Here is a 70,038-nt window from a genome sequence, read left to right as displayed (position 1 = left end):
TCCTGAAGTGCCAATTAAGGCATCTAATGGCATTAATTTATTTTTTCAAGAGAAGGTTTCTCCTCTGAATGTCCAGTGTATACTTTCTGATTCTCTGATTGGCCCAATTCCGGGTCTAGCTGATACAGTATTTTGCGTAATTCTGATTTCCGAATTTCACCGTAGAAAGCTAATTTCTGTTCAGAAACTCCGATATCAGAACTCCACTGAATTCAGAAGCTTGCCCGTACTTCTTAGAACTGTAATCAGGGGTGCGTAGCCTCTTTATAAAAATAAATGATACTATGTATCTGCAGCCTGAATCTCCAAAAGTTGGAATATTGTCCTGGAAATTTTTGCACACCTTCACATATGCTACATATATTTTATGCTGATATAGCCATATACTTGAAAGAACAATCAAGTCTTAGAGCCAAGTATGATATATGGGCAATTTAGTCTTAACCACGGGCGTGATTTAATACGTTTACATTGCTTCATTGTGGATTATAATTCCTGGATCATACATGGCGGAGTTTTATTATTGTTGGACTCATTTGTTGGCACATTTGTGAATATAAGTTGCATACAGCTGCTACTGTTTATTTACTCTTGTTTAGTCTTATCAAACGTCAATCTTTTTGGCTTTGTGGGTGGGTCCCTTTTTTCTAGTTTTTACATTTTGAAAAGGTGATCCGCACATTTTCTTTACTGCAACATTTACATGCTTGACAGGAGTGGCCCTTTAAAGGGATACTGTAGGGGGGTCGGGGGAAAATGAGCTGAACTTACCCGGGGCTTCTAATGGTCCCCCGCAGACATCCTGTGCCCGCGCAGCCACTCACCGATGCTCCGGCCCCGCCTCCGGTTCACTTCTGGAATTTCTGACTTTAAAGTCTGAAAACCAATGCGCCTGCGTTGCCGTGTCCTCGATCCCGCTGATGGCAGCAGGAGCGGACTGCGCAGACACAGACCATACTGGGCTTCTGCTATACACTCCTGGTGACATCAGCGGGAGTGAGGACACGGCAACGCAGGCGCAGTGGTTTTCTGACTTTAAAGTCAGAAATTCCAGAAGTGAACCGGAGGCGGGGCCGGAGCATCGGTGAGTGGCTGTGCCAACACAGGATGTCTGCGGGGGACCGTTAGAAGCCCCGGGTAAGTTCAACTCATTTTCCCCCGACCCCCCTACAGTATCCCTTTAAAGCAAACCTGAACTGAAAATGAAAAGTCAAAATAACCATACACACGTCATACTTACCTCCTGTGTAGTCTACTCCTCAATCTCTTCCTACTCTTCTGCTTACTGTTTGTCCACTGTTATCAATGGAATTCTCCTCCCTCAATTTTAAAAATGGTGATGACCCTGTAACAGCTTCCTGGTCAACACACTGTTAAACTGTAATATTACCCCCTTGAGCCATAGGGAAACATGGGCATTGCCTTGCACATTAGTTGTCCTTTCAGTTATAACTGACAGCAACTGATATATAACTGACAGCAACTGATATATTTCAGTTCTGAGGAAATCTTGTCAGAAATGGAAGGAATCATTGTAAGAAGAAAATGTTGAGCTTCTGAGAGGAACTAATGGTGAGGTAAGTATGTACCGTATTTTTCTAAATATAAGACGCACTTTTTCTTCCCCAAAACTGGGGGGGGGAGGGGGGGGAGTGGGTGCGTCTTATATTCTAAAGGTACGGTATTTTGGCCCCATAACATAGTTACTGGATCCTGCCGCCGCGATGCTCTCCTCCAGCCGTCATCCAAGGGTCATTGGAAGCTCCCAGCAGCCGTTGGTGAGGGTCATCCAGCCTTCCCATGCAGGATCCCCACTTGAATGTCCCAGCCGCCAGCTCCTCTTCGCTGCAGTCTAGTATGCAGACTGCAGCCTTGCGGTTAACACACCTTTCTGCCCCGCCTACATCCTCCATAGTAACAGCGTCCTCTTCTTAGTTACAGTGACGTCATGCGTGATGTCATACGTGACCCCGGCACACGCGTGCCTCTCGTCACACAGAAGGGGGCACTGTAACTAAGAAGAGAACGCCGTTACTATGGAGGATGTCGGTGGGGTGGCAGCGCGTGTTTACTGCAAGACTGCAGTCTGCATATGAGACTGCAGTGAAGATGATCCGGCTGCTGGGACACTCAAGAGCGGGGATCCTGGAAGGAAAGGCTGGGACACTCGGATGACGGCTGCTGGGGCCCTCGGGTGACGGCTGCTGGGGCCCTCGGGTGACGGCTGCTGGGGCCCTCGGGTGATGGCAGTCAGAGGGAAGAGGAGAGGATCGCGGCAACAGGATCAGGTGAGATGCAGCAGGGGTGTGAAGTGTAGTGTAGTGTAGTTTTGGTTGGATGCAGGGGTTAGTTAGTGAAGTGAAGTGTAGTGTAGTTTGGGTTGGATGCAGGGGTAAGTGAAGTAAAGTGTTGTTGGTGGGGGCAGCAGGGGTAAGTGAAGTAAAGTGTTGTTGGTGGGGGCAGCAGGGGTTAGTGAAGTAAAGTGTTGTTGGTGGGGGCAGCAGGGGTAAGTGAAGTAAAGTGTTGTTGGTGGTGGTAGCAGGGGTTAGTGAAGTAAAGTGTTGTTGGTGGGGGCAGCAGGGGTAAGTGAAGCAAAGTGTTGTTGGTGGGGGCAGCAGGGGTAAGTGAAGTAAAGTGTTGTTGGTGGTGGTAGCAGGGGTTAGTGAAGTAAAGTGTTGTTGGTGGGGGCAGCAGGGGTTAGTGAAGTGTGTAGCAGGATTTATTTATTTTAAGTATTTATATAGCGCATTACGCAGCACTGTACAGAGTATATTGTCTTGTCACGAACTGTCCCTCGGGGGGCTCACAATCTAATTCCTACCATAGTCATGTCTACGTATCTATCGTGTGGTGCATGTAGTTTAGGGCCAATTTAGGGGGAAGCCAATTAACTTATTTGTATGTTTTTGGGATGTGGGAGGAAACCGAAGTGCCCGGAGAAAACCCACACAGACACGGGGATTCGAACCAGGGACCCAGCGCTGCAAGGCGAGAGCGCTAACCACTGAGCCACCGTGCTGCCCCACGTGTAGAAGGGCAGTGTAGCTTAGCTAGAAATAGTTTTGGGGGGTTAAAGGTCCATAAGACGCCCCTGCACCATAGACGCACATAGGTTTAGTTTATTTTTTTCCCTGATTTTTGCCCTCTAAATCTAGGTGAGTCTTATATGCCGAAAAATACGGTAATATTCATTTGCAGGTACAGCATGTGTTTATTTTAAATAGTTTTACTCGGTTCAGCTTTACTTTAATTCTCTGTAGTGAATGACCTCTTCCCCTAAAGAGTAGGTTCTGTCATTTATTTGGCTTTATAGTAATCAAAATTGTTTTTTCTCTTGGGCTTTTGTTGTCACCTGTAAATCAATCGCAGGAAGATGTTTCAAGATTCTGTTTCTCAGGCTTAGAAAAAAACAAATTCACTTGATATGTCCTGACTGGTTTATTTGTCATTTTATGAGCGTCTCACACACAGTCATGTTTAATAGCTGTCAATGCAGAGAACAATGCTAGAATAAAACATAGCTAGGCGTTCAGTATCTGGGCTCGTTACATCTCCAGAAGGCTTCAAGCATAGATTGGGCCTGACAGGAAAGAGGCCGTGTTACCCATGGCAACCAATTCTACACCTGTGATTGGATTATAAACTCCGATGAGAAGAGCCCATATACAATATAGTCTCGTCATAGTAAACTTTGATAAAGTAAGCCTTGGGGTATAGTAAACTAAATGTCCAGGCAGGGGTGTTTTTAGGCATAGGCATTCCAGGCCATTGCCTGAAGTGCCATTGCTCCTGGCGGTCGCCATGCCCCTAGATTAAGCCCCATCCCATTGAAAGAAGCCCCGCCCCCACGGGTGTTCCATTACCTGGTTCTTCTACGTGTGCGCTGCAGCAGGAAGTTCTGCGTCCTGAGGAGCAGCTGCTTCACTGGTCCCTGGAGAGCAGACATCACAAGGTCCAAATAGTGTAAGATGCCACCTTTCCCCTCTCCCCTCCCAATCATCCTTCTGTCCCCCTTTCTGTTCCCCTGTGCCTCCTTCAGTCCCCCTGAGCACCTTCTGTCTTCATGCGCCTCTTTCTGTCCTCCTCTGCCTCCTTCGGTCCCCCTGTGCCTCCTCTGCCGGTGACGTACTAAGTAATACATATGCATCTATTGGGAATCGGCCTGCGGTGTATGGGCAGCAAACAGATCTCTTTCTCCAAACTAAATTAAATCAGAGAGAGATCTGTCTCTTGGTCGATCTGCCCATACATAGCTAAAAATTGTAACTAGAAATGATATTTATTTCACTACTGTTTAGTAAAAATGACAACCCTAGTAACATCACAGTGATGTAATGGATAACACTGCTGGGCCAGGACACTATGGCCTCGATTCACTAACCGGCGCTAAGCCGGTTAGGAGGCCTTAACAGTTTGTGGGCGCAAACCACAGCATTAGGTGGTTAGCGCCCACAGGACCACCCACATCGCGCGAAGTGCTGCTGGCTGGGTGCGACATTTACAGGGCAGTGAGTGCGACGTTATCGCTGCACCGCGCACTATTACCGGCCAGCCGCACTTCGCGCGATGTGGGTGGTCCTGTGCGCGATGTAGCTTTGCGCTGCTGTTAATGCGCGCAAAGCTACATTTCACGCATTAAGTGGCTTTTCACTCCAGTGCTAACACTTAGCGCCGGTTAGCGAATCAAGCCCTATGTGTAGAGTTTGTATGTTCTTTCTGTGTTTGTCTAATGTCACCTCTGCCGATGCCTACCACTTCCCCTGTTCTCCTCTCTACCTGAAAGCACCCCAGGATCTTCTTCTAATTCGCCAGAGTCTGGGTGACTGCGCAGGCGCTGGCCGGGCTGCCCGTGGCACCATTCTGCTTTATTGTCTTGACAAAGGGGACCCTCCGTGGCCCCGAAACGATTCCTTCGCATATGGAATTATAGCACATGGGGTGCGTGTGACATCACACATGCGTCCCTCGTACTATATGCCGGTAGTCACACGGGGCCAGAATGTGTAAGTACAGCGGACACTAGTAGGTGGCGTGACAAGTACATGTATAATTGCATGGGGCACCAGGGGGGAAATAACATTAGGGAGGGCAGCAGCTGGGGGTTTCTGTTGTGTTTGTCATTCGCAGTTACTGCACACCATTAGCGCCACGCACCTGATCGAGCAAGTCGGGCAGAGATTTTCCAGCATATCCGATAGATACATGCAGCCAATTTCAGCCCAAAAATTGGTCGCATCAGCTATCGGGCATGCTCTTGGTGGCACTGACTTTTAATGCGATTTGATTGGATGGTCGAATGGCTGCCAATTAGAGTAATCTATGGGCAACTTAAGCCTCCAACTGACAAATCAGTGGACTTGTTTACATCTTGACGTGCCAGATAAAGGGTTAAGTTGTCCATGCGTTATTAGTTTTGGTGGGTTAATCGACCTTTCGTTCCAAGAATTTTATTGAATTGAAGGGAAACTGAGGCCAAGACATGGCCACCAAGATTGATCTTTTGATTGATTTCTTGCTATAATCGGTTGAAAGAATCGATTGCTCATTCTGGAAAATCTTAATCGCTAGGGCTCGACCTGATGTGTGGCGGTAACGGCGTTTGATTTCCTGATGACTGACAGACCCCCGGCCAGTGTCCCCCCCAAGTGTACGTGTCCCCCCATGTCAGTGGTGAGTTTTGAAGACGCACCTGTCCGCTGGCAAGACTTTTTTCCCCAGTGGAACATTCTGACATATATACTGTAAATATTCACGAAGGTGATGCAGTGATTCTCAGAAGAAGAGCTCGTGTTTATGGAAAGGGTTAGTATTTTTCAGAGGCATACATTCAAGAACACCCAGTTCCCTTCATCAGGCATGTTGTTACCCAAATTTCAGTCATTTGTATATCAAGCCTGAGGGAAAGAAATGAGAGATCCCGAAAGCTTACTTCTGCAAATACAATTAGCCAGCCAATAAAATATGTCACTAAAACAATTATTTCTCTCTCATCCATGTGTGCACTTCTATAATAAGGAAATACTCATTTGCACCCTGAGTGCTGTGAGTGCTCGAGTGTGCCGGCGTGGGTGGGCGTGATAAGTGCCGTGGGCGCTCCTGGGAGGAGAGCGGGAGCCGATCAGGAGAGAGGACAGAGCGGAGCTCTAGCTATACTAAGTATAGCAAGAACAAAAACGTTTTTTTAAAATTCGGCTCCAAGGCTCCCAATTGGTCTATTAACAGACCAATGGGAATCCTCCAGATTCCCATTGGTCTGTAGTGTTAGTAGACCAATGGGGAGCTTTGGAGCTAAATTTAAAGATGCTTAAGCTCCAGTTATACTTAGCATAGCTAGAGTTGAGCAGAGGAGCGGTGGTGTGTGCCGGCAGCCTGCAGAGATCTTCAATCAAGGTCGCAAGATTAGAAGATATTGGCGTGGGACCATTTCCGAGGATATTGGCGAGGGAAATTTTAAGGTAAGTATTAATGGTTAATTTAGAACAATAAAATAAAATACTAAACCTGTGGTGCGGTGCAACGAAAAACGAAAAGCTGTGGTGCAACAAAAATGCGGTGCAACGAAAACGGGGCATATGGTGCCCCTGAACGTTGCACCAGTGCACCCTAAAGGTCGCACTGTCGGGCGCACTGGTGCGACGTTAAAGAGCAGGGCTGGGCCGAGGCAGAGGCGAGAGAGGCTACAGCCTCAGGGCGCAGCGTAGGAGGGGGCGCAGGGCAGAGGCAAGACAGGCTCCTGCCTCAGGGTGCAGTGTAGGAGGGCGCACAGCTCACTCATCTATCATTCACCTATTGTGTGTAAAGCAGAGATAAATAAGAAAAGGGAATACATGGCAGTGACTGATAATGAGATTAGGTGTTGGGGGCCCTGTGGCGCCTCTTAGTCTAATAGCAATCAGTGTGTGACGGCTGGGGTGGGAGGGGCGCACTTTAGTGTCTCAGCCTTGGGTGCTGGAGGACCTTGTCCCGGCTCTGTTAAAGAGGCACCATATGCCACGTTTTCGTCGCACCGCATGCGAGTCGCTTCGCGCAACGTTTTCAGCGCACCGCGGTACCGTGCGCAGTGCAAAGTTTTCGGTGCACAAAATCGTTTGCGCTGCAGTTTGGACGTCTTAACCTTTAAGATGTCCAAACTGCCATACCGCCGCTTTGTGAATCGAGCCCGAAGTCTTTTTCATTACTGCCACTACCAATAGTCCAACTTCTTAAGCCTGCCCACATCAGTGGGAGACACTGCCCCGGCCAATAAGAAACGGAACCACGACAAGGTCCAAACAAAGACCTCAAGTGGAAAATTAGATAGGGAGGGAGGGTGGTCAAATCAACAGCTCTGTCCTGAAGAGAATGCTGCCAGTACCACAGACAACATTGCATCGATATGCCCACCTAGCTCGATAGCCATTGGCCCTACCATTTACCTCAGGACACTTAGTTCTGACCAATCCAGGTTACCTGAGTTAAAAGATCTTGTTGTTCCAGAACCCTCTTAGCATCTCACAAGACCAGGTAAACTTCCAGAACAATCATAGCCGGTTCTCTCGTGAAGCAAGATGAAACACTTGCATCAGGTGCAGAGATTACAGGGGCGGCATGTTTGTACACTTATGGCCCATACTCACGGGCTACAATTGTCGCCGCAACCACGTGGCGCGCGCGTGTTGCGGCGACAGGTCGCCCGTGAGTATGGCGCGCGCCCCCCGAACCGTCGCTCGTCGCTGCTGTCGCCAGGCGATTGGCGCGGTCAATTGCCTAGCGCCGCAACTTCGCCGCAACTGTCGCTAGTCCACGTGTGTATGCAGCAAAAAGTCTTCAATTTACCCCAGCAACAGCCTCTGAAAGAGGGAAAATAAGACCAGTATACTGTTCTATACCAAACTTGCAATCCCATGAGTCCTGTAATGTTTGAGTTACAGGCCTTTCAAAATTGCGGGATTACTGCCATGCACAGACAGCACTTGGCAGTATTACCCTTATTTCCAGCCGCAAGTACCACAAGTTACGCTATTAGCACGACCTGCTGTACTTGAGTGGCGTGACCGTTGCTATGATAATGTTCATTAGTTACATTTAGTGATGTGTGCTACCATAGCAACGGTCGCGCTACTTGAGTACCGCTGATCGTGCTAATAGCATAACTCGTGGTACTTGCGGCTGGAAATAAGGGTGATATTGCTGTGCACTGTCTGTATTACCACGATTTTGTGAATAAACCCCATTGTGCAGATTCTGTAGCCTCGGGCTTGGTTCCTATCTGCAGCCCCATCACATGTGGCCAGCGGGAGGGGACAACGTCCTCACTGGATATTTACTCTCCATTCATTAAAAGTGAGGACGTTGCTATGGAAGAACAACAAATCATCTTCTGAACACAAGAAAAGCGGTATTCAGCTGAACCTTATTTATTTTGTCATTGGAAATGGTTTCTGATGGCTTTGGGTGGTGGTTTATGATGCTCATCAAATGTGTTGTTATCAGAATTGAGAAATCAGAACTGACGTGAGAGGGATATGGAGGCTGCCATATTTGTTTCCTTTTAAGCAATAAAGCTGCGCTTCTGAGCCCTTCTTGCCAGATGCAATATGGACAACACCCTAAAATATAAGATAAAATGCGCGCCTAGTGCCAAGTACGATATATAAAAAAACACAGCAATTTCGGGTTGAAGGAGGAAGTGTGGTAGTCACGAGACCGCAAATTTGAACGCAGCGTGAGGTGCGCCGTGGGACGCATTAAAACAGATGGCTCCTGGGTAAGTCAGCACACCCTCACCTGTCCGCTCAGGTGCAGTAATTATCTGGATGAAATCTGAATGAAAGCCATTCGGAATTCATCCGGAGCTCATCCCCGGTCCTGATTGACCTGCCCAGGAGCTGAATCCAAGATTTACTGCAGTCTAAACTACGGTTGGCCCATGAAAAAGGTATTGTGATCAGCATTTTACACTGTTTATATTTACTCATCATTCCTGACTGCTATTAGACTGTGCCTTGTTCAATTTGGGTTTTAGGTGGCCTTTACAACCTTCTGCAGATGTCTATGAATATCTCCAGGCCCTGGAGCCCAGCTTTGTTTGGATTCCAACTCCATTACAGCTGCAGAAACTCAACTCTCTGACTTCAACTCTGACATTTCAGCTGCAGAACTTCTCCAGAACTTTCCCCAGATTCTGGCTTCAGGCATCAAAATCAATTAAACTTCCAAAGTGAGAGCCAACCTTGATCTCCCGCCCAAGGAGCAGTTAAAAATGGATCAAGATGCAACTTGTTTAAGAGGCCGCCCGCTAATAACGAGCACCCTTTTAAGCAAGGTGTCAGAGGGTTAAAATTAGGCACAGGGGAAGGGGGGAGTGTGTGTTAAGGTTAGCACCAATGTACAAAGTACAAACTAGGAAACAATCATGAGATACAAAATAATACAGACAATGGTATACACCAATGCCAGTGTACAGAGTGCAGAATTGGTAATTACAGTGACAAAAGTAACATGATGATTTAAATGTATAACAAATTGCAAGACACAAAATGAAAGGTTAGGTGCCTACAGGGGGAAGGGTTTAAATGATACCCAAAGTGACAGTGGTGTAACAATAGGCCCTGCAGCCCCAAGGCCCGTTTAGGGTCGTTTTGTGGGGGCTGGAGGGGTGGCAGCATGAACTTCCCCTCTCCCCGCCGACTATGGCCAAGGCTTTCCCCTCATGCTGCCACCCCTCCAGCCCCCCACAAAACGGCCACGAGTGGGCCCCAGGGGAGGGGGGTGGGGGCCCGCTCTGAAATTCTGCAGGTGGGCCCGGTGGGGCCTAGTTACGCCCCTGCAAGGTGACATGATGAGATAGACATGGGTATGTATGTTCAGTGCCTGGCACACAAATAACTAGGCTGTGTTCCTTTTTTTCTTTCTCTGTCTGAAAGAGTTAAACATCAGGTATGTAAGTGGCAGTTCTTTCAGTCAGGATTGGGTCAGACTACAGTGTGACCCTCACTGATGGAAATTACAACTATATAAATGGCTTCTGAGAGCAGGGAAAAGTTAAAAAGGGTAAATAGTTCATAGATTTTAGCTCTGGCATACTTCAATGAATGTGTCATTGAGCAAAAACAATAAAACAGTAAAAACTTAATAAGTAGATTTAAATACTGTATAAAATAAAACTGTGGAATATCTTTAAAAGTAATTGTTAGGAAACGGAGGATAGATACAATTGTTTATTTCATTCGTTTCTCTTCGCCTCGGGGTGTCCTTTAATGCGGACCTGAACTCTCTGCTCTAAGATACACTACAACATAATAACCTTGAAACAAAAAAACATTTCTTTGTTACAGCTGATACAAATCCTGCAATACATCTGCACTGTTTCTACTTCCTGATTCATGGAAGCAGACATATTGTTAACATCATGTGCTTTCTAATGAGCTTATCTGCCATCTCTGCTGTGGCAGTCATGTGATACAGGGGAGAGTTCAAATCACAACTTGTAATTAGACACAAATGAATTAAAGAGGCTGAACTCTCCAAATACATCCAGGGTGCATTTCTCTATGTTTTCCTTCTGTCCTGTGCAAAAGTTATTATTATTATTATTATTTATTTATAAAGCGCCAACATATTTCGTGGCGCTGTACAATGTAAGAAAACAAACAAGGGATACATAATGATACAGACAATGATATACATCAAATATGAACACTGATACAAAATACAGCACTGCTGATTACAATTTGATTTAACAGTTCAAGTCCACTTGAAGGGTTAGGCATTACCAGGGGGTGGGTTAAATCTAAGGCACCACCAGGGGGAGGTTAAAGGGAACCAGAGATGAACGTTTCACAAATAAACATATCAGTCGATAGCTTGTAAAGAATAAATGCTCTACCTGATAATTTCGCCGCTCTGGTGTGCCTTTTTTAGTGTTTTTTATCCATTATTGCTCCAGGAAAAATCAAATATGGCCGCCGGCTCCTATCCCTTCTGCTTCCGGGTTATGAGTTGTCCTGGACTAGGCTATATGAGACTAGGCTGCTATCTAGGCTATATGAGAGGCTGCTGCAGCCTTTCATCTGTGTGCTTTCATTTTGGTATGATGTGCAGCTGCCTGTAGGAAGTGTCTCTCATAGGAATGAAACTGCAGTCATCATTAGTATCTATGCTGAGAGCACACAGAGCACACAGATCATATTGCTTGCAGCCACACTTGTCTGTTCAGAGCTTCTCTCTCAGCAGGAGCAGCCCCTCCCATGTCATCAGAGCTCTCAGTATGCAAAGCAGGAAATCTGAGCCAGGAGGTGGCAGGCTTGGGCTTGAAAAGACTCCACAGAAGAGTGACTCAGCTATAATGATTCCAGGTCAAACCTAGACTGAGCCAGTCGGGGATTCTTATCACAGCTGCTAATAGACTAATTAAGCAGATAAGAATGAAACTGAAAGCAAGGTAGGTGTTTACTGTCATGTCCCCACTGATAAATGTAATAAAATACATGAGGGTGCTTCATCTCTGGTTCTCTTTAAGGGTAGGCGCCACCAGGAGGGGGGGAGGGTCTTAAGGGTTATGCACAACCAGGGGAGGGTTCTGTGTGAGAGTAGGGAGAGGACAGGTCATAGTAAAATATTGGTAAATATTACTAATATTTTCTTTATCAATGTAGTAGACTCCCAATAAATTTACTGATATTCTACTACCTCTAGCCAGGAGTCAGGCCCTTTGTCCTGCACCGACTGATACTGAAATGGCCATTTGACCCATATTATTTGGGTCAAAAAAACTTCTGAATTATTTTATATGCGTTTGTTTAACACAGTCGCGAGCTGACGTTCTTTCCGAATATACAAGACTTAGATTGCAAACATCTGCTGGTAATGAGGCAAAAAACAATGAGCGGGGCCGAGCGCTGGCAGTTCCTAGCAATGCTTTCAATCATTTTATAGCTGACACTGTAAAAAATCACCCATCGGTCTAATAAACTTGCCTCGTCGCCCTTTGTTCGCAGCTGCCTGTTTGCACATAAGCTGTTTGTTAATCTTATAAAACTCCTAAGTAACTAACAGTCAACATGAATGTTTGTGTAAGTGTTTTATAGAACAGCCTGTTTAGTAAGGTTTAGTAAGTAAAAAAATATATATATATATATAAAACAGCTACTAGAAACTTTTAGTAAAATAAATCGATCACTGGCTCATGATGGCTAAATTATTAGTTAATTGTTTTGATTCCTTGCAAAAGGGCTTCCAGATTAAAGCGAACCTGTACTCAGAACTTCCTCTTTCCTCTAAGGCTAGTTACACACCAGGACGTTGCGTTTAGGGGACGTTATAGGGCACATAACGTGCCCCTAACGCAACGCCTGGTGCTCTCTGGTGTGGATGTCGGAGTGAGCCGCGTTGTGCAGCTCACTCTGGCGTTCGTGATGCAGTGATGCGTACTCTTGGACGCATGCGGCATCACGTGGTCCCGCCCGGCCAATCGCCGCACAGAGCGGCCGCTCCAGGAAGTAAACACTGCACGTCACTGAGTGCAGTGAATATTAATTAGCCATGTGCCCGGCTGCTCTCCCCTCTTCCCCAACATGACTGAGCATGTGCAAGCAGTCTAACGCGGCTTAGCCGCTTAGAACGCACAGCATGCAGCACTTTGCTGCGTTACAATGTAACGCAACGTGGGCAGTGTGAACAGCCCACTTGTGTTACATTGCTGTGCGTTGGGGGAGCGTTACAGGCTGTACTAACGTGCGCCTGTAACGTCCCTGTGTGCAAGAAGCCTAAAAGATAAGCAACAACAGAATTACCTTTAAAAAAAACAAAAAATATTTCTTTGTTTCAGCTGATATAAATCCTGCAATATATCTGCAGAATGTCTACTTCCTGCCTTAATGGAAGCAGAGATATTATTATTATTATTATTTAGTATTTATATAGCGCCGACATCTTACAGTATATATATTGTCTTGTCACTAAGTGTCCCTCAAAGGAGCTCACAATCTAGTCCCTACCATTGTTATATGTCTATGTATATATCATGTATGTATTGGGCCAATTTTAAGGGGGCAAATTAACTTATCTGAATGTTTTTGGGGGGTGGGAGGAAACCGGAGTGCCCGGAGGAAACCCACGCAGACACGGGGAGAACATACAAACTCCTTGCAGATAGTGCCCTGGCTGGGATTCGAACCGGGGAGCCAGTGCTGCAAGGCAAGAGTGCTAACCACTACGCCACCGTGCTGCCCTAGAGATAGGGTTAACATCCTGTCCGCAGGGCCGTTTCTTGGGCAGTGCGGGCAGGACGACCACCCTAGGTGAAGACCGGCAAGTGGTAGAAGGGGGGCATAGGCAGAAGGACATAACCGTTAGGAAGCTGGTGATGCGTGGTGCAGCCAAATGGAAGAAGAAAGAAGATTACCAGCGCGATCACCTCCCCCGCCTCCTCCTGGGCTGCCTGCATTGGAGGTCAAGTCATCATCACTTCACCACCGCGTGATGACACCTGATGTCCTGTAGCGGTACTGCAGGCTGTCAGTGTGCAGCGCCCATGGAGGAGTCAGCTAGCCAGGGCTCTATTCGCCTGTGTGTTTTCCTGGTCTTCCTCCTGGATGAGCGGCTGGTAACTAGTAAGTAGGCAGATCTACTTGTGACCTGTGGCTGTGTGACTGTCCCTAAAGAATAAGGGTTTGCAAGTCCACAGGGGGAAAGGGGGTGCAATTTTTACACATTCGTTCTGGGTGCAATTTAGCATAGAAACTGTCTTGATCCTGTGTTTACAAATAAGCTGCTCTGCCAAGGCAGCCAGCTGACACAGCTGAGAGATCTAATTACAACTTGTGATTAGTCACAGATGAGGGGGGAATTAGACTGGCGAAATTCTCTAAATACATACAAGGTGCATTTCTCTGTTTTCCTTCTGTCTTGTGCAAGAGATCAAGTCCACTTTAATATCTCCAGTTCTTTTTTTTCTTTTTTAAGGCTGATGGAAGGCCTGTGAGAGGATTTTAAGCCAGTGGTCCACTCAGGAAAGGTAAACAAACTACTCCAAAGCAAATCTAAAAGTGAAAAGGTCAACTGCAGACATCAAACATGCAGGCCAGATAGTGGGAAACACAGCAGAGACCGGCAGATTGGCAGAACACACAGGCTGAGCCACTCTCTCAGGTTGACCTTTGACAGGACAAGGAAGGAAGTCCTGAGATTAAACGGCCAGCTAATTCCCCTGATTGGCCACACATGGCATACATTGAGGTCATATAATAATTTATCAAGTGCTGGTGAAAACCCCACCATGACTAGACAGACACCGGATTATCTGCAGCAAAACCAGCCAATCCAAAACAAAAATGGGAAGCAAATTTGCACAATAAGCAGAAAACACACAGGTGAAACTCTAAAAAAATTAGAATATTGTGCAAAAGTCTATTAATTTCTGTAATTCAACTTAAAAAGTGAGACTAAGGGCCCTTTTCCACCAGCGCGTTTGCGCTGGCTGAATCGCAAAAACGCAAACCGCTAGCGATTTTACAATTGCTACGGTTTGCTTTTTAACATAGGAATCGCGGTAGGTCATTTCCACTACCGCGATTCGTTTTTGCCGGGAACGCGAACGCGCGGCGGAGCATAGCAAAATCGCGGCCGCGAACGTCGGGGAATCGCCGGTAATTGCGATTCAGCAATCGCTAGCGTTCAGCGTGAACGCTAGCGATTGCTAGTGGAAAAGGGCCCTAAGGCCTCTTTTCCATGAACTGTCGACAGGCAGTAAAATGCCTCTCAAACTCTCACAACTGCTCACTGCTGCCTGGTAACTGCTGCCTGCTGCCTGGTAACTGCTTGCTTGCTGAGCACAAAGTTCAACAGTTCGTGGAAAGGAGGCCTAATACATGAAATAGGAACACTTTGCAGGTGTTTTGGATTAGTTGCTGATTAGAGTCTGATACTTTGAGGCTAGAATATTGAACATTTTCTTAATATTCCAATGGTCTGAGATTTGGGAGTTTTCATAAACTGTAAGCCATAATCATCAAAAATATAACAGATAGCCTAAATTTACTAAGCATATCTCCTGTCTTTAATAACTCTTCTAGAGTTATTACCATGGTGATAAGGCATGTAGTATTCTGGAAACATTTTACCTCAGGCAAACCTAAAGTTAACTCTTCTGTCTTTAAGTTAACTCTTCAATCCTTAAAATAACTCCAGAGTTAAAGGCAGGCTGTTTATTAACTGCGTGTGAAAATAACTACAGAGGAGGTAACTTAAGGAATGAAGAGATAAAATAACTCTCTCACTGTGTGGAGGTAAGTTATCTCTTGCCTTATTATCTCCAGCATGATCTTAGTGAATTGAGGCCTTTGGCTTGAACTATCTCGCTTTGCATGTAATTAGTCTATTTCATATATTAGTTTCTCCGGTACTTATCCGTTAGCCGGGCGCATCCGGCAGGTGGCGACAAAACTCCACCAGAGTTACATCTTTCCCTACTATCCATGTCGGCCTGGAGGGGGAATAGTAATTAGCGCCACCTGCCGGATGCGCCCGGCTATTGAATAAGTACCATTTCTCCTTTTAAGTTGAGCTACTGACATAACTGGACTTTTGCAGGGTATTCTAATTTTTCAAGTTTCACTTGTACATTGTTTACTTTCACGTTAGTATGAGAGTAGGTGCGTAACAATAGACCCTGCAAGGGATGCAGCCGCAGGGGGGCCCAGAAGCCACAGAGGGCCCTGTCCTGAGAGACTAACAACTAAGGGCAAGGAGAGAAAAAACTTTCTGCTCTCTGCACAGTTGTTCTAATGACTGCATCTGCTCAGCCACTGGCAGTGGCGTAGCTAAGGAGCTTTGGGCCCCGATGCAAATTTTACAATGGGGCCCCCAAGCACTCTATACATAACAACTGATATGGCGCACCAAAACCTGCCAATGGCAACTACAATGTCAGAGGTGCAAGAAGGGGATGGGGAACAGTTTGTTAATGATTACCACTATTCAAGGCATCTATAGAAGTGATTATTATGAGTACAGGACCAATAGAGAACGAATACTGTGTTTGCAGGGTGGGCCCCCCTGCAACCCCTATTGCTACGCCCCTGGCCACTGATAATGAATCAAACAAAGTTTTGCAGACAAAGATTTGCAGGAGAATCCCTATTCAGTGTGCAGCAGGCTCTTCTGTACAGAGCCCAGCCCCCAACCTCTCTACCCCTCCCCATGTGCTCTGTACTGTAGTCATGCTGGAGAAGTCTGCAGAGCCAGTTCTGCTCCATCAGAGGTGAACAGAGCTGAGGCTGGGAGCACACTCATCTGTCAGTTTTTTTGTATGAGTTTTCTGCACACCGGGGGCTTGATTCACAAAGCCGTGATAACTCTTATCACGGTCGGGTTTTAGCGTTTTGCGCGCGCTATAACAGGCGTAATGGTTTTCACGCGCAATCGCAAATCTTCGCGCATAATCGCAATTTTTCCCGTGAAAACGGCCACGTTTTCGTGTGAAACGCGACCGTTTTTGCATAAAAATTTGCGATACCACGCGAAAACCATTACACGCATTATAGCAGGCGCAAAACGCTAGCGCGACCGTGATAACAGTTGTCACGGCTTTGTGAATCAAGCCCCATGTGTGTCTGTATGTGTGCAAACATGCACGTTCTATCACAGAAGCTATTGTAATTGATAGAGAAAATCAGTTTTTATCTGCATGGGGGAAAAGGGTGTTTGGCGGGAGGGGGGCCCATCCAAAGTTTTGGGGGGGGGGGGGGGGGCAGTGATTTCTAGTTACGCCCCTGTATGAGAGAAAAGCAGTGATGATTGGAAATATCAGCATACCTCCCAACTTTTTGAGATGAGAAAGCGGGACACTTAAGCCACACCCCTGCCACACCCATCATCACGCCCCGTCACACCCCTAGCCACGCATACCATAAAGCTTTCATAAGAAAAATATGTTGTTTTATAATTCAAACCACACTGGTCCTTTCTGTCCTGGTTCTTTTTCCCTTCATATTAACATTTTAAATTAGTAATATATCAATTTAAAGAGACTCCGTAACAAAAATTGCATCCTGTTTTTTATCATCCTACAAGTTCCAAAAGCTATTCTAATGTGTTCTGGCTTACTGCAGCACTTTGTACTATCACAGTCTCTGTAATAAATCAATGTATCTTTCCCCTGTCAGACTTGTCGGCCTGTGTCTGGAAGGCTGCCAAGTTCTTCAGTGTTGTGGTTCTGCTATGAACTCCCCCTTCCAGGCCCCTCTATGCACACTGCCTGTGTATTATTTAGATTAGAGCAGCTTCTCTCTTCTCTCTTATCTTTTACAAGCTGGATAAATCGTCCCCTGAGCTGGCTGGGCTTTCACATAGTCAGGAATTACAGACAAGGGCAAAGCTGTTTGCAGGAAGAAAAGAGCAGCCTGAAACTTCAGTGCATGAGAGATGCAGGGGGAAAGAAACACACAAATGATCTCTTGAGATTCAAAAGGAAGGGTGTATACAGCCTGCTTGTGTATGGATGTATTTTCTATGTGTGGACATACTGTACATCAACCTACTTCCTGTTTTGGTGGCCATTTTGTTTGTTTATAAACAAACTTTTAAAAACTGTTTTTAACCACTTTTAATGCGGCGGGGAGCGGCGAAATTGTGACAGAGGGGAATAGGAGATGTCCCCTAACACACTGGTATGTTTACTTTTGTGTGATTTTAACAATACAGATTCTCTTTAAAGGATGGGAATAAAGTTTAGAGTCAATCAAACACATTTTGTAGTAGAGAAATGTATATATTTACATAGAAAGAGGGACAAAGTCCTGAAAGAGGGACAAATGAGGAGGAAAGAGATACAGAGGTACAGGGTTCCCAAAGAGGGATTGTCCCTCCAAAAGAGGGAAAGTTGGGAGCTGTGATATCAGTGTGATCTGAATTATGAAGCTACACCTTTTGTTTATGAATTCTTTTTGGTATGTGTGTGTGACTACTTGGGGTAGCGCAGGGGTGTGTTTTAAAGAGGAACAGTAACCCAGGATTGAAATTCATTCCACTCAGTAGCTGATCATGTCCCATTTCCCATGAGAAATCTTTACCTTTTTTCAAATAATCGGAATGGGGGGGTGTCTATGTGGCTGATATTGTGGCGAAACCCCTCCCAAAGTGTGATGTCATGACCATGGTCCTGACAGTTTGCTGTCTGTGAACCTCGTTGCATTGTGGGAAATAACGGCTGCCTGCAACCAACAATAGTCGGGAGTGTGTAGGAGGCTTAAGACCAAAATAATTGATCATTGCACAGGAAATGTAAATAGCTTCCTCTGTCACTATTATCTGTTAATTTAATGAGCCATTTCAGGTTACTATTATTATGATTTAGTATTTATATAGCGCTGACATTTTCCGCAGCACCGTACAGAGTACATAATCTTGTCACATAACTGTCCCTCAGAGTGGCTCACAATCTAATAAACAACAACAAAAGGTATCTTGCGCTCCTAGTCACTAGCACTCATCCACAGAAGTTTCCTCTTTAAACTCATGCACTGCGACGCTCCGTGATGGGGTGGCTTGGCAAGAAACTAAAAACAAATGGAGCGCGCCATAGTGCATTATTAAAAGGGATAATTTATTCAGAAATTCAAAGTTATACTCACAAGTGTATAAGTAAAACTCGCATGTCAGATTCTGACGAAGGCGCTGTGCGCCGAAACACGTAATGACATCATCCGCATGCTGAGCATCGGCCACGCCCACCTCCCAGCGAGAAGGAACCCAGGCCATCGGGACCCGCGCTGCTGGCCACAGCGCGTCATCCTCCACTGTTGAGGTTAAGCGGCTGGCTGCCCGCTGACATGCGAGTTTTACTTATACACTTGTGAGTATAACTTTGAATTTCTGAATAAATTATCCCTTTGAATAATGCACTATGGCGCGCTCCATTTGTTTTTAGTTTCTTGCTCACAATCTAATCCCTACCATAGTCATATGTCTACATATGAATAGTGTAGTGTATGTATCATAGTTTAGGGAGCTAATTTAGGGGGAAGCCAATGAACTTTTCTGTAGGTTTTTTGGATGTGGGAGGAAACCAGAGTGCCCAGAGGATACCCACATATACAAACTATGTGCAGATAGAGATTCAAACCGGGGACTTAGTGCTGCAAGCAGGGCCGGTTCAAGTAACAATTGGGCCCTAGGGCAAAATTTGCCTGGGGGCCCCCTGACCAAAATGCGCCATTAGAGGCCCTTTGTTGCAGCCAAATTTCCCTCCTGGGCCCCTGAGCTGGCTGCTGACCCTCCCCCAATCACCTCCCAACGTAACAGATTCTGCAGAGTCCCTGGGGAGCAACAGTTAAGATGGGGAGAGACACTTTGGGGGCCCCTACAGGCTCTGGGGCAATTGCCCATTTTTTCCTATGGTAGCTCCGGCCCTGGCTGCAAGGCAAGAGTGGTAACCACTACGCCATCGTGCTGCTCATGGTTGCATTGAAAGTATCCTGGAAGCTGCTGTGCATACCTCCCAACCACCCTGGTTTGCCTGGGGCTGTCCCGGGTTAGGAGGTACGGTCCTCCTGAGACACCCCCCCCGACGGATGGGGGGGGGGGCGCTCTAACACCACCAAAGAAAATGTATTGGACAAGGAGGGGGGAACCACTAGCACATGGAAAGCTTTATCATTGGGACAAGGAAAACACTAGCACCAGGGAAACTTTATTGAGGAGGGAGGAGGGAAAACGACTAGACACCAGGGAACTTCATAGGGGGGAGCGTCGCTTGTAAAATTGGGGCATGGCTAAAGGTCTGGTGAGCTTAGTATCCCTTTTTCCTGCCTCTAAAAGTTTGGAGGTGTGCAGGTGTATGGTTATTCAGCTTTTGTCAGGATGATAACAGTTCTGGCCGAACACTTTCATTCCAGCGCAGGAGACTTGGGGGCAGCAGTGAGTAACTTCAGTGCAGTCAGAAGACGGAGCTGAAGTTACTTATAAAACACTATAATTCGGCCCCTAGCAATTGCTGGAAGCCGAATTATTTCATTTCCCACCATCCATGGCAGCCTGGAGGGGGAATAGTATTTAACAGATGGGAATTTGTGCAGGAGCAGGATAAGCCATACCGGCTGTATCCTGCACCCAACTCTCCTGCGCAGATTCCTCTCGTACGTGTTCTGGCAGCAAAGTTTGGTGAAATAAGCAGTTATCACAGGAGCCTCTTTTACCTCAAACAGCACTGTACTATTTTAGATACCGATAGGTGGATAGGATTTAGGGGAGGCTTTATATGGTTGCACATTTGCATCCCTTATTGCCAGGAAGCATACCTTCCAATTTTTTGAGATGAGAAAGCGGGACACTTAAGCCACGCCCCTGCCACACCCCTGATCACGCCCCGTCACACCCCCTAGTCATGCATACCATAAAGATTACATAAGAAAAATATGTTGTTTTATAATTCAAATCACACTGGTCCTTTCTATCCTGGTTCATTTTCCTGCATATTAACATTTTAGAATTAGTAATACATCAATTTAAAGGATGGGAATACATTTTAGAGTCAATCAAACACATTTTTTAGTAGAGAAATCTATATACCCCGGTAATTACGTAGAAAAGAGGGAAAAAGTCCTGAAAGAGGGACAAATGAGCAGGAAAGAGGGACAGGGCTCCCAAAGAGGGACTGTCCCTCCGAAAGAGGGACAGTTGGGAGCTATGATGGAAGTATTAGTGCCCGGTGTGCTGTGTTTTGGAACCTGTGTGTATTCGCATGTTTAGTATTGTCTTGCGGCGGTGCTACGCTCAGATTGTCTGTTACTGATTACAGGCAGTGAGTCAGGCACAGAGGTGAAGCTGCTGTGACTTTGTACATAGTCACCTGCACAGATGGCAGTATCAGAGTTACTCCTCTACTTCACAAGTACTGGGTTTCTCTCAGGGGGTGGGAGGAAACGCAGGATTAATCTTCGCTCTCGTGACTCAGGTCCACCTATGAGTGACTGGACTTCTAGTGGATTAGTCACAATAGTGGTAACAGCCTGGAGGGCAGACAAAGAGTGACTAACACCGAGATAAAGCAGTGCAACTTTCTTTATGATCTCTGATATGGACTCAAGCAATCAACACACTTTTGGCATCCAGAAACTACTTCTGCTGGGACTGTTTCACTCAGTGATGAGGTGGATAGCGAGTGCTTCAGAGAAGGAACATCCACCAGGCAACCTAGGCATGTGCCTGGGACCTAGTGGGTGTCACATTGCCCACCTGCCACCTTCTAAGACCACTCTCCACTACAGCTTGCTAAATTAAAAAAAAAACCACAAGGAGGCACCAAATCTACTAGCAGTGTTGGAAGTGGCTAGTAGTACACTGTAGGCTGCTTCTTTATGCCTGGCTGCAAGGCATGCTTGTGTCAAGTGTATTTTAATTTGCGCATGTTTTTGAATAAATCTGTTTTACACTATGGAGCGCTCCTCCTCACCAAATCTACTACCTTGTCTATGCCCCCCTTACATCTTAATCCATCTCAGCCCCCACCTGTATAGGTAGCTAGAGATACCACCTAGTATAGTAGTGTCACTCAGAGCCATATTAAAGGAGTTATCAGGCAATTTCTAGTAAAATAAGGGCTACTTACTCGGGGCTTGCGCGAGCGGCGCTGTCAATCACCGCTCCACGCAGTACACTCCGGTCCACGTGGCGGTGATTGACAGCGTCACTCGCGCAGGCGCAGTACAGGCCGACCTCCAGGTCATCCTAACGTCATCAGCGCGGACCGGGAGGCAGAGGCAGCGAACGGCTGCGTGCAGAGCTGCGGCGAGGGACATGCTGGGAGCTTGGGGCTGGACGAAGCCCCGGGTAAGTAGCCCTTATTTTACTAGAAATTGCCTGATGACTCCTTTAAGATTAAGCAGGGCCCTAGGCTGGGTGACATATCTGGGCCCCCTAACCATAAATGTAAAGGTACATACACACGTCGGATACGTTTGAACGTCTGGTCGTTTGGACGTCAAATCGGGCGTGTGTACGATCGGTCGTTCAGCTGATAAGACTCGTTTTGACGGATCCGCTTAGACGGATCCGTTATGTTATTCTTGTTATTATTACTAGACTAGTAGACCTAAGCCTGTTTAAAAACTAGCTCTAGGTCTGTCACCGCCGTATGTCAGCGTGCATGCGCGCCCACCCACCGCATGCGCACCCGCCGCGCGCACACACCTGCCCGGCCGGCCCCCTGTCCCCGTCCTCCCCTTGTCCCAGTCCTCCCCCTGTCCCCGTCCTCCCCCTGTCCCAACGGCTGTCTGTGCACATGCGCAGTAGCATAAGCGCACGGACCCAGGGACAAAGGAGGCGCAGGGACCCTTGCATAATATTATATAGGATTACTGGTACATGACCATTCCCAGGTGTGACAGATAGTTATTTCTTTCATTTGGAGGGGGTTGCAAATTTTCACATGCGAAGTCAAGACAAAGAATATTTATATTGCACTTTTCTCCTGGTGGACTCAAAGCACCAGAACTGCAGCCACTTAGGGCGACCAGGATCATTATAAAGTCTTGACCAAAAACTCCTTACTGGTTTGCGTACTGGTTTGAGCCAGGATTTGAACCCTTGTCAAAGGTCTTAAATCCCACATCAAAGGCAACAGCCTTACCAGTATGCTTTTGAGCTGTGGAGAAAAAAAACAACTTTATTTATATTTAGAATGTATATTTATTTCTACTGTGTACAGCACTACAGATGTTGGCACTCGAGGCCAGATTTATAGTTTTTCTGCCCCTGGGCCAATTTCCTTGTAGCATCCCTTCCAAGTGCAGCACCCCCCTCCCATTCCATGTGCAGCCCCCTCTTCAATGTCTAACATTCATGTACAGCAGCCTCCTTCAGTTATATACACATCCCTCTGGCAGCAGCTCCCTATTTCCATGTGTTACTCCTTATTTGCAACCAATGTATTACATTTGCAGCCTATTCTTCCATGTGCTGCATTCCCTCTTCCATGCCCAGCCACCCATTGGTCAGCTGTTGCCCGAGGCCTGGGCCTTTGTGACCTTTTCAGAAATCCTGCTTTGTTGGCATTATATAAATAAAAAATAATGATAACATTTTGCACACACCACACACATTTTATCTGTTTTTATTTTTATTTTTTGCATTAGCTGCTGCGGAAAAATTTAAAGCGAATCTGAGATGAAAAACTAACTATAACAAATAACTTGTCTATATATCTTATCTAAAGTTTAGATAGTTTACACAGCAAATATAGCTGAAAACAGCTTCAAAAGTTTATGATTATTTATTCCTGTGATACAATGAGGGCGGCCATGTTCTGTTTGTCACAGGCTGAGGCTGGAGATGCTATCAGCTTGCCTGTGTGTAAATTCAGTCCCCTCTCCCTCCTCCCATCTGACTCTGAAATCAATGGCCAGTAACCTCCTCCTGCCTAGACTGAGCTCCCATAAGCCCTTGCTACAGTGCCAAGGCACTGTGTAAAGCTGTGGGCAAGGCTTGTTTGGTTTATAGGGAGTATTAAAACAAAACAAAAAAAGTATTTGCCTTGAGGAATGCCCTATAAACTATATGAAAGGAACACAATTATGCAATGAGTAAAAGTTTATCTTGGATCCACTTTAACGTTTTTACAACCAAAACTCAAATGTAAACTAGTAAGCATACAGTCAAAAGGTTAAATGTATGCTTTCCTTTTAACTATTCCCATTGCCTAGAATGATTTTCAGCACATTAAATACATGCACCTGATCTAGAGTGTTGCCTATCAAGTCCCCCTTCATCTAGGCTGTGTCTAAATCCGGCTGCGATAGTATTTCACTCCCCACAATGGCTGTAAGCCTCTTTTAAGTAGCTGCCTTATAATTAAGAAGTATCTGAGAATGGCTTTCTGGACACGAAAAAGCAATATAAAGCATATCAGAGACAGGAAACTGGATCTGATTACTGAGTACCCCGACATGAAAGCTGGCGCTGTGTATGAGCAGGGGATCCGGGGTCGTGGCTATGGCTGAGACTTTGGGGTCAGAGTACACACAGGCCTGCCTGTGATACATGAAGCAAGCTCTGTAGAAATAGCTTGTATCACACCTACACTTTGTTTGCTTTACAGATAAGCTCTCTGATTCACACATTCTACAGAAATCGTCCCAGGCAATGTGAAAGCGAAGGTGGCTTAAATATAATAACAATTACGCCTTAATCTCCTAATTATTTGTGTAATAGAATTGGAGACAGATATGTAATAGATCAGGTAACAGAACTAAAAGAAAAAAAATCAAAAAGCTGCTTGATCTACACCTAGTAAGACACCGGCATGGACTTAGCTGCTGAAAATTGCAACCCGAAGGCCTCAGATCACCCAGGGACTGGTGGGAATCAGAGCCGGATTTACCATAAGGCACTGTAGGCATGTGTCTACAGGCGCCTGATGATGGAAAGGCAGCTCACTCCCCTGCCCTAGTCCCTCCCTCCCTCCTTCCCTATGCAGAGTCCTGAGATGAGCATAAACGTGAGGTTACTCACCCAGCTCTCGGTATTCTACTGACGGGATCTCTCTTCAGTCAGGGGCACCTCTAGCTACTTAACACTGAGGGTACCTCTGGCTACCTAATGCTAAGGGACACCTATAGCTACCTATGATGGGCAAGGGAAGTATGGGAGAAGTGACAGCTGGGCCAGCCAGCACACCTGCAGTGCAGTTCAGCAGGGGTTTGTAGGTTCATGGAGGTCGAAGTCTACGGGAAAGCAGCATCTGGGAAAGTTCAATGGACCATGGTGCTCGTGCAAACGGGTACAAACTACAGGGAATTAAAAATGCAGTGGAAGGGATCATTGGTACCCCCCTACCACCACTCAATCTTCTTTACCCATCAGCAAACACTACCTAAAACTCCCCCCCCCCCCCCCACCCTCCATCAGGATGCTGCTACAGGTCCTTACCCACTGAGATCACTGGATACAGAAACTCTTCAAGTTGTGCAAATCCTTAATCTATGCCCCCCCCCCCCTTGATCTAGTGCCCCCACTCACGTTGGCACCCGGTACACCATTTTCACTGTAAACTCTGTTGATGTCTTTTTGTACTACAACTGTGTGTTTTTGTATCTTGTACTGCTGAGCTTGTCTGTGCTAAAAATAAATCCATGTACTATCCCTCTGTACTTGGTGAAATAAATCTGATTCTAATTCTAATCGGGAGCCACCACGTGCGTGTAAACTGTCTTTATAGCACAGAACAATCTAATTTCAGCTCATCAACATGGGTTTACTAAAGACAGCAACATGCTCACCTTTTAAGAAGTGGTGAATGTAAATTTAGATCTTGGGAAAAAGGTGTAGTAGTGTACTTAGAATTTTCAGAGGCTTCCTATGTCCTCCAGGCCCCTACCTTTGCCATGGACAACCTCTTCTTGTACAAGCGTGGCCATACTGCGCCTGCACAATTGGGGATCGCTCTATACTACTGCACAGACGGGGTCGTACTCACGTGAGTGCATCACAGCTGCGCTCGTGCATGAAGAGGAGTGCAGTCATGATCTTCAAGAGGGTTCAGTGCAGTCGTGGTGGTCTCCAGGAGGATGTGGGAAGCCTCTGGAGGGTCCAGAGACTTCCCTCTACTTCAGTAAGTATCTATTTTTTTACGTTAAGTTTGCCTTGGGTTTACTTTAAAAAACACCTGCAAGAAAGAAAAGTGCCCCTGGGGGGTACTTACCTCGGGAGGAGGCAGGGGAGGACTGGGACCTTTCGGCCTGGGGGAAAACACAAACTAGAGGCCCGTGTTCATGGCAGCCTCAGCCCAAATGGCGTCACGCACGCGCCCCATTTGCTATATGCCAGTAGTCACATGGGACGCCCATGCGGAAAAACAGCAAGGACACTTGCAGAACAGCTTGCCAGGGAAAGTATAAATAAACAGGCATCAGAGGTCACATAATACATTTGGAGGGATGACAGCCAGGGGTTTCCCTCGTGTCTGTCATTCGTGATTATCGCACACCGTTACCGATGCATACTTGATCAACTACATCATCCTGAGATTTCTCTGCATCTCAGATTCTACCAATTCCCACCCGAAATCAGTCAAATTGTCGATTGGACATGCTTGTGGCGGCAACGATTTTCACCCAATTCGATAGTAATTATCAAAACAGTTGGTTGATCACCGGATCCAGGCAAGGCTCTGCTCTGCATCTTGCTGTGTACATTTACCAGCTTCCCCGCCCTGTAATTGCTCTGTAATTGGCTTTTGCAGTATTTCCCTTAGCCAGTCTAGTGTTTATTACATTACATTACATTACCTTATACAAAAACCTGAATGCAGCAGGCACTGTACCGGCCCTAAATCATTAAATGAGAGGCAGCCTGGGGGGAAATCTCCCCCCTTCCCCCCAGGCTAGTCCTCCCCTCGGAGGGTGAAACCTCTGGATCCTAATGAGGCTTCCCCCATCTTCCTCAGGCAGCCAGGTCCAGGGATGGCCCTCCCGAGTAGTCTTACACCATAATATTTACAGAGCCACTGCGCACATGTGCATTAGTGGCTCTCTGCTTGGACTCCGGCAGAAATAGCCGAGCCCGATTTGGTCTGCTCTACTGTGCAGGCGCAGATGGCTCGTACCTGTGCTGTAGAGAGGAACTCAATCGGGCTTTAAGCCAGAGTCTGAGCGGAGAGCTGCTAGTGCCAGTGACATAGCAATAGCAGATGCAGAGGTTGGGAACGCATCGGGGCCCTTGGGCAAGAGGGGCCCCAAGGGTTCCTCCCTCAACCGCAGTATTAGCTGTCTATTGGTCCTGTACTGGTAGTAATCACTTCTATAGATCATTCACAAATTGTTCCCCACCCCTTCATCTCTGATACAGTGGTTGTCCTTGGCAGGTTTTGGTGCGCCGTATCAATTGTTATGTATAGAGAGCTTGGGGGGCTTAATGTACAACTTTCACTGGGGCCCATAGTTCCTTAGCTACGCCACTAGCTACTGCGCATGTGTGCATGCCAAAAAATGACCAACAAAGAGATTCTTAGGGGGTCCCAGCGATGGATTCTCTCTACTGAGGCAGAAGCCTCTGGATCCTAAAGAGGTAAGTACCCCCCAGGGACACTTTTTTTGTTACAGGTTTACTTTAAGGGAAGGCTACACTGTTATCTGAACGGCGGTGCTGGAAGGATCTCACAGTCACCAGGGAGCAGCTTTGCGTTAGTACTCTCCCATCATGTGTGCTACGGCCTGGGAACCTGTCATTTCTATTCCTATAGTCGTGATTTATTACAAAAACATGCAACAATCACCATGACTGCGTCCAACATATAACTGATAAGATAAAGCTATCGTAAAAGCTGAGGAAGTCAGGAACATATAGACGATGGGCTGCGTGCTTGTTGCATGTAAACAGGCATTTAAAGTGACCCCGTCACCTTTGAAGCCGGATTACTGTAATTTGTGCAATATTGTTACACAATTGTCTTTAGTTCTGTTCTGCTCTGTGCCCAGATGCAGCAGGTCTGTGTATGCAACCCCTTGCTCACCATGACTCGCCCACTACACTGTTTAAAATATACATAGGAAATATACTACTGTGACAAAAGATGCATCTTCCAATTATACCAGCAGGTGGAGCCAGGGCCGGATTTGAACTCTCCTGCGCCCAAGGCCAGGTGTCACCAATTGCACCCCCCATCCCCATCATTACAGCATAGATCAAAGAAGCAGTGAATGCTCTGTCCACTCACAATCCCTGTAATTTTGCACTCCTGCCCTGATGTGCACAGCAGCCCATAGTGTTCTGAGCATGCATGCTTCAGAAATGACGCTCGTGGATGAGCAGCACTTGTCAAGCAGAATAGGCCAGTGAGGGATGATTGATTTTGACATGTGACCTCTTATCTCTCCAAGTCCTGCCGCCCTTCTGCTTTTAGCGCCTATGGCCATAGCCTTTGTGGCCGTCCCAGAAATCCGGCCCTGGGTGGAGCTCCAAACAAATTTGATTGTTCTTTACTGTCTTTCCTTTTTATTCTGATTATACACATTTTTGAAACCCAACTAAACTCAAAACTTAAGAAAACTTAAGAAAATTCTAGTAACAATAGCGGATAACATTCTAGCCTTGTATCGCTAGCTTCCCAATTCCACTGTACCAGGATGCTATCTGCATGGAGTTTGTAAGTTCTCTCCTTGTTTGTGTGGGTTTCCTCTGGACACTCTGGTTAGCTCCCACATCCCATGAACATAATTGTGACCAGGTGATACACAAAGTAGGAAGGACAATAGATGTCAGGCTACATTTCCCAGAATCCCAGTATTATAGTAGAAACCGTCAGGGGCAGATTTTTTCAAAACCTAGGCAAAGAGAATTGGAGCAAACCTGAAGAAAAACAGGGCACCTTAAGTTGTTCTCAAAACAAAACTCCAGGACCGCCACTCAAATGCTATAATGACATTTTATTGTATCAAAAAGATAAGACAGCCTAATTCCCCCCTATACCCCCACCCATTAAAACCCCAAATGCCCGCACTGGACACACATAGGAGCGCTCCTATAGCAATCCCAACACAATCACACCACATTCATCTCCAACTGGATTGGCCAATCCTATTAATGGGACGAATTGAGGCTAATGCTTTTCACAATGATTCCGAGGGGAGTCTCAACTGTAATAATCCTGCTTCACAGAGGATCACCATAGGTGTTTTAAGGTTTAACACATGAACATAGTCCAAGGCTCAACAATGTTCCGGAGTTATATTGGTCACAGTTCATAACCTCTGTATGATATCATTAAACGCTGCTCATATTGGCACCAGGCCCAATCAGCATGTCATAACTGCGTATTTTTGGCTGATTTTCCACAAACCAATGGATTTCCGTCAGCCGCCACCAGGTTCTCAGGCTTTACCTTTCATCCAATGCACAGGTTTGGCTCCAGCTTCCATGCTGCAGCGTCCCGCAGTATACAGGTACCTGTATCAGCCCTCCGACCTCCCGGTAATCATTGCGCAATGAGCCACTCGGTTAGGACGCTAGCTTGCTCCTCGTGTCCAGCGCGTTCAGCCACGCCCACATACGCGTTACGCCCACCAACGTGAGCTTCGTCAGTGTGTGAACGCTGCGGCTGGGTAAGGGTGGAAATCCCTCTTCCATTTAAAGTATGCCCATCATTAATCCAAGCCTCGCTTTGAGTCCATCAATCGATTCTGCGCATCACTTCTTTCTCAGCATCTTGTCAGCTTTACTGTATTTCTTACGTCACACACAGCGATCTTCTTAATTCAAAGTGCTAGTGCCTCAATCTTTAATTATCTCATCAAAACTTATGCAAATTATACAAATCAGTGTTGTTTTTGTTTTCATCCGGGGACAGTGCTCTATAAAGATGTCACGTAACCAATAATGTCACAGAGAGACGGCAAAACATGGCATAATACTAGTCACACTCATGCATACACAGCAAGCACAGCAAGTCCCACATCCCCACATGCTTTCACACACTATGCCCATTTATTTAAATAATCCTTAACATCCATTTATTTCTCACATTTCTACCTGTAACATAACAGAACAAATGAGTTACCACATGGGTTCACATATCGTACACAGATATATCATCAGCATTTAAAGAAGTTAGCAAAGAAAGTCAGGATGATCTGAAGGATCTGAAAAGATTCTTCAGGTATCATAAAAAACTGACATGGAGTATTCAAACAATGCAATCTTATGTAGACAAGGGGGTAGTCCCGTGGGGAATGAGAAACAGATTTGTTCCGGCGGGACATTTAAGGAATCCCAGGTTTATACCCAAATGGAAATCTTTGGCTATTGCAAGTGATCTGAATGTTATGAGAATTATGATTGAGGAGGAAACTATCCAATTGGATGAATTAAAGTCTGAAATAGCAGAGAGTATAGCTCAATTGGAGTGTCATAAATCTCATGTGGAATTTGTAAAATTAAATGACATGGTGAAACGAGAAGTGGAAGCTACTCAAAAGAGAATTAAAATGGTAAAGCAAAATAAATGTCAGATTGATGTAAAAGAGTGGAATGATGGGGAATACTATAATTGCAATCAAGGCAGGGCAAGGTCTAGATCTAGAAGTAGAGGGAGGAGACCAGGTGGTGATGAGAGCCCTGACAGTTCCCCGTCTGCTTCAGGAAAATCCATCTCTTTTTTAGAGGATGGAGAGGAAACAGACGAGGAAGAAGAAGAAGGAGAAGAGGAAAAAATAGGAGACCCCAATCATCCAAGAAAGACGCAGGAGAAAGGGAAGGGACCGCGAGGCAAACAGAAATGGGACAAGCTGACAAGATGCTGAGAAAGAAGTGATGTGCAGAATCGATTGATGGACTCAAAGCGAGGCTTGGATTAATGATGGGCATACTTTAAATGGAAGAGGGATTTCCGCCCTTACCCAGCCGCAGCGTCATCACACTGACGAAGCTCACGTTGGTGGGCGTAACGCGTATGTGGGCGTGGCTGAACGCGCTGGACACGAGGAGCAAGCTAGCGTCCTAACCGAGTGGCACATTGCGCAATGATTACCGGGAGGTCGGAGGGCTGATACAGGTACCTGTATACTAATACAAAAAGAAAGAAAAAAAAGAAAAAGAAAAAAAGACAACCCCTAGATAACCGTATCTATCTCAGGCTAACAAAATTAGATGCAAGACAAAATATGGGTATCTGAGAAAAAGTTTATTAAGCCAACTTCACATAATTAAAAACATTTAAAACCAAGGCCAGTTATCAATTAGCCACAAAGGCCCCAAATAACATTAAATAATTAGGGTAGCACCAATCATTTAATAATTGACCAATCAGGTCACAAATATTGTGTATCCTCCAACAGCTGCAATAAAAAATTGAATATATTAACAGTGTCACTGTAAAAATCTATAGAAAAATATTATGATGATAAAAGGACACTGTATTGCAGATGAAAAAGAGGATACACAGATCCAACAAATGAAACAACCTGACCCAATTACAATGAATCTCTGTAAAGTGCTTATACTATACTCATACTATATATATATATAGCAATAATTGATTGCTTTACTATGCGTGCTTGTTTTTTTTTTTTTCTTGAGTTTTGATCACAGGTACCTGTATACTGCGGGACACCGCAGCATGGAAGCTGGAGCCAAACCTGTGCATTGGATGAAAGGTAAAGCCTGAGAACCTGGTGGTGGCTGACGGAAATCCATTGGTTTGTGGAAAATCAGCCAAAAATACGCAGTTATGACATGCTGATTGGGCCTGGTGCCAATATGAGCAGCGTTTAATGATATCATACAGAGGTTATGAACTGTGACCAATATAACTCCGGAACATTGAGCCTTGGACTATGTTCATGTGTTAAACCTTAAAACACCTATGGTGATCCTCTGTGAAGCAGGATTATTACAGTTGAGACTCCCCTCGAAATCATTGTGAAGTGCATTAGCCTCAATTCGTCCCATTAATAGGATTGGCCAATCCAGTTGGAGATGAATGTGGTGTGATTGTGTTGGGATTGCTATAGGAGCGCTCCTATGTGTGTCCAGTGCGGGCATTTGGGGTTTTAATGGGTGGGGGTATAGGGGGGAATTAGGCTGTCTTATCTTTTTGATACAATAAAATGTCATTATAGCATTTGAGTGGCGGTCCTGGAGTTTTGTTTTGAGTGCATTGTTGTATGGACCTGCCTTCCCCCACAGAGTGTGGGGTATGCTAATTCATTTCAATAAGGATCTGTGCACCGGAGAAATTGTAATTGTACCTTAAAGGGAAGGTTCAGGGACAGTTAAAAAAAAAAATCCAAATCCACTTACCTGGGGCTTCCTCCAGCCCGTGGCAGGCAGGAGGTGCCCTCGGCGCCGCTCCGCAGGCTCCCGGTGGCCGACCCGACCTGGCCAGGCCGGCGGCCAGGTCGGGCCTCTTCTGCGCTCCATTGTGCGTTCCACGCCGGCGCGCTATCATTGGACGTCCTCCGGGCTGTACTGCGCAGGCCCAGAACTACTGAGCTTGCACAGTACAGCCCGGAGGACGTCCAATGACGTCAGCGCGCCGGCGTGGAATGCACAATGCAGCGCAGAAGAGGCCCGACCTGGCCGCCGGCCTGGCCAGGTCGGGTCGGCCACCGGAGACCACCGGGAGCCTGTGGAGCGGTGCCGAGGGCACCTCCTGCCTGCCACGGGCTGTAGGAAACCCCAGGTAAGTGGATTTGGATTTTTATTTTTTTTAACTGTCCCTGAACCTTCCCTTTAAGTTGTTCTGCCGGAACTACAGGGCTGCTTTCAGGAGACGCGGTTGCAGCAGGGATCCTTTCACCGCTTGCAGCCGCAGTGAGGGGTATAAGCCTCCTACAAGGGGAGAAGTGGGATTACATAGTCCAATGTAAGTATCAAAAATCTCACGGAACCCCTGAAGGGATCTGTGGTATGTACAGTATCTAGCTGTTTTTTTTTTTTTATTTGCTCACAAGTTTGCTTTAACTTCTTGCCAACCGCTCCACACCGATTGGCATGAACGCGGCGGCAGCCCCAGGACCACTGCACGTCGATTGGCGTGAACGCGGCAGCAGTCCCAGGACCACTGCACGTCGATTGGCGTGAATGGCTTTCAATAGGGCTAGCAAGAGATCGCGCGCATCTTCGCTTCGAAGGCGGAGAAGGCATTCAGTCTCCCAGCAGCGAAACCGCCGTCTAATAACCCTGTACAGCGCTAAGGCAGCGCGATCTAAGGCAGCGCTGTACTGGGGACAGCCGTGTGACACAGCTGTCCCCTCAGTAGGCAGGGAAGTGATCGGCTGTCATAGGCTGAAGCCTATGACAGCCAATCACGCTGATTGGCTGGCAGGGGGAGGGAGGGGGCAATATAAATAAATAAATAAAAATAGGTAAATGTATTCAAAAATTTATAAAATAAATATTTATATTAAAAAATCTGGGGAGCGATCAGACCGCACCAACAGAGAGCTCTGTTGGTGGGGAGAAAAAGGGGGCAGGATCACTTGTGTGCTGAGTTGTGTGGCCCTGCAGGGAGGCCATAAAGCTGCAGTGGCCCAATTAGTAAAAAATGGCCTGGTCACTAGGAGGGCTTAACACCGTGGTCCTCAAGTGGTAATGTATACAGTACATTTTATTCACTCTTTAGATATAGAAGGACAGGGCTCATACTGTTGGTGTGAGGATGCCTTTTCTTCTTCCTCTGACAGGAGCTTTAGCATCTGCAGCACTGAGCCTCTGTGTTCTGCATTTGCTGACAGTTCCGATGTTCCAAAACAGAAACCATCAATTAGCACAGAAACAAGCAGATTCCAGCTGAGAATATCCCAGGCTGGTCGTTGTGGTCACTGCTGGTCCTCTGTGTCCCCGGCTGCCATGGCTGAAGGCAGATGGCAGAAATAAGCTGGTAATTCATTTTATTCTGGGTACCAGGAACTGCTATATACTAAACTAACAGTCCAGATTTATTTTCTGCTGGGTACATTCAATTATGGAAAAAACAAACACTAAGATAAGTGGAGGTGCAGTAATATTACACTTTTACTTTGGTCAGTAGGTTTTTTTAAACTAAATGTAAACCTAAAATATCGTAGTTAAAGTGGACCTGAACTTAGAACTCCCCTCTGCTCTAAACGATACATAACAGCATAATAACCTGTAGGCTGCTTTCACAGTGAGACGTTACAGGCGCACGTTAGTGCAGCCTGTAACGCAGCCCACCGCACAGCAATGAAATATCAATGGGCTGTTCACAGTGCCCACGTTGCGTTACACAGTAACGCTGCACGTTCGTTTGAAGTGCAGCAAGCTGTGCGTTCTAGCGGCTTAAGCCGCGTTAGACTGTTTGCACATGCTCAGTATGGGTGTTTTTTTTTTATTTTGTGGGCGGAGAGGAGGCGGGGAGAGGCCGCTACGTAGCCAGGCACATGGCTACTTTATATTCACTGCACTTGCATTGTTTTCTTCTTGGAGCGGCCGTGGATTGGCTGGCGGGACCACGTGATGCGGAGAGCTCCGCTCACGTGGTCTCCGCAGCGCATCCGACAGAGCAGGCGCACCAAGAGCTGCTTTTAACGCGGCTCTTGGTAGCGTCCTGTTCCAACACCACCAGGCGTTGCGTTAGGGGCACGTTATGGGACCATAACGTGTCATCTAACGCAACGTCTTAGTGGGAAAGAAGCCTTAAACAAAAAACATGTATTTGTTACAGCTAATACAAATCCTGAAATAAATCTGCACTGTTTCTACTTCCTGATTCATGGAAGCAGACATATTGTTTACAGCCTGTGTTTTCAAATGGGCTTATCTGCTTATCTGCCATAGGCAGTCATGTGACACAGGCGAGGATCAAATTACAATTAGTGATTAGACACAAATGAGGGGAATTACACAAGCTAAACTCTCTAAATACATTCAGGGTGCATTTTTCTATGTTTTCCTTCTGTCCTGTGCAAGAGTTCAGGTCTACTTTAACCATTCAAAGAGGTGCAAGGAAACATTGAGTCAGGCTATATTTACCTATTATTATTGAGGATGATCGGCACAGGTGGCACTTTTCAAGTAGGCATGCCCTGAAAATCATGTGGCTGCTGTGCACAGCCGGATGTGAGCTTGGAAGTACAGGGTGTGTGAGTGGGCAAAGCATGTGCAGTGATGGCTCTACCATGAAGCAGACTGAATCATGGGATTCAGGGCATCAGGCTGTAGGGGGCAGCATCAGCTCTACACTCACTTGATATTTTTCATTCTCTCCCTCTGCTCTGCTGCTTCTGCCTGACTCACGGAGCATAGAGCTTGCCTGCTGTGAGTCTGTGTGTGCTTGCACACCCCTTAATTAAATAGGCACTGCTCTTTTAGGTTCAGCCAGTAATAGGTGGCCGCAGTATAGGTAGCCAGGAATAGGTGTAGCCAGGAATAGGTGGCCGCAGTATAGGTAGCCAGGGATAGGTCTAGCCAGGAGTAAGTGGCCACAGTGTAGGTAGCCAGGAATAGGTGTAGCCAGTTATAGGTGGCCGCAGTGTAGGTAGCCAGGAATAGGTGTAGCCAGTTATAGGTGGCCGCAGTGTAGGTAGCCAGGAATAGGTGGCTGCAGTATAGGTAGCCAGGAATAGGTGTAGCCAGCAATAGGTGGCCGCACTATAGGTAGCCAGAAATAGGTGTAGCCAGCAGTAGGTCTCCGCAGTATAGGTAGCCAGGAATAGGTCTAGCCAGGAATAGGTGGCCGCAGTATAGGTTGCTTGGAATAGGTGGCCGCACTATAGGTAGCCAGGAATAGGTGTAGCCGTGTCTTCATAGACTTTCATTGCTTTTGCGGCCCCTTTACGGCAAAATAGGGTAACACAACGCAGCTTTACCCTGCTAGTGTAAAAGGGGCTTCAACGACCATAAGATTCTGATCTGATTCCGATGCGTTTTTTGCTGTATGCGAGGAACACAAGGAGAAATAAAAATAGCATGCAGGACATTTTAAAATTGCATCGGAATCGGATCAGAATTGCTTGTAGTGTAAAAGAGCCCTTAAATGGCATTAAAAAGTTATAATGACTTCACAAGGTTTTTTTTTTTTTTTTTTAACTCTCCGAGACCCTGTGTGTGCCGTCTTCTGGCTTTAAAGAAAACCTAAACTGAAAATTAAAAGTAAAAATAAACATACTCAAGTCATACTTACCTCCCATGTAGTCTGCTCATCAATCTTTCTCCTCTCCTATGTCCTGTTTGTCCTCTGTGATCAAGGGAATTTTCCATCTGCCATTTTGAAAATGGCCATTACCCCATAACAGCTTTCTGGTCAGCACACTGTTAAACTGTAACATTGCCCACTTGAGCCATAGGGAAATATGGACATTAACTGGCACATCAGTTGTCCTCTCAGCTATAACTGACAGCAACTGATATATTTCAGTTCTGACAAAATGTTGTCAGAACTGGAAGGGATTATTGTCAGAATAAAATGGTGAGCTTCTGAGAGGAACTGATGGCGAGGTAAGTATGTAATATTCATTTGAAGTTACCTCATGTATTTATTTGAAATAATTTTACTCAGTTCAGGTTCCCTTTAGGTCCCAACCCTTACAGAGACGTGCTGTGGCATTTCCGTGGCACTCTGGCCTATCTCTTGTCTGTAAGGGGCGGGGCTAAGCACCAGAAGTCGGCACACTCGGCATCTTGGAGGGTGCGTTAAACAAAAAAAAAAACCATGAAGTCATTACTGTATGGAGAACACGGAACATGCCATGTTTATTTTAGGCTTTATAGTCGCTTTAAGAGGCTGCTGGGAGTTGCTGAGATGGAAATGAGAAACTGAATTCATACAGCAGTATTTTTGCTATATTATTTTGTAGAAATGGCAATTTTTCCACAAAATCGTTTAATTGCATGTGTAATAATCAGTCTCTGAGCCTCGGCTTTTTAATAATGGTTATAGCACCTTTTTCATTTTAAAATGAGGGGTTAGTGACATCATTACACAGTAGTATAAGCTTTTTAATATAGGCAAAATAATATTTTAACCACTTCACCCCCAAGCGGTTTTTACCGTAACGGACAAGAGCGATTTTCACCTTTCAGTGCTGATCCCTTTCATTTGCCAATACTACTAATCACAATGAAATGATCTATATCTTGTTTTTTCACCACCAATTAGGCTTTTTAAGGTTGATATTTGTTTTCAGTAATTACTTTATACACTATTTCACTACACTACTGTATTTCTCCAATTTCATCCCCTATAGTTTTAATATAAACACTGCTATTGTACATAAACTCACACATTTTATCTGCCTATTTGTCCTGGTTATCACAAGATTCTAATTACCGTATATTCCGGCGTATAAAATGACTGAGCGTATAAGACGACCCCCCAACTTTTCCAGTTAAAATAAAGCGTTTGGGATATACTCGCCATATAAGACTACACCAAATAAAAATAAAAAAACATCATGTACTGGTGCTATGTATGAACAGATACTGGTGCTGTACTGTATGTGGTACCCAGTATATAACAGTATACAGGCGATTGACTGGTTGGATTGGTCAACTCTCCCTCTCCCTAAGTGGATTGGCCAGTTCTCCCTCTCCCTAAGCGGATTGGTCAGCTCTCCTTGTCTACCTGTTTATCAGAGCAGTATGGAAGAATAGATTGCGCTGTGCCCATAAAACACGCCTCTGTCATCTTTCTGGCCCGCCCTTGTATCTTATTTACCGCCTTCTCTGCCTCTCAGATCTCACGCATGTGCGCCTGCGCTGCTTCACTACAGTCCTCAGCAGCGAGATCTGAGAAGCGGTAACAGGATAGGGCGTATCACCCGGCATCAATGCCACCCGGCGTATAAGATGACTCCTGACTTTTCAGAAGATTTTCAAGGGTTAAAAAGTAGTCTTATATGCCAGAATATATTGTACTGTATGTCCCTAGTACAAAGTATGGTGCCAATATATTATTTGGAAATAAAGGTGTATTTTTTCTATGGTGTTCTTTTCCACTAATCTCACGTGCACGCACAGCAGCAGCAGCACTGTTTGACTTATAAAAACATCCTGGATCCGTTTAAGCTGGCCATACACTGGCCCGATTTGCCGCTGTTTCGAAAGCAGATTCGATCACTGGGATCGAATCTGCTGCCAATCGTCCACGCTACATGCTGAATTTCGATCCATTCCATCCGATCCTGTCGATCGCACAGTGCGGAAAATAACCGTCGATCGCCCGCGGGTAAAGAGCGCATCGCTAGCGGCTTTCGAGTGCCCGACGACCGACGCAATAGAGCCGCATACATTACCTGCTCCGCCAGTGCGACTCCCGGGTCTCCGCTCTTCTTCTCCGTCTCTGGTCTGGTCTCCGGCATGCTTCCCTTCTTCCTGTCCCGGCAGGAAGTTTAAACAGTAGAGGGCGCTCTACTGTTTAAACTTCCCCCAGACAGGAAGAAGGGAAGCATGCCGGAGACCAGAGCAAACCAGAGCGGAGAAGAAGAGCGGAGACCTGGAAGTCGTGCCGGCGGAGCAGGTAATGTATGCGGGATGGGGGGAAGCGGCGGCAGCACCACCACCACCACAGATTGTGAACGGTTTCAGGCTGAAATCGGTTCACAATCTGTTTGCAGTAAAGGTAACCATACGAACCCTCTCTGATCAGATTCCATCAGATAGGGATCTGTCTGTTGTTCGAATCTGATGGCGAATCGACCAGTGTATGGCTACCTTTAGAGGCTCTAGCAGGACGTTTATATAAGTCTGCTTGTCATTAAGTGGTTAAAGAGTGCAATACTGTACCTATAGCATTGTAAAGGGATTTGCAGATAGGTCATCTGCTCCACCAGCTGGTATTTCAATATGGCAGCACTACTGCTTTATTTTGTACTTAGTGACAATGTCAAGGGCAGCGTCCAATCGAAACGCATCTGTGGGTCAGATGTATAAGCATTTCTGGATTTGAACCCACATGAGATTTTGCTTTTCCTGCATTGCCCAAAGACTGAGTACTCAATCATGCACACACTTAATTATTTATGCACACATAAAGCCACATATATGCAAATGACAAAGGTGCCCTTCTGTCTAATGGTGCGTGATACCATTGGCTGCATGCTGTTTGCATTGACTTAGCATATGCATGTCAGACAAGGACACCAGTAGGTCTGACTCTGACCTACTCAAGGTAATGACTGGAACCATAGAAGTACCAGTATGTGGCAGACTTTTAGACAAGGCCACTGGAAAAGGAATGTATGGTGTTTTTCTAAGCACATTCAATTCAGGAGGGGGAAAGTGATTTAAAAATACATAAGAAGAGTGAAGCCTCTGGATACTGCAGAGGTTTCCTGCACTGGGTCCCCCTGCAAAACTTTGGATGGGGCCCCCTCCCCCTCTCGCTTTCTACACATGTAAACTGAGAACCAATGTTATTAAATTGGCTAATGCACACTTGAATGTGTTTTCCCCATGCAGATAAAAACAGGCAGCAGTGAAGCACTGCAGGCATTTTTCTCTATCAATTGCATTAGCTTCTGTGATGATGAAACATGCATGTCTTCAGTTCACACATACAGACACACATGCGGCTTGATTCACTAAATCGTAATAACTCAAATATCACACCTTATCAAAGATATCACACCTTATCAAAGTTAACATGCCTTATCAGAGTAGCACAGTGAGCGCTACAAACGTATGGCTGCTAATTGGCAATGACACTCGTCCTGCCCTGCGCCCCTGCGGGTTCATAGTGCTTGCTATGCTACTCTGATAAGGTGTGTTAACTTTGATAAGATGTGATATCTTTGATAAGGTGTGATGTATTTTCATAAGGTGTGAAATCTTTTCATAAGGTGTGATATTTGAGTTATCACGGTTTAGTGAATCAAGCCCATGGTGTGCAGAAAACGCATACAGAAAACCGACAGATGAGTGTGTTCCCAGCCTCAGCTTATTACACTCACTCTGCCCATCTCTGATGGAGCAGAACTGGCTCTGCAGACTTCTCCAGCATCACTACAGTACAGAGCACATGGGGAGGGGGTGGAGAGAGGCACTGTACATCAGGGCCGGCTCTAGCGTGCGGCAAGAGGGGGCACCGCCCCCTTAAATAATTACTCTGCCCCCTCAAACAGGGGTGGCAGGGGAGAGAGAACTGGAGAGAGAAGAGGAAGCTGCCTTCCCTCACCTTGGGGCTCCCCCTCTCTCTCGCTCCCCCCTCCAGATATCAGCAGGTGGCAGCGGCAGTAGAACACTTCCTCGCTTCCCAGCGTGGGTGAGCAAGAGATCTGTGCGCCGCTACTCTGGTCTAGACTAGACCAGAGTAGTGGCAGCGGCACACAGATCTCTGTCCCGCGCTGGGAAGGGAGGAATTGTTCTACCGCCGCTGCCACCTGCTGATATCTGGAGGGGGGAGCGATAGAGAGGGGGAGCCCCAAGGTGAGGGAAGGGGGGGGGGGGGAGAGACGCCCCCCCCCCTTCCCTGCTGTGCCCACAGTTTCCTCTTCTCTCTCAGACTCCGCTGCCACCCCACCTGGGGACATCTATACACGTGGCTATACTGGGGAGTCGGAACACGGTAAGTCCTGACCACATCTACTGGGGACACACCTATAGACCTGGGGACATATACACCTGGCTACATATACTGGGGATATATACACCTGGCTACATATACTGGGGACAACTATACACCTGGCTACATATACTGGGGACAACTATACACCTGACTACATATACTGGGGACAGCTATACACCTGGCTACATATACTGGGGACAGCTATACACCTGGCTACATATACTGGGGATATATACACCTGGCTACATATACTGGGGATATATACACCTAGCTACGTATACTGGGGATATTTACACCTGGCTAATAAACTGGGGACAGCTATACACCTGACTACCTATACTGGGGACACTGGCTGTCTGTCCTTACGTGCATTTACTGGTGAAAGGCGGTCTGTCATTACATGCATTTAGTGGTGAAACGCTGTCTTTTATGTGCATTTAGTGGTAAAACGCTGTCTCTCATTACGTGCATTTACTGATGAAACGCTGTCTCTCATTACGTGCATTTACTGGGGAAACGCTGTCTCTTATTACATGCATTTACTGGTGAAACGCTGTCTCTCATTACGTGCATTTACTGGTGAAAGGCTGTCTGTCATTACGTGCGTTTACGGGTGAAACGCTGTCTCTCATTACTTGCATTTACTGGGGGAACGCTGTCTGTCATTACGTGCATTTACTGGGGAAACGCCTCGTTCACATTACAACACGCAGATGGCTGTGCGATTGGAACGTAACGCGTTCGTGTACCGCACTGGTACGGAACACATGCAGTGTGAACATCAGACAGTCTATGCACTTCTGATGTCCGTGCGTGTCTCCCTCCCACACGCATTGCCAAACTACGGATGGCAATGCATGCAATGTGAACGAGGCCTTAGAGTTAAAGGTCATACCAAGCATCCCCCATGAGATGATGGTCTAGTCCAAAACCTGTCAGATTTATCAGATTTTTATTACCTGCTATAAGTGACAGCAACATGGGAAAAAGTTTATTTTTTTTGTGTGCATTGTGACAAATGTTCATAGGAATGTATTTTAAAAAGTAAACTTTTTACATGATAGTGGTCCTATAAGAAGGTCCTTGTCTGATCTTGTAGCTTTCACACCTTTGCTCATTTACTGAATAATGTAAAAATCTTGTGTGAAGGTGTCTCACGAGGCATAACAATTAGCCCTGTGATTCTGGTTAATAAATATCCCCCTGACATCAGCTCAGCCATTACAGATGATACATTGTCTAAGTTAGCCTGCAGATGTAATTTTCCTGCACCCTAGCAGAGCTAATGATTGTGTCAAAGTGACATTTACAGCACAGTCTGCATCCACTGCAGCAGCCCCGCCCTGATCTAGCATTACTAATCCCACCGCCATCAGGTTCTGCACGCCTCATTGCCCCTCTTTTCTCAACCGCACACAGCATTCATTTCCAGGTAGCTCAGCCATCTCTGCGCTTTTGCTTCTTTAAGTCCTAAAGTAGATGGAAAGAGGTAATCATATTGTACAACGTTTTTTTCCCCCCTTAAAGGGGCACTACAGCGAAAAACTGTAAAATTTTAAATATGTGCAATCATATACAAATAAGAAGTACATTTTTTTCCAGGGTAAAATGAGCCATAAATGACTTTTCTCCTATGTTGCTGTCACTTACAGTAGGCAGTAGAAATCTGACAGAAGTGACAGGTTTTGGACTAGTCCATCTCTTCATAGGGGATTCTCAGCAAGGCTTTTATTCTTTATAAAGATATTTCCTAAAAAGGATTTAAACAATGATGCTGGCCAGCTCCCTACACAGTTTTTTTGGCAGTTGGACAGAGCAACTAAGTGCTTTTGAAAATAAATATATCCCTGAGAATATAAAGAGATGAATTAGTCCAAAACCTGTCACTTCTGTCAGATTTCTGCTGCCTACTGTAAGTGACAGCAACATAGGAGAAAAGTCATTTAGGCTGCTTACACACTAAGACGTTACAGGCGCACGTTAGTGCGCCTGTAACGCTCCCCCAACGCACAGCAATGTAACACAAGTGGGCTGTTCACACAGCCCACGTTGCGTTACATGTAACGCTGCACGTTCTGCCGAAAGTGCAGCATGCTACGGCGTTAGAGCGGCTATAGCCGCGTTAGACTGTTTGCACATGCTCAGTGGGGGGCGGAGAGGAGGCGGGGAGATGCAGCTACAGTAGCCGCGCACATGGCTACTTAATATTCACTGCACTGGCGGCAGCTGATTGGCCGGCGGGACCACGTGATGCGGAGTGTCTCGCTCCGCATCACGTGGTCCCGCCGGTCAATCAGCGCCACTCTGGGAGACCTTATAGGGATAGAGCCGCCTAACGCGGCTCACTCTACCGTCCTCTCCCGCACCACCATACGTTGCATTAGGTGCACGTTATGCGACCTTAACGTAGCACCTAACGCAACGTCTTGGTGTGCAAGTAGCCTTATGGCTCATTTTACTCTGGAAAAAATGTACTTTTTATTTGTATATGTTTGCACATATTTTAAATTTTACAGTTTTTCGCTGTAGTGCCCCTTTAAAGAAGGATTGTCATCCACAAAATCAAATTCCATTTACACAATACTCTTTGTTTATTATGTAGCCTGCAACCTAGCCCTGCAATGCAAGCATTCCAATCTAATCAGAAACATTTCTGCTGTAATAAATCTTATCTCAGTCAGCCTGGATCTATTTGGTACATTGCCGACGAGAGAGAAGCTTGTCATCTCCCCTCCCACATTCCTGCTCCTCACTGATTGGCTGAGAGCAGTTCAGTGTGCAGCTGCTGAAATCTGATCTGTGCTGTGCTCACAAAGCAAGCTAGATATGACAGTGCAGGTTCTAAGAGAAAAAACGAGTAAGGGAGGAAATGACATCAGGATTGGTTTCAGTCTGAAGAAGTCAAAATGAAAAATGCCAGGAACAGTTTTCTCTTCATCTAGTATATACAATTAAGTGGAATCAAATTGTGGACAGTACAATATATCAGTTATATATTGTACTTTCCTCTGTGCTCTAGGGCACGGAGGAAAGTCATCCCTGTGAGGATGAAGATGGGAATGCGTTGACTAGTGGTGGAGCGCGTTGGCCACTAAGACAGGTAAGTCTTCAGAAAACTCTGTATGGGCCCTGGGGAAAACAATGCAGTTAGTGGAGGTGGCAGCTGGCTCGGAAGCCCTACGGGTCAGTGGGGGGAATTCTACAGCAGCAAAGGGGCCCCTAATGTCTCTGTCAGGGGGGCCTCCAGGTTAATTTTGCCTGGGACTCCATTGTAACTGGAACCGGCCTTGGACATCGATCTTTTTGCATGCCCCTTATTCTCACATCAAGTAAAGTACAGCTCATGGCATCTTCAGTATTAGAATAGTGTATGCATGGGTGTCTTATTTAAGCTAAGATGTATACTTTCTCATGGGAGCAGGGCCGGGCCGAGGCATAGGCTGGAGAGGCTCCAGCCTCAGGGCGCAGTGTAGGAGAGGGCGCACAATTCATTCAGCTGTCATTCCTAATTGTGTATGAAGCAGAAAGAAATAAGAAAAGGGGATACATAGCAGTGACTTCAAGCCAGATAACTAGATATTAAGGTGTTGGGGAGGTTGTGGGCTCTGTGGCCCTCTTAGTCTAACAGCAATCAGTGTGTGACGGCTGGGGTAGGAGGGATGGGGGGCGCACGTTGGTGTTTCAGCCTTGGGTGCTGGAGGACCTTGTCCCTGCTCTGCATGGGAGGCATTGATAGAGTTCCCCTTTAAGTATTTACCCCCGGTACTCAGGATACGACACATCTGCTAGAGCTGTTACCGAGTTAATCTACTGTTACAACCGCCGCTAACACTCGCTTCAAAGGTAAATAAAAACATATCTCTTTTTCCCATGTAAAAACTAGCAGCGGGCTTAGCCCAGACACAGCTGCGCTGTTTAGGATTAATAAGCGACGGATACAATGTGCAAATTAATGCGATATTCCCCATTTATGGCAGTTCAGAGACCTGGGCGAGCCGTGACCCGGCCGTCATAATAATCTCACGCCGATTATACTGCAAAAACACAAATAACAGCGAGACATGGCACTATATGAAACTAATTCACGGGAATTTTCTGACAGCTGTAAAACGCTGGAGCCAAAGTTTTAAAAAATAGGTAATGAAGCTGTAAAAGAGGTGTTGGGAAGCAAAGTGATGATGGAAAGCAGCAGATCAGCATTATGTCAGCATGGCACAGAAATTATAATATCTCATCTGCAGTTCATAACGAGGGGTACAGCAGCACAGCAGGACCAAAGCTGCCTGCGAGCAATGGGGTGGCCATCTTGCCATGCCGTTCAGGAGTGCTTTTATAGTTATTTTTTAGGTACCATTTTTTTTTTACTTTTTTAAACCAAATTCCATGTGTATAGAATGACTGCCATTTGCTGTTTTTTTTACCAGCATTCCCAAAACACTCTGATGATGTCAGAGTTGATATACACTCAGCACAGACAATGGCATAAGCGGTCGTTGAGAATTATAATGGTGTCCAGAATCAGTGGTTCTCCTATACGGGAACATATAGAATTTGAACTAAAAGATGGCCAAACCCTAAGCAGAATAACACTATTTATAATATAGAGGTCAATGAAGAACCACTAGGTTTAAAACACAGACTATCATAGGAAGAAAATAGACTATGGTGAAAATGTTGACCCTCTGCTACTTATATTGTTCTGCATAGAAGTGAAATAAAATCCTCAATATACTTGCTGTAAAAGAATGGACTTTTCGAGATCAGGGTTGCTGATCGGGACAGGTATTCAGGACAACTTTGTGATTGTACTTGAGTGGCCCAGCCAGAGCCTAAACTTGAACCTGATTGAACATCTCTGGAGAGATCTTAAAATGGCTGTGAACCACTGCTTCCCATCCAACCTGATGGAGCTTGAGAGGTGCTGCAAATAGAAATAGGCAAAACCGACGAGCATCCATCTGAAAATGGCGCCTGTGAATAATGGCGCACAGTGTTGCCGCTAATCCGTTTGCCGCTTATCGCTATTTAACGTTAAAGCCTTATTGTTATTTAGCGTTAAAGCCTTATTGTTATTTAGCGTTAAAGCCTTATTGTTATTTAGCGTTAACACACAGAACCCTCTCTGTACCTATCCCTAACCCCTAAACCCCCTGGTGGTGCCTAACCCTAAGACCCCCCTGGTGGTGCCTAACCCTAACCACCCCCCTGGTGGTGCCTAACCCTAACCACCCCCTGGTGGTGCCTAACCCTAAGACCCTCCCCCAGTGGTGCCTAACCCTAACCACCCCCCTGGTGGTGCCTAACCCTAACCACCCCCCTGGTGGTGCCTAACCCTAAGACCCCCCTGGTGGTGCCTAACCCTAACCTTGACAGTGTTACATTAAATCCATTCATCATTTTGCAGTTAAATAACTTCTGCAGTTTGGCTTATGTAGGGCGCTATTGATAAATAACGTTAGTGTGTGCCACTATTGATAAATAACGTTAGTGTGTGCCACTATTGATAAATAACGTTAGTGTGTGCCGTTTTTCTTCTTTTTTCCCTGTGCGCCATTATTATGCAGTACTAACGATAAATAGCGATAAGCGTATCTTTTTAATGCGGCGCCATTTCTATGCATAGGCACTGTGCGCCATTATTCACTGATCCCGAAAAGCGTACCCCAACAAATCCAAAAATCACAGGGATAAGTGTGAAGCCATCCCACGGCCAATTTTGGGGGAAGCTGATGAACTGATCTGTATGTTTCTGGAAACTAGAGGGTAGCAGGAAACTGGAGTCCCCGGAGGAAACACGCAGAAACCCAGCACATTATTTATTTCATGAATCCTCAAATATGTAATGAAGAAGCTGCTACACTGATAAGAACAGAATTCTCAATGCCCCACTGGCAGCGTCTTCCATATTGTGCTCCACATGTCTCAAGAACATGGGACTTTAGGAGGCACACATACAAAATAAATGCAACTTATGAATTAAAAACATAACACAAAAATTGGAATAAAATTGGCCATAGGCGCTATTTATTGCAGTTTTTAAAATAAAGTTGTTCACATTTTTATTACTTGAATCAATTCAAAATAACTTTAATGAAAATATAATTAACATAAATAATCATCAAACCATAAATCATCAAGCATCAAATCCATAATAAACAACTTCAGATCATTAGCCCGCCCACCACCTTGGGCAACTTTTACCACCAATAAAGGCAATAGCCTTCGACAGTCCGAGAGGTAGCAAAAGAGAGGGTGGGTGGAAGGGGGATCGCAGCTTGCCCTGACAGTGAGGAGAAATCACAGCATCACATAAGCTGTGAGGAGAAATCAATGTTAATTGGCTGCTCCCTTAAGGTGCGTACACACGCCGGACTGGAGGCAACGACGGGTCCGTCGTTACCTCCCGCTGGGTGGGCGTGCCAACGACAGTCCAGCGTGTGTACGCACTGTCGGCGGACTGATAAGGCTGCTTCTGAGCGATCCGCCCGGCGGATCGCTCAGAAGCAGCCGTATCAGTCCGCCGACAGTGCGTACACACGCCGGACTGTCGTTGGCACGCCCACCCAGCGGGAGGTAACGACTGACCCGTCGTTGCCTCCAGTCCGGCGTGTGTATGCACCTTTAGAGGACATAATCACAATTGCTGTATTGTGTCATTGGTTTGCTTAATCTAATAAAACTTTATTGAAACTAAAGTTAATTGGCTGCTGATAACACCACTCCCTCTGACAGCTGCCAATCAGGATCAGAAATTCTGAGCACATCTGCCTGGTAACGGCAACCTCAGTAGTATCCAGAGACAGCCGCTGAAAGAGAAGGAGGGAAAGCAGTACCACAGGCCACACAGTACACATACAATATACAAGACCAAAACCTGTAATAAATATATGCATAGACAGAGCCGGTTCTGGTTACAATGGGGACCCAGGGCAAAAGATACCCCTCAACCAAAAAGTGGCATTTGGGGTTATTTGTTGCAGCCAAATTTTCCTCCTGGGTCCCTGAGCTGGCTGCGGACCCTCCCTCCCAATCACCTCCCAACTTAACTGTACTCCCTGGGGCCCCTGCAAAGTCTTTGGCAGTGTAGAGTCTCACCTGTCCGCCAGCACAGGTGAAACGCTACTCTGCCAAAGACTCTGCAGGGGCCCCAGGGAGTAACAGTTAAGATAAGGGGATACACCTTGGGGGCCCCTACAGGCTCTGGGGCCCTGGGGCAATTGCCCCCTTTGCCTCTATGGTAGGCCCTGTACATAGATGTTGTATGGCCACAAAGTCCCAAGAGGCCCTTGCTCAATAAATATCGCTCAGGCTGTACAGGAACACCAGGGATTGTTATCTCAAGGGCAAACTCCTTGCTTATTCTTTCACATTGGCCTCAGTTTGCAGTAACAATGGGCCTTCTTTGAGAAACATCGCTGTTGGCATAACATCAGCAGCAGGAAATGCAGAGAAATGAAATAAAGTGACTCACGTGGATAAGACACCTTATTGTGAGCACAGCAGGACCAAAGCTGCCTGCGAGCAATGGGGCGGCCATCTTGCCATGCCATTCAGGAGTGCTTTTATAGTTATTTTTAGTTATTTTTTAGGTACCATTTTTTTTTTTACTTTTTTAAACCAAATTCCATGTGTTCTGGTATAGAAGGACTGCTTTTGCTGTTTTTTACCAGCATTCCCAATAAACTCTGATGATGTCAGAGTTGATATTCACTCAGCACAGACAATGGCATAAGCGGTCGTTGAGAATTATAATGGTGTCCAGAATCAGTAGTTCTCTTATACGGGAACATATAGAATTTGAACTAAAATATGGCCAAACCCTAAGCAGAATAATGCTGCATACACACTTGAGATAAAAGTCTTTGGAAAAGGCAAAGCCAAAAATCCATTCCTGCAAAATGCATTTATAGTCTATGAGATCTGCAGATCATCATACACACCTGGTTTAACAGACATTCATCTGCAGATCAGATCCACCAGGATGGATTTTCAGATCTGCAGATGATTGCCAGATATGCAGATGAAGTCTGTTAAACCAGGTGTGTATGAGGATCTGCAGATCTCATAGACTATCATTGCAATTTGCAGGAATGGATCTTTGGCAGGAACAGATCTTTTGCAGATACTAATCTTTTGTGTCTGTACAGCATCTGTGTGTGCAGCATCTTGCAAAGATTTTTTTCTGATGGGGAGTTCAGCTCCATAGAATAGACTGTGTAGAGTATGGCTCTCATACTACATGAAGGGTGGTAAGATTGGTCTGTGATCTTTCATTTTACAAAGACTTTTATCTCAAGTGTGTATGCAGCATTACACTATTTATAATATAGAGGTCAATGAAGAACCACTAGGTTTAAAACACAGACTATCATAGGAAGAAAATAGACTACTATGGTGAAAATGTTGACCCTCTGCTACTTATAGTGTTCTTCATAGAAGTGAAATAAAATCCTCAATATACTTGCTGTAAAAGAATGGACTTTTCGAGATCAGGGTTGCTGATGGGGACAGGTATTCAGGACAACTCTGTGATTGTACTTGAGTGGCCCAGCCAGAGCCTAAACTTGAACCTGATTGAACATCTCTGGAGAGATCTTAAAATGGCTGTGAACCACTGCTTCCCATCCAACCTGATGGAGCTTGAGAGGTGCTGCAAATAGAAATAGGCAAAACCGACAAAGGATAGGTGTGCCAAGCTTGTGGCATCATATTCAAAAATACTTGAGGTTTTAATTGCTGCCAAAGGTGCATCAACAAAGTATTAAGCAAAGGCTGTGGATACTTGTATGTACATGTGATTTTTCAGTGTTTTTTTTTAATTATTTTTAATAAATTTGTCAAAACCTTAAAGAAAATCTGTAATGAAAAAAACTCCCCTGGGGGGTACTCACCTCGGGAAGGGGAAGCCCCCGGATCCTATTGAGGCTTCCCCGTCCTCCTCGGTCCCACGGCGGCGGAGAAAATCCTCCCGGAGCGGCGGCCATGTAAATATTTACCTTTTGGCTCCAGTGCAGGTGCAGTATCCGCTCTTCCCACGGAGATAGGCGGAAATAGCTGAACTCCATCGGGCCACTCTACTGCGCAGGCGCAAGTCTCCTCCGCCTGCGCAGTAGAGCAGACCCCGACGGAGATCGTCTATTTTCGCCTATCTCCGTCAGAAGAGCCGCAACAGCGCCCCCGCTGGAGCCTGGAAAGGTAAATATTGCACAGGCTGTCGGATTTGTCGCCTGTGTGTTCCGGGGGCTGCAGTGACCGTGGGACACAGGAGGATGGGGGAAGTCTCGATAGGATCCGGAGGCTTCCCCCTACTGAGGTGAGTACCCCCCCAGGGGAACTTTTTTCAGTACAGGTTTTCTTTAAGTAGACTTTTTTTCACATTGTCATTATGGGGTGTTGTGTGTAGAATTCTGAGGGAAAAAAATGAATTGAATCCATTTTGGAATAAGGCTGTAACATAAATTTTTTGGGAAAAAGTGATGCGCTGTGGATACTTTCCGAATGCACTGCACATGCAAATTAAAGCATGTATTCATGTCATTGATATGCATAGAAATATCAGAATGCAAAAATATGCATAAGAAATGCAAAAAAAAAAGAAAAGAATTGGATGCAAAAAAAAAAGCATAAAAAATGCAGAATTGCTCATTCAAAAAATGTACCCCAACAAATCCAAAAATCACAGGGATAAGTGTGAAGCCATCCCACGGCCAATTTTGGGGGCAGCTGATGAACTGATCTGTATGTTTCTGGAAACTAGAGGGTAGCAGGAAACTGGAGTCCCCGGAGGAAACACGCAGAAACCCAGCACATTATTTATTTCATGAATCCTCAAATATGTAATGAAGAAGCTGCTACACTGATAAGAACAGAATTCTCAATGCCCCACTGGCAGCGTCTTCCATGTTGTGCTCCACATTTCTCAAGAACATGGGACTTTAGGAGGCACACATACAAAATAAATGCAAATTATGAATTAAAAACATAACACAAAAATTGGAATAAAATTGGCCATAGGCGCTATATATTGCAGTTTTTAAAGTAAAGTTGTTCACATTTTTATTACTTGAATCAATTCAAAATAACTTTAATGAAAATATAATTAACATAAATAATCATAAAACCATAAATCATCAAACATCAAATCCATAATAAACAACTTCAGATCATAACTTAGCCCGCCCACCACCTTGGGCAACTTTTACCACCAATGAAGGCAATAGCCTTCGACAGTCCGAGAGGTACCAAAAGAAAGGGTGGGTGGGAGGGGGGATCGCAGCTTGCCCTGACAGTGAGGAGAAATCACAGCATCACATAAGCTGTGAGGGGAGATCGAAGTTAATTGGCTGCTCCCTATGAGGACATAATCACAATTGCTGTATTGTATAATTGGTTTGCTTAATCTAATAAAACTTTATTGAAACTAAAGTTAATTGGCTGCTGATAACACCACTCCCTCTGACAGCTGCCAATCAGGATCAGAAATTCTGAGCACATCTGCCTGGTAACGGCAGCCTCAGTAGTATCCAGAGACAGCCGCTGAAAGAGAAGGAGGGAAAGCAGTACCACAGGCCACACAGTACACATACAATATACAAGACCAAAACCTGTAATAAATATATGCATAGACAGAGCCGGTTCTGGTTACAATGGGGACCCAGGGCAAAAGACACCCCTCAACCAAAAAGTGGCATTTGGGGTTATTTGTTGCAGCCAAATTTTCCTCCTGGGTCCCTGAGCTGGCTGCGGACCCTCCCCCAATCACCTCCCAACTTAACTGTTACTCCCTGGGGCCCCTGCAAAGTCTTTGGCAGTGTAGAGTCTCACCTGTCCGCCAGCACAGGTGAAACGCTACTCTGCCAAAGACTCTGCAGGGGCCCCAGGGAGTGACAGTTAAGATAAGGGGATACACCTTGGGGGCCCCTACAGGCTCTGGGGCCCTGGGGCAATTGCCCCCTTTGCCTCTATGGTAGGCCCTGTACATAGATGTTGTATGGCCACAAAGTCCCAAGAGGCCCTTGCTCAATAAATATCGCTCAGGCTGTACAGGAACACCAGGGATTTTTATCTCAAGGGCAAACTCCTTGCTTATTCTTTCACATTGGCCTCAGTTTGCAGTAACAATAGGCCTTCTTTGAGAAACATCGCTGTTGGCATAACATCAGCAGCAGGAAATGCAGAGAAATGAAATAAAGTGACTCACGTGGATAAGACACCTTATTGTGAGCACATTTCATTCCAGCAAGGCACCCAGTCAGGCTATGGAGAGCCAGCAGGACTTGTCTCATCATTCAAAGTGAAACATAATGTCTAATGAAAGCACTATACACAACAGTGTTTTCTTTTTACAGAAAAATATTTTTACATGTGCTGACTTAAAGGACACCTGAAGTGAGAGGGATATGGAGGCTGCCATATTTATTTCCTTTTAAAGAACACCAGTTGCTTTGTAGTAGTGCTGAACTTTCAAACACCAGTAGTGTCTGAATCACACACCAGAAACAAGCATACAAAAACACCTGATCTCCTGCATGCTTATTTAGGATCTATGGGTAAATGTATTAGAGCTACTGAATACTACTAAATGTCTTCCTTGGCTGTGTCATCCTGAGTCCTGATCCCTGGTTATTGAAAGTGTTTATAGCCTTTGGCCCTTTTCCCACATTCTCACTGCAAGCAGCGCAGGTGGCCATTGTAACTCATGACACATGGGTTGCAAGTTGCGGTTGCAATTCCATCCATTATAATGAATGGAAACCGCAATGTATGTTTTGAATTTGTCTGCAATTCACTGCCGAATTGCAACAGATGGATGGAAATGTCAGTGTAGTCTATGCACTTTTGTTGTAAGATACCGATATTTTACTGTCTTAACCTAACTCAACTCTCACTCAGAATCCTCCCTCTACTGATGCCTAACCCTAAGACTTCCCTCTACCGATGTCTAACCATAAGACCTCTCTCTACCGATGCCTATTGCCTAACCCTAAGACTTCCCTCTACCAATGCCTAACCCTAAAGGTGCCCATACACTCGTCAGATTGGCAGCAGACAGATAAGAAATGCATCTGATGATCTATCTGATGCGTTTTTAGAACATTTTTTACCAGGATAGAATTCCAATAGATTTCAGTTTGAAATCTGTTGAAATTCGATCTGATGGCATTTTTTTGCCATCAGATTTCCATTAAGGCCAATGCAAACTGATAAGCAATCTCATCAGATCGACCTAAATTTTCCACCCTGCTAGTTCGATGGAAATCCATCGAAATCGATCGAAATCGGCCGTCGATCGGTCGATTGGCCAACCGATTTGCGATCGATCGATCGATCGATCGATCGCGATCGATCGGTCGGCCAGAAAATCGGCTGAGTGTATGGGCTGCTTAAGACTTCCCTCTACCAATGCCTAACCCTAAGACTTCCCTCTACCAATGCCTAACCCTAAGACTTCCCTCTACCAATGCCTAACCCTAAGACTTCCCTCTACCAATGCCTAACCCTAAGACTTCCCTCTACCAATGCCTAACCCTAAGACTTCCCTCTACCAATGCCTAACCCTAAGACTTCCCTCTACCAATGCCTAACCCTAAGACTTCCCTCTACCAATGCCTAACCCTAAGACTTCCCTCTACCAATGTCTAACCCTAAGACTTCCCTCTACCAATGCCTAACTCTTCCCTCTACCAATGCCTAACTCTAAGACTTCCCTCTACTGATGCCTAATCGTAAGACCTCCCTTTACTGATGACTAACCCTAAGACCCCTCTCTACCAATGCCTAACCCTTAACCCCCTCAGGTGGTGCCTAATACTTAACATCCCCAGGCATGCCGATATGCAAATTCTTCTTTGCTGCAAATTGTCGCTTTCATAATGGATTCCTTTTTCCCTACCCACATCCTGCTTCCAAACATTGCTGGATGCTGGGACCCCTAGAAAGATCGTGGCAGCTCTCCTATCGGTGAACGAGCGTGGCTGCGTTGCACAGGATGTCTTGCCCTTGAGCAGTAGCACATAGCCCAGGGCTCGGGCTCAGCGGAAAAAGCTAAGATCGGCTCTGTGCTAATGCGTCTGTGCAGGATAGCCAGGCAACAGGTATTGCTTAAAGAGAAACTCCGACCAAGAATTGAACTTTATCCCAATCTGTAGCTGATACCCCCTTTTACATGAGAAATCTATTCCTTTTTACAAGCAGACTATCAGGGGGCGCTGTATGACTGATATTGTGGTGAAACCCCTCCCACAAGAAACTCTGAGGACCGTAGTTCTCCTGGCAGTTTCCTGTCTGTGAACCTTGTTGCATTGTGGGAAATAGCTGTTTACAGCTGTTTCCAAATGCTAAAAAAGCATGCAGCAGCTACATCACCTGCCAACAGTAAAAATGTCACCATGTAATAAATGTCAGAATGAAAATCATGGATTTAAAAGCTTTACAATGGGCAAACGCTGACTAAATCATTTATACATAATTATTGTAAAAATGAAGCACTTTTTTTTTATTACATTATTTTCACTGGAGTTCCTCTTTAAATTAAAATAAATATGACAGCCTCCATATACCTCTTGCTTCAGCTGTCCTTTAAAGGATACCACAACTGAAATGTGACATAATGAGATAGACATGTGTATGTACAGTGCCTAGCACACAAATAACTCTGCTGTGTTCCTTTTTTTTCTTTCTCTCTCTGAAAGAGTTAAATATCAGGTATGTAAGCGGCTGACTCAGTCCTGACTCAGACAGGAAGTGACTACAGTGTGACCCTCACTGATAAGAAATTCCTCTTTTTATCTCTTTCTTGCTCTCAGAAGCCATTTTCTGCTAGGAAAGTATTTTATAGGTGGAATTTCTTATCAGGGAGGGTCACACTGTAGTCACTTCCTGTCTGAGTCAGGACTGAGTCAGCCACTTACATACCTGATATTTAACTCTTTCAGGCACAGAAAGAAAAAAAGGAACACAGCATAGGTATTTGTGTGCTAGGCACTGTACATACCCATGTCTATCTCAAAATGTCACATGTCAGTTGTGGTATCCTTTAAAGAGTTTTGGACTAGTCAATTTCCTCATGGTGGATTCTCTGGGTTTTCTTTGTTTTCAAAAGCATTTCCTGAACAGTAGTTTAACTGCCAAAATAATCCTGGGACACCGGAGCTGCAGCGAGGGACATAATGGCTGCCAGGGGCTGGAGTAAGTAGATTTCATTTTTTTGTGCTGCTCGGAAAGACCAATATCGCAAAAAAAGTAGCCAGTTAAAATCTGACAGAACCGGCAGGTTTTGGGCCAGTCCATTTCCTCATGGGGGATTCTCAGGGTTTTCTTTGTTTTCAACAGCATTTCCTGAACAGCAGTTCCAAAGTGTAACTGACAAAATAGTGTGCAAGTGAGTAGGGAGGCTGTCTGGTATCTTACTATTTTGGCAGTTAATATTGGTCCTTCCGAGCAGCACAAAAATGAGATCTACTTACCCAGGGCTTCCTCCAGCCCCTGCCAGCTGATCGGTCCCTCGCCGCAGCTCCAGTGTCCCTGTAACCCCTCCGTTTCAGAAGCCGACCTCGCCAGGTGGCCTCTACTGCACGAGCGCTGCTGTCAATCACGTTCATGTGGTCTGGATTGTTCTGCGCAGGCTCAGTAGAGGCCACCTGGCGAAGTCGGCTTCTGAAACGGAGGGGATCCGAGACACTGCAGCTGCGGCGAGGGACAGATCAGCTGCCAGGGGCTGGAGGAAGCCCCGGGCAAGTAGATCTCATTTTTTTGTGCTGCTCGGTGCTTCCTTTAAATATACAGGAAGAACTGTGCACACTCTGAGCATATTTTTTGCCCACAATACTATTCTCAGCATCACCGGCTGCTCCTGTGAAACTAGAAAAGGGGACAGTCTGGAAATTCAGCAAAGTGGCCGCTGGAAGCAGCACCAGATGTGACCTGACTGGCGGGGTCACCGCTCACACACACCGGCAGCCACCACACAAGTCTGCTCATGAGATGAATTAAATATGAAACTGTATGCAAATTCTGATTTCTTTTCAGCGTATTGTTTTAGCTTTGATTTCACTGGAACATATGTATTTCCATATACAGCCTCGGAAAACTGTAAATCTTGTTTGTTCTACGCTCGTGATGATTGTTATTTTAGTATATTTATTTGATGAATTATATTACGTTTCTAACGACATAATCACTTCCATCTCGTTTGACTGCAGTCATGTTGTTCTCATTCTGTTTTCATGACCTTGTCTCTGATATTAGCTGCTAGCCTTGTGCTCAGAATAGATCTCTCCTGATTTATATGTTTAAAGGGGACCTAAACTTTTTACACAGCACACAAGTGAAAAATATTCAGAAATGTACCCTGTGTGTTTTTAGAGAGAAGGTCCTGTCTAATTTCCCCTCATCGTCAAGTAATAACAAGTGTAATTTGATCTCTCAGCTGTATCAGCACAAAAATTCAGCAGTCCTCGGCAGACACAGCTGATATGTGAACACAGGATGTTAACCCTTTGTCCGCTTCCATGAAAGCAGGAAGTAGACATACTGCAGATTTATGGATGTAGATGTAGCTAAGATATTGGGTATCCCTGCCCTGGCATTAGCTAATGTATTTATTTATTTAAGTATTTATATATCACCCACATATTACTCAGCGCTGTACAGAGTATATTGTCTTCTTGACACTAACTGTCCCTCAGAGGGACTCATAATCTAGTCCCTACCATAGTCACATGTCTATGTATGTATCGGGTAGTGCCTGTAATCAGGGGCATAACAATAGACCCTACAAGGGATGCAGCTGCAGGGGGCCCAGAAGCCACATGGGGGCCCTGTCCTGAGAGACTGACAACTAAAGGCAAGGAGAGAACAAAACTTTCTGCTCTCTGCACAATTGTTCTAATGACTGCATCTGCTCAGCCAAGATAAAGAATCATACAAAGTTTGTAGACAAATATTTGTAGACAGTCCCTATTCAGTGTTCAGCAGGCTCTTGTGTACAGCACCCAGCCTTTCTCTACCCCTCCCCATGTGCTCTGTACTGTAGTGATGCTGGGGGAGTCTGCTGAGCAGGTCCTGCTCCATCAGAGTTGGACAGAGTGAGTGTAATAAGCTGAGGCTGGGAGCACACTTGTCTGTCTCTTTTCTGTATGCGATTCACTAAGACAAATAGCATGCTTTATCAGAGTTAACACACCTTATGAGAGTTAACATGCCTTATCAGAGTTAACACACCTTATCAAAGTAGCACAGCGAGCACTACAAACTTATGTCTGCTAATAGGCAATGACAAGAGCTCCACTTGTCCTGCCCTGAGCTCCTGCGGGTCCAATCACTTTAAAGGACATTATCCCTGCACTTTGATTTGCCCAGTAGGCTGCCTGTCACTGACAGGAAACTTGACAGGCAGCCTATTGGGCCAATCAAAGAAAAGGGGCTGTAAGAAGGTGCTCTGAAGCTGAATTATCCCAAATACAAAATTATATCCCAGCAAAAAAACAAAAATTGCCTGTGAAAAATGACATGTATGCTACTGACCAGGTCACCAGGTACAAGCTGACAAGCCATTTTTATCTAGATGTGGATATAGATGTGGCTCAGGCCTTGCACAGGAAGTATTTAGAAGCTGGGTATAAATGCCACAAATGCATATTAGCTGATTTTGATGGGTTGCAGGCCCTCAGGAAGTGAAAGGGTAACCTTTGATCACACGGCTCAGGGAGACTCCGGGTAGATCAATCACTCTGTCTGCTATTATGACACCGTCTTTAGATCTCCATTTGTCTATATATAGTTTAACACAACCTTTACACCCTTTTGTAGTGCAGCAGATATTCCAGTCCAGGGGGCCGAAATGACCTCATTTATGTGCAGCGCTTATCTGATTATAGACCAATAGGAACGCTCAACAGTAAATTCAGGGATTGAATTTCCTGGGTGGTAGGAGGTATATGAGTTTTCCCAACCAACTCCTATTAGTTTACACTATGGAAAATCAAGTGATCTTTAATGGGGGCTCCTGAGTCCTGATCACTTTGGCCAGAGGGGTGCATCTGGACAGACCTAAATCTCCTAATATCTCATACTACAGTAAGAACAGAAGATCAGAAGAAAAGAAGCGCAGAGACACAGTAGAACAAAAGGGCAATAATAAAAAAGAAGAACTAAGAAGCAGGCTGAAGAAGATGATGTCAGAAGAACAAGATAACTTTATGCTGGGAATACACGTTTCGTTTTTGCCTTCGTTTTAGCCTTCGTTTCGATTGTGCCTTTTGTCCTTCTCGTTCCCGAAATAATCGAACGTACGGTTAATATCACCACCCACGGTTTCGTTTTTTTTTTCGATTCTGATGGTTTCGTTTTTCCAATGATCGAAGGCTGCAAAGAAACGAAACGAAAATCCCTTTTTACAGGGACGGACTAGCATAAACGCACATATAATCGATCTGAACAGCCATCAAGCCTACCAATGGCTCGATTAGATGGATAAAGAGAGATAATATCAAACATGTTCGATCACTAGTCGTTCGTTTTTGGGGTCTATTAATCGAAACTATAATGAGATTATGACTATTTTCACATACGTTTTCAACACTCGATTCGTTTACTGAACGAATCGAAGGCTAAAACGAAGGCAAAAACGAAACGTGTATTCCCAGCATTAGAGCACAAAAGTATACAGATTTCACAAGTACAGGTAGTCCCCGACTTACGAACGCTCAACTTACGAATGACTCGCTGTCGCCGATGCGAACGGCATGGATTCTGTGTATCCATGGGAAGTCAAAAAAATTATTTCAAATTGGGCTTGTAGTTTTTGAGAAAATCGATTTTAAAAAATTCAAAGAAAAAATGGCTTTTAAATTTGTATAAACAGGTACAAAGGGCAGAGGTGACACAGAGGGGGACACTGGAGGCACAGGGGGGCACAGAGGAGGTACAAGGGACAGAGATGGCAGAATGTTCCAACTTAAGAACAGATTCAGGTTAAGAACAAACCTACAGTCCCTATCTCATTTGTTAACTGGGGACTACCTGTACACAAAAGACGATGGCATCTAAGGACACAAGGACATAGAAGAAAGGAATGGACAAATCAGAGGAAAATTTTGCAGCAGCACATGAAACAGAGAGGTGCCCCGACCCTGAATTTAGGTCTGACTCGCATATAAGGTGACCCCAATGCCTTAGTGAGTCAAACCTGGATTTCTCGACATATAGCCGAGGTTATATGTTATCTGTCTTTATTTTTTTTATCCTGACAGGTTTTCTTTAAAACATGATTTTCAGCTTCACTATGAGGTACTATTTGGACACCGATGACTAAGCTATCAAGTCGGTGTCGTTAGAACTGTGCATAGAGCTGGAAAATAGCTTTGATGTTTTAAATGAAAGTACCAGTAGATTTTTTTTTTTCTCCTTAATGAAATTAAGCAATATTCCATGACTTCATGAGATGCGCCTTTATCTAATTACTGGAGCATGGTGGACCTGCGCCAGCGTACGAGAGCGGCACATCTATACGTCTCGCAGTGTAACACATGGGCAGCGCCGGAGCGCTTGTTTGTAGGAAAAGCGAGGCTTTGTTTCCCAAACTGTGCTTGAACTGGATCCAGTAACAGTGGATGCTGATTAATTAAATCAGATGCAGGCTACAGCATTAGCCTCCAGCACATTGCATCCTATAAAAAGAAGGCAATTTTTTTTTTCCGTTTCACAATGGATTCAAGTTACCCAAGTTGTTATTTCCTAATTATATTATGAAAGGCATGCAGGAGGCATTGAGGGACCAATTCTGCTAAACTTAAGCAAATAAACAACATTTCTCCAAATAGTGTCAGTGAATGCGACTCGAAGTTCCTTTTTATCTTTTTTTTAACCAAATTCTCTCTTTTTATTAAAAACAATCCTGGAAGTACTAGTCGACTTCACTTCTTGAAAAGTGTCTGCGATGTAAAGGAAGTTACAGATTACCCAGCAAGCTCAGGGTGAACCAGAACTCCTAGGAGTGTGTAAGGGGCTACAAAGGACCAAATAGCCCTATTACTAAAATCTTAAAGGGACACTTAAGTCAAACAAAAAAAATGAGTTTTACTCACATAGGGCTTCCAATAGCCCCCTGCAGCTGTCCGGTGCCCTCGCCGTCTCCCTCCGATCCTCCTGGCCCCGCCAGCAGCCACTTCCTGTTTCGGTGACAGGAGCTGACAGGCTCCTGTCACCCAATGACCAACTGTACCAGGTTTGAGGCTTGTGCTATTAACAGTGCAAGAATGGCAGCAATTCATTATTCCCCTTGAAAAGCAATAGGTGAATTTTGATTGGCTGTTGTAGCCTCCACCCACTTTTCTGAAAAATAATCCCAGTCACTCAGCGACCAACTGTGCAAAGTTTGAGAACCCTGCCATTAACAGTGTAAGCATGGCTGCAGTTTAAATTTTCCCAGTGAAATTTGTATTTGTCTCCGCCCACTTTTTGGTTATGGGGATAAAGAATATCCTATATGTTACTCCAGGTAATGCACTATGTGTGTGCCAAATATCATTCAAATCCATTCAGCCATTGTTGCATGATTGAGTAACAGACATCTAAACATCCAAACTTTTGCATTTATAATATTAGTGAGATACTGTGCTGGGGTTGGAGGGGCAATGTCAAATTTGCACTGGGGCTCATGACCCTATAGCTACGCCATGGCATACCAATGTTTTTTGTTTTTTTTTAAAGGGTAACATACATAATGCATGGGCTTTGCGTTATTGCTTAGGGCTACATTTTAAGGCATTTCAAGCTCACTTAAATATAATGACAATAACACTTGAACCCTCTTTCCACCCTCCTCTTTCACTAGACCAGGCAGGTTTTTATTTTTCCGTTTATTTTGTGATCGTAGATCTTGAAATACTCCTTAATGAAGCCTGCAGAGTCTGGACTCCAAAGCGAGGGCGTTATAGAAGGAAAAAAGCCATAACTGTTTCACTTTTAACAATCACATAAATGGTAAACATGGACTGTTTCATCCGAGTGAAATTTGTTACCATAAAGTTTGTGGCCGGAGGTTACAGAACACGTCAGTCAGGCTGCGCAGGTCCAACCTCCGGGAGAGGCTCATGTTTCTACCTGTCCCTCTCACCTCCTTTCTTATACAAGGGAGGAAGAAAATCATTAGTGTGACATCATTTACCACAAGGTTTTTTTTAGTCCATTAAAGAGGAGCTGTCAGCCATGCTATTTCAGAAAAAACAACACATATACAGTATACATAGATAAATACTTGCTATACTTACATAACATATGTATTGCACTGTCCACATTTTGATTTTAGTGATTGTTCTACAGTAAAAAAAAAAAAGGAGAAAATCCTTCTTAGCATTTCCCATTTTAACTGTGGCTATTTTGAAGCCAATCCTGATGTAATTTCCTCCCTTATTCTCCTCTGCCTGATTGTATATGCATTGCCAGCCCTCCACTACAGAAAGTGCATTGTCTCAGCATGAGAAATATTGGCCAATCAGAGAGGAACAGAGGTGTGGGAGAGGAAAACAGGAGGGAAAGAAGCTTCAGGCAATCAGGCTGCATCAGTTAAAGGGAACCTTAACTTAGGGGGAAAAAAATTTCACTTACTTACTTACTTTCACTTCACAGTATGCTTGCGCCTGCGCATGACGCGCTTGATGGCAGGGAAGGTGAAGAAGAGTACATGTTGCCGGGGGCCGACCCTTAGTCGGGCAAAAACTAAACTAACCTGCGGCGGGGACCGGAGGACACTCGAGGAACAACGAGGGCACGTCCTGGAAGCCCCAGGTAGGTGAAACTTTTTTTTTCCTACTGGGTTAAGGTTCCCTTTAATGGCCCATACTCACGGGCAACATTTCTGGCCTGTCGCTAGCACACGGGAGCGTGTGTGCGACAGGCCGGCGACAGCTCGTCGCCAGGTCCCTCCACGTACACATGGCGGAGGGACCTGGCAACTGATGCGGCGGAAGCTGTTGCTGTTGTTCCTCCCCCCGCCGGAAGCTCAATGTATTCCCTGCTTGTTGCTGTCGCTAGTCCGCATACCCACGCGGACTAGCGACAGTTGCGGCGGCAACTGTCACCAGGCGATTGACCGCGCCAATCGCCTGGCGACATCAGCGACGAGCGACGGTTCGGGGTGCGCGCCCGTGCAACGCCTCATACTCACGGGCGACCTGTCGCCACAACACGCGCCGCGTGTTGCGGCGACAATTGTAGCCCGTGAGTATGGGCCATAACGCTGAGGGGAAAGTAGAGAAGCAAAACAGGACAACCCAGCATGCCCTGCAACTTCCTTTGTTCTTCTATCAACCAGCAGTGCACACGCTTTGATGGCACTCTGACAGTTACAGGTTGAACACTGCAGTGAAATGGAATGATTGATTCGCCATAGTGACACTAACTTTATTGTGGTGGGTTGTGCCATACACTGGAGTGTTCTTTTCTTGAAGCAAACTTCCTTTGTGCGGCAATGTACCAAATAAGAGACGAGTCAGGTAAACTGGGGAATGATCATTTATCAACAAAAAAGGAATAGAGATTTTAACTGTCGGATTGCCTGGTTAGCATCTCTATTACTTGTTTACCAGATAAAAATAAAGAATTGATTTTTGATTTTATGCCCGACAGTTACATATCAAGAGAGTTGTGGAAGCAAAACATGAAAACTCTCAGGAGAATGCTAAAGAAATTAACATTTCGGGGTAACATTATGGAAGAGCTGCAGTCCGACATTAGATAGCAGTACACATGGGAAAGCTGTTGACAAGGCAGTTTCTAGGCTGTAATGCTCCCAGGGCAAGGGTGTAAAAACTGTGCTTCCCCCCGTAGGCTCGAGTACGCTATTTGCAATACGGTATTGTGCAGCCCTAGTATGGGCTAGCTAGTATAGGTAGCCTGGTATACAATAGGTTCTCCCACTATAGGTAGCCAGGTATAGGTGCCCACAGTATAGGCAGCCAGGTATGGGTGCCCTCAGTATAGGTAGGCCTGGACCAGGACCACAGGGCTAAGGGGAAGGCCGTCATGAAGGGGTTTTATGGCCCCCTCTCCTCTTCCTCTCCTTCCTGCATTTTTGAAAAATGTAGGCTCTCAGGGGTTAAGGCTGCGAAGTCCACGAGTCAGCCAGTGGACTGGGGGGGAAGGGGCGGGCACCTTAGAGCCCGGGCCTTATCAGAGCTGAGTACAGGCAGGATGGGGAGGAGTTGCCAGGAGAGCCAGGACAGGAAGTGATAGGGTGGTCTGAAATCCACCAGAGCATCAGGGCAAGGCAGTTTTTTCCCCTCCCTCCTTCCCTCCCATTATGTTTTAAGCTGTGGGGATATTTTGGGATAGCTGGCAATGGGATAAGATAACAGGAGTATAGTTGTTAGGTAATGTCAAGTTATTGCTATTTACAGTATCTGTCATAGCAGCTGCGGGGTCGGGACTTCAGAGGCCAGAACACGGTCAGTTTAACTGTTGGGGACTCCCTTATAGGTGGTGATTTCCCGTTTATCTGGTGGTCGACGTCGGAGAGGACCGTGAAGTTGACAGCGTTCAGTTGTCCCCGAGCCGGCGCCCACGGCTGGGGTCCATACTTTGGCTGTGTCGCTTCATTTGTGTTTTTAGGTTGACCTCTGTAGTCCCTCCCCATGTTTTTCATGTTTACGATGAGTATAATGTTTACATTGTTATTTATATGTTTTGGGTTCATTGTAGGCCTTTGTTATTCAATAAAATGGGCTGCTTTGGCCAATTTAATCCAAGCGAAGCAGTCTGAGTCATTGATGGTTACAGCAAGGGGCTTGTAGCCAAATTTAGATATTTAAGAATTATGCAGGGGTGGGGGACAATTGGGCAAAATACCCACTTGAGGGTAGTGAGATATAGTTGCCCCAGTATGTTCAAAAGAAAAAGAGGAATGTGCACATACCAGGAATCACCTGACTTATGTACTGGCTGTCAAAATGTCTATTGACAAATTAAAGGGGCACAGCAAATGCATATTGCATCTGCTTGCCAGAATATGCAGGGTCTTAAAGGGGAACTGTAACGGCAAAAGTCCCCTGGGAGGTACTCACCTCGGGTGGGGGAAGCCTCGGATCCTAATGAGGCTTCCCACGCCGTCCTGCGTCCCTCGGGGGTCTCGCTGTAGCCCTCCGTACAGCTGTGACATAATATTTACCTTCCCGGCTCCTGCGCAGGCGCTCTGATGGCTGTCGGCTCCGAAGTAGGCGGAAATACCCGATCGCCGTCGGGTCTGTTCTACTGCGCAGGCGCAAGTTTCCGGCGCCTGCGCAGTAGAGCGGACCCGACGGAGATCGGGTATTTCCGTCTATTTCCGTGCCGAAAGCAGCCACAGCGCCCCCGCTGGAGCCTGGAAAGGTAAATATTGAAGCTACAGTCGGCTCTCTCGCCGGCTGTTCGGAGGGCTGCAGCGAGACCCCCGTGGGACAGAGGACGGCGTGGGAAGCCTCATTAGGATCCGGAAGCTTCCCCCACCCGCGGTGAGTACCCTCCAGGGGAGGTTTTTGTTGTTACAGAGTCTCTTTAAGTTAGCTCACGACTATTGCTATACCCTGCAGGAGTTAGCCCACACAAAATTCTTGCATCTCTATTTTGCCTTTTCTTTTTTTTTGTATTTCAGGTTGAAGATTCCTCTCACCTTCAGGGGAGGACTGGGACCTTTTGGACTGGGGGAACACAACCTACAGGCCTGGTCATGGAAGCCCCAGCCCAAAGACCTTTGCACACAAGAAAGATACGCATCCATGGTAGTTTAAAGCGACAATGTATTTTGCATTTACATTAACAAAAAGTGTGGATCCATCCTGCCTCTTGTCAGCATTTAAGGCTGGGGGTGTAATGGTGTGGGGGACATCTTCTTGGCGCACCTTGGGCCTTTATCTGCACAAAGTTTGTATGTTGTCCCTTTGTCTGCGTGGGTTTCCTCTGGGCACTTGGTTTCCTCTCATACTCCCCCTGCCCCCCCCCCCTAAAAAAAACACCAAAATACAGATAAGTTAAGTGGCTTACCCCTAAATTGGCTCTAGACTACAATGGACACATGACTATGGTAGGATTAGAGTGTGAGCTCCTATGAGGACAGTCAGTGACATGACTATGTACTCTGTAAAGTGCTGCAGAAGATGTCAGTGCTATATAAATATATAATAATATGGTAGGACATTAGACTATGACTATGGTAGGATTTGATTGTGAGCTCCTATGAGGACAGTCAGTGACATGACTATGTACTCTGTAAAGTGCTGAAGAAGATGTCAGTGCTATATAAATATATAATAATATGGTAGGACATTAGACTATGATTATGGTAGGATTTGATTGTGAGCTCCTATGATAGAGTGACCAGACGTCCCGGATTGCCCGGGACACGTCCCGGATTCGGGGTCCGCTGTCCCAGGCTTAATGAGGTCCCGGGAAACGTCCCGCTTTCAGCAGCGGGACGTCCCGGCCTCGGGACTCTGGCCACTCTCTCCTCAATGAACTGGCAGCGGCGTCTATAGACGCCGTGCCAGTTCATTGCCCGCAGCCCCGCTCCAGCCTCCTCTTCCGGTGTCTGTTTCCGACACCAGCAGGCGAGCAGGGCTACGGCAAGATGGCTGCCGGAGCCCTGTACTGGAGACCTATTTGTGTCACTAGTACAGGGCTTCGGGCGCCATCTTGCCGTAGCCCTGTCAGCGCGGGAGACCAGAGCAGGAGGAACAAGACGGTCCCGGGACGGAGCAGCGCGCCAGAGGCCGGACACTTCTGCCAGGTGAGTAAATGCTTTCTTTTCCAGGTGAAATGTTTGCCCGCATTGTTTCTTTTCTGGTGAAATGTTTGCCCGCATTGTTTCTTTTCCAGGTGAAATGTTTGCCCGCATTGTTTCTTTTCCAGGTGAAATGTTTGCCCGCATTGTTTCTTTTCCAGGTGAAATGTTTGCCCGCATTGTTTCTTTTCTGGTGAAATGTTTGCCCGCATTGTTTCTTTTCCAGGTGAAATGTTTGTCCGCATTGTTTCTTTTCTGGTGAAATGTTTGCCCGCATTGTTTCTTTTCTAGTGAAATGTTATTGTTTGCCCGCATTGTTTCTTTTCTGGCGAAATGTTTGCCCGCAGTGCGTTTCTTTTCTGGCGAAATGTTTGCCGCATTGCGTTTCTTTTCTGGTGAAATGTTTGGCCGCAGTGCGTTTCTTTTCTGGTGAAATGTTTGCCCGCAGTGCGTTTCTTTTCTGGCGAAATGTTTGCCCGCAGTGCGTTTCTTTTCTGGCGAAATGTTTGCCCGCAGTGCGTTTCTTTTCTGGCGAAATGTTTGCCCGCATTGCGTTTCTTTTCTGGTGAAATGTTTGGCCGCAGTGCGTTTCTTTTCTGGTGAAATGTTTGCCCGCAGTGCGTTTCTTTTCTGGTGAAATGTTTGGCCGCAGTGCGTTTCTTTTCTGGTGAAATGTTTGCCCGCAGTGCGTTTCTTTTCTGGTGAAATGTTTGCCCGCAGTGCGTTTCTTTTCTGGCGAAATGTTTGCCCGCATTGCGTTTCTTTTCTGGTGAAATATTTGGCCGCAGTGCGTTTCTTTTCTGGTGAAATGTTTGCCCGCAGTGCGTTTCTTTTCTGGTGAAATGTTTGCCCGCAGTGCGTTTATTTTGTACTGACATGTTGCCCGCATTGCGTTTATTTTGTACTGACATGTTTGCCCGCATTGCGTTTATTGTCTGGTGAAATGTTTGCCCGCATTGCGTTTATTTTGTACTAACATGTTGCCCGCATTGCGTTTATTTTGTACTGACATGTTTGCCCGCATTGCGTTTATTTTCTGGTGAAATGTTTGCCTGCATTGTGTTTATTTTCTGGTGAAATGTTTGCCCGCATTGCGTTTATTTTGTACTGACATGTTTGCCCGCATTGCATTTATTTTATACTGACATGTTGCCTATTGCGTTTATTTTCTGGTGTCCGGGGTAACTGTTACTGCATTTATTATTTAATGGTCATAGATGGCTATGTTTGCTGCTTTGTGGTTACGGTATACTATTAGCATCACACAGTTTCTGCACACCCATGATACAAAGTCTCGTTTGTCCACATCATGGCGTAAACACTGCTTTCTTATGCCTCGCTGTTACATCATTACGTTAGCTCCGCCCATACAATGTCATGGCCACGCCCATTTTTCGGCCCCTCCCCCAGTCTTCGCCGCTGCGCGCTCCTCACTCCTTCCCACTTTTCGCCGCGGCGCGCTACACGCGCCCCCCCCCCCCCACGCCCCCCTCCCCGTCCCAGGTTGGACCCACAAAAATATGGTCACTCTACCTATGAGGACAGTCAGTGACATGACTATGTACTCTGTAAAGTGCTGCAGAAGATGTCAGTGCTATATAAATATATAATAATAATATGGTAGGACATTAGACTATGACTATGGTAGGGACTGGATTGTGGGCTCCTCTGAGGACAGTCAGTGACATGGCTATGTACTCTGTAAAATGCTGCAGAAGGTGTCAGTGTTATATAAATACATAATAATATGGTAGGACATTAGACTATGACTATGATAGGATTAGCTTGTCAGATCCTCTGAGGACAGTCAGTGACATGAGTATGTATTCTGTGAAGTGCTGCAGAAGATGTCAGTGCTGTATAAATATATAACAATATTATGGTAGGACATTAGACAACGACTATGGTAGGATTAGATTGTGAGCTCCTCTGGGGACAGTGACATGACTGTGTACTCTGCAAAGTTCTTCGGAAGATGTTGTCACTATATAAATACTAAATAATAATCTCCCTCACAGTATTGCCTGGTGGTCTAATGGCCCCTCAAACCCCATATAACTTTCCCTGGTGATCTTGTGGTCCTCCCTGCCCTTTGAAGTAGTTCCTGGTGGTCTAGTGGTCCTCCCTGCCCCTTTACAGTAGGCCCTGGTTTGGTTGTCTAGTGGTGCCCAACCCCATTTACTGGTCTGGTGGTCCTCCTCTCCTACTCTCCTCTACACAGAGTGGGATGTAGTAAATTTCTGATATATCACTGTGTGGATATAGTTTAGTGTTTTTTTTCTACATTATGCACATTTGTACATAATTGTGCATTACTGCTGTCATTGGTCTGCAGATTTTCATTTAATTTTGCATCATGTGCAGGTATTTTGACGAAAAAAAAAGCAGTCACCTACAGGATTGCAAATCTTCATAAAGAGGAGGTAATTTCGCAAATAGCACCACCCAGGACCACCTCACAATTTTGTTTTTCTGTTCTTGTTTTTAAGTTTACTAGTTCTGGTTTACTTGAATAATATGCTGCTTGTGCCTATTCTGAGATCAGGAGTCTGTGCTGGCAAAATATGCTGCTTGTGCCTATTCTAAGATCAGGAATCTGTGCTGGCGAAATATGCTGCTTGTGCCTATTCTAAGATCAGGAATCTGTGCTGGCGAAATATGCTGCTTGTGCCTATTCTAAGATCAGGAATCTGTGCTGGCGAAATATGCTGCTTGTGCCTATTCTAAGATCAGGAATCTGTGCTGGCGAAATATGCTGCTTGTGCCTATTCTAAGATCAGGAATCTGTGCTGGCGAAATATGCTGCTTGTGCCTATTCTAAGATCAGGAATCTGTGCTGGCGAAATATGCTGCTTGTGCCTATTCTAAGATCAGGAATCTGTGCTGGCGAAATATGCTGCTTGTGCCTATTCTAAGATCAGGAATCTGTGCTGGCGAAATATGCAGCTTGTGCCTATTCTGAGATCAGCAATCAGTGCTGGCAAGCCATGGAGAGAGCAGAGCTTCTTCTTAATCCTCTGGGGATTTCCAGGCACCTGGATGAAGTGAATAAACAAGCGTGATGCTTTCTGAGATGCAGCCCAACATTTATATTATCTTGGAAAAACTACAACTCCAACAAAAATGAAACAGTAGTTTGAAATACCAGCTGTTTAAGTCTCTAAACATAACACTGTTGTTCCAGACCAGTCAAGCAAAAAGCTAGGTGTTTTTCTGCAGCCGCATTGAGCTTATGGCGTGGTTTGCTAGGTGTTTTTCTGCAGCCGCATTGAGCTTGTGGCGTGGTTTGCTAGGTGTTTTTCTGCAGCCGCATTGAGCTTGTGGCGTGGTTTGCTAGGTGTTTTTCTGCAGCCGCATTGAGCTTATGGCGTGGTTTGCTAGGTGTTTTTCTGCAGCCGCATTGAGCTTGTGGCGTGGTTTGCTAGGTGTTTTTCTGCAGCCGCATTGAGCTTGTGGCGTGGTTTGCTAGGTGTTTTTCTGCAGCCGCATTGAGCTCGTGGCGTGGTTTGCTAGGTGTTTTTCTGCAGCCGCATTGAGCTTATGGCGTGGTTTGCTAGGTGTTTTTCTGCAGCCGCATTGAGCTTGTGGCGTGGTTTGCTAGGTGTTTTTCTGCAGCCGCATTGAGCTTGTGGCGTGGTTTGCTAGGTGTTTTCCTGCAGCCGCATTGAGCTTGTGGCGTGGTTTGCTAGGTGTTTTTCTGCAGCCGCATTGAGCTTGTGGCGTGGTTTGCTAGGTGTTTTTCTGCAGCTGCATTGAGCTTGTGGCGTGGTTTGCTAGGTGTTTTTCTGCAGCCGCATTGAGCTCGTGGCGTGGTTTGCTAGGTTTTTTTCTGCAGCCACATTGAGCTTGTGGCGTGGTTTGCTAGGTGTTTTTCTGCAGCCGCATTGAGCTTGTGGCGTGGTTTGCTAGGTGTTTTTCTGCAGCCGCATTGAGCTTGTGGCGTGGTTTGCTAGGTGTTTTTCTGCAGCCACATTGAGCTTGTGGCGTGGTTTGCTAGGTGTTTTTCTGCAGCCACATTGAGCTTGTGGCGTGGTTTGCTAGGTGTTTTTCTGCAGCCGCATTGAGCTTGTGGCGTGGTTTGCTAGGTGTTTTTCTGCAGCCGCATTGAGCTTGTGGCGTGGTTTGCTAGGTGTTTTTCTGCAGCCGCATTGAGCTCGTGGCGTGGTTTGCTAGGTGTTTTTCTGCAGCCACATTGAGCTTGTGGCGTGGTTTGCTAGGTGTTTTTCTGCAGCCGCATTGAGCTTGTGGCGTGGTTTGCTAGGTGTTTTTCTGCAGCCGCATTGAGCTTATGGCGTGGTTTGCTAGGTGTTTTTCTGCAGCCGCATTGAGCTTGTGGCGTGGTTTGCTAGGTGTTTTTCTGCAGCTGCATTGAGCTCGTGGCATGGTTTGCTAGGTGTTTTTCTGCAGCTGCATTGAGCTCGTGGCGTGGTTTGCTAGGTGTTTTTCTGCAGCCGCATTGAGCTCGTGGCGTGGTTTGCTAGGTGTTTTTCTCCAGCCGCATTGAGCTCGTGGCGTGGTTTGCTAGGTGTTTTTCTCCAGCCGCATTGAGCTCGTGGCGTGGTTTGCTAGGTTTTTTTCTGCAGCCACATTGAGCTTGTGGCGTGGTTTGCTAGGTGTTTTTCTGCAGCCACATTGAGCTTGTGGCGTGGTTTGCTAGGTGTTTTTCTGCAGCCACATTGAGCTTGTGGCGTGGTTTGCTAGGTGTTTTTCTGCAGCCGCATTGAGCTTGTGGCGTGGTTTGCTAGGTGTTTTTCTGCAGCTGCATTGAGCTCGTGGCGTGGTTTGCTAGGTGTTTTTCTGCAGCCACATTGAGCTTGTGGCGTGGTTTGCTAGGTGTTTTTCTGCAGCTGCATTGAGCTTGTGGCGTGGTTTGCTAGGTGTTTTTCTGCAGCTGCATTGAGCTTATGGCGTGGTTTGCTAGGTGTTTTTCTGCAGCTGCATTGAGCTTGTGGCGTGGTTTGCTAGGTGTTTTTCTGCAGCCGCATTGAGCTTGTGGCGTGGTTTGCTAGGTGTTTTTCTGCAGCTGCATTGAGCTTATGGCGTGGTTTGCTAGGTGTTTTTCTGCAGCTGCATTGAGCTTATGGCGTGGTTTGCTAGGTGTTTTTCTGCAGCCGCATTGAGCTTGTGGCGTGGTTTGCTAGGTGTTTTTCTGCAGCCACATTGAGCTTATGGCGTGGTTTGCTAGGTGTTTTTCTGCAGCCGCATTGAGCTTGTGGCGTGGTTTGCTAGGTGTTTTTCTGCAGCTGCATTGAGCTTGTGGCGTGGTTTGCTAGGTGTTTTTCTGCAGCTGCATTGA

At 45.8% G+C, this 70,038-nt stretch overlaps 1 long non-coding RNA gene across 1 annotated transcript; it reads left to right on the top strand.

Moving 5' to 3' along the window:
* Positions 1-13,944: 13,944 nt before the first annotated feature.
* LOC137570394 (uncharacterized) lies at positions 13,945-63,736 on the top strand. Its single transcript, XR_011031017.1, has 3 exons — positions 13,945-13,996; positions 60,620-60,778; positions 63,618-63,736. It is a non-coding gene; the product is annotated as an uncharacterized lncRNA (long non-coding RNA).
* The last annotated feature ends 6,302 nt before the right edge of the window (positions 63,737-70,038 follow it).

This window comes from Hyperolius riggenbachi, chromosome 4 (assembly GCF_040937935.1).
Source record: "Hyperolius riggenbachi isolate aHypRig1 chromosome 4, aHypRig1.pri, whole genome shotgun sequence".
NCBI lineage: Eukaryota > Metazoa > Chordata > Amphibia > Anura > Hyperoliidae > Hyperolius > Hyperolius riggenbachi.
The sequence above is the reverse complement of the archived record's forward strand: the minus strand, read 5'-3'. Positions and strand labels throughout refer to the sequence as shown.